The following is a 63,844-nucleotide window of genomic DNA, read 5'->3' as shown; positions in this document are numbered from 1 at the left end:
TGAAGACGTCTTCCAACACTGCTTGCAGCTGAAACTAACGGACAACACAGATGCTATTTGCACTTCTATTCAAATCTAAGTAGTGTACCTATATGTATTTCAAAGCCAGTTAAACAGCCAGTAAGGACGAGCACATGAGCTGCAATTCATTTACCAAACACATGCAGGTCTTTACTGTGTCCAGCCAGTAAGACTCCAAAACATCAAGTATTTGCAACATGGAGATGCCGTCCATACTCTTCTACTGATACATTACATTTTGGTTACAATGCTCAACATAGGTCGATGGAGGATACTCTGATATGCTGAATACTAACAGGTGAGATAATGTAATAAGCACAACAATCTGCTGTGTGGAAGCGTGGATTAAAGACACATCCAACAGGTAAAATCTTGTAAGTGAACAGGGCGTTAATCAAAACACATCTGTACACATCTGCTTCGCACAAAATTAACTGAATTAGAATGTTGGTGTTGCAACACTTCAAGAAGAGTGTGTATGGATCACGGAGTGCATAATTTGGCGTTCCAATCCCAGATGGGACAAAAAATAAAAAAGAAGAAGAAAAATTGATGCTGCATAACTGCACATATTCATCTTCCTCTTCATTAAACATAACTCGACCACCAAGACTTTATGAGATTCTGGGGTGTCTGCTGGCCTTAAGCAGAGATGAGGCGAAAGCTAGAGAGGTCTGTTAACCTCACTGCTATCCAACTACAAACTCCCAGATTTTTGTTATTTTCAAACTCGTGGTCTTCAGCCACAGTTGACGCTGATTCACGTGACATCACGTCATTGCTTGCCTTAAGCAGAAGCAGCAAATGGAGTGAGTGCATTAGCAGAGTGATAGGGAAAAGTTATTATGCTAGTCTACAGGCAGCTGCAGCAGCAGAGGTTCCCCCTCTTTTATCCTTTGTAATATTTACATCATGTGAGGCTGGACTGTTTTTAAAACTGTACATGCTGATAAATGTAGACCTGTAGAGGTGAGCACATCATTTCATGTTATTTTTTGCTGATGTACTACCTAACTATTTACTAGTTTAATGATAATGTACCAGGCGCTGAACTTTCTGAGCCATATTTATCTACTTTATAATTCCTGTTACAAAGCTTTCTTACTGTCAACACATGGTATAACTTAAACAAATGTTGGAGATCTTTAACATATTCGGTGACAAGAAGTTCTTCTCCTTAGATTTTTATTGCAAAGCCTCAAGTAAGCTAAGCAGTCTGCCCTGCACTGGCCACCTGAACTATCTTTAGCCCCTGCTGGCAAGTGAATGGAAGTGCTGGACTTATCTTCACTGCTGTCATCGGGGCAGTCAGTATTTTTAGGGGACAGCAGCAGCTGCAAAAGCATTTAACGGTATTCAACGAACAATGACACTTGGGGTGTCTAAGGCCTGAACGACACAGAGATTGGGGGAACACTCTGACGTTGTTAAACGGGAAGCTGGGCTGGATACTGAAGTTCTGTTTTCTGTTCCTCCTACTGGACAAAAGCCTACAGAGATGTACTGGAGCAGAACGTGGGACCTTTGAGGAGAGCATGTGTCTGAATCTGAAGTCAACTTGGGACATTACTCAGCCTTCAGGAGACGGGTGGCATTGCTTCTTACCTCGACGAGAGATTGCAATTGCGGAATGTATGTTGACGGTCGTTCCCGGCGACTGAAGCGAGGTAGGTCATGTGAGGGGTACACAGCACAGCTTCACAAGGGGCAGAGGTCATTCCAATTAAATCAGAGCAGTAAACACAGGGGTTAATCTCCTCTCTTTAAACCTCCAGAGGGAATATTGAAGAAACTTCCATGGCAATGTCCAGACTGTATTAATAAATCATCTTGAAACATGAAAATGTTTTTATGTAATGTATGTTAACACCCAATTATATTAAATAATATAATGAAGTGTTGTGCAAAATTAACATTAACATTTATTCTAATTTTAAGTACAAAATCATGTAAATATTATGTTAAACTTTCTCTTTTACATGTATTCAAATATAATTAAATTTTACCTACAATGTTAAGGGATAGCTGAAAAATAAACTATAATCAGATATATCTTTTTTTAGTCAGCATGCCTCTCAGATAAGGATTAATGATCCTTTGAGACTCTTGAAGAATACAAAACAGTATTGTTCAGTTTTGGCTATGGGTTGGGTTTTAGTGTTTGAATACTTTATCATAAATATTATCATGAATATATTGTTATCAAATGTTTCAGTAAAAGCTATCCTTTAAAAGGGAATCCTAAAAACACAACAGTCTGTGTGAGCAACCCCAAAACACATAAACTAAATATATTATTTAAAAATCAGAGGCTCCCCAATGAAAATAGTAGGAAAAGAATGAGATTGCACAATTGGTCCAAAGGGGAGCATAATTTGCATTAGGAGAGAAACTGTTGTATAAACAAAATTCTAGGATTGCCTAACTGATATTCATTTACACTCAGAGCTGCCAACAAAACGTGTGATGGCAGCTCTGGTAGGGAAGTCTTTTTAAATGTCACTGTTACAATACTTTAGCAAAAATGTAACAGTGACATATTCTCAGCATAGTTTAACTGCTTGGTCTCTTGGGTGGGCAGCCTGTGATTTTGGCCTGTTTGTGTGAGCACGAGGGTTTCAGAACCTTCTTTGTGATACCTGACACACACTCCCTCGCAGGTCTTTATTTAGGGCGCACTATATTAAGCACTTTCCCATTGAAATACAGCACCAGCTGTACTGGCTATGTGTTGTGGCTGCTGTTGCAATAGGACCAGGCTGTCCCCCTCTCTCACTGCTAGCCTGGGTTTTCTCTCATGCAGACAGATCTAATTCAATTAGCCCTAATAATCATACCATCCGTTTGAGCTGACAAGCATGCACACAAAGGAGGCTGAGGCTGTGAGTTGTCCATTCCAAAATATGACGGTTCACCAACCTATAACAGGAAGGCTAAAAAGTATAACTTCATAACATATAAAGTCATCTTATATAATGATCTGGCTAAAATGTTTAATTAATTTTGCAATATTATCTAAATCTCACAAGCGGTTTGATATTAAAGTAATTTGTTTCCTTTTTAGAAATTTGCTGTGCAGAAGTTGGACCATCTTCCCCCAGTGAATAACTGCTACTTATTAATCTCCTGGACTGCTCAAAGTGAAGTGAGGCTGACACCAAATCAGAAATGGATGTGTTTGGTGGTGCACCACGTTTCTTGGCATATCCAAGACCTGTGGTGGTGCAAAGTGGAACTGATGCAGTCCTAAAGTGTCAAATTGGTGGTGATCCAAGGCCTGCAGTTATCTGGGAGCGAAACAATGAAAAGATTGACCCACAGGGACGATACAGGGTCTTTGAGGATGGAAACGTTTACAATCTCATCATTTCGGCTGTGACCACAGAGGATAGTGGCCAATACATATGCAAAGCAAAGAACAGCATTGGGGAAACATACGCAGCGGCCACACTGAACGTGGAAGGCGAAGCACAAGAGATGGAGTTACGGGAGGAAAATAAGCCACGGTTCCTCATCAAGCCCCTCTCCACTCGCGCCGGTCGTGGGGATGATGCGGTCTTCTCTTGTAAGCTCTGGGGAAACCCACGACCGGAGGTCATCTGGGAAAAGGACGGCAGGAAACTCAATGAAATATTCGAAAGCACGCACTTCAGTGTGGGCTTCCAGGACGGTGGATGGTTCCAGCTCAAGATCTTTAAGACTCGTGCTCCAGATGGTGGTGTGTATACATGCAAAGCTAGGAATGAGTTTGGGGAAGCGTTGGCAGGAGCTGTGTTGCTGGTTGATGCAGGCCCAGGACATGAGGACGAGGCAAACCGCAATGGCTACACGAATGGCCAGTGGAAAGCCCACCAGGGAAAACAGAGGAGTGGTAGGCAAGTGCCAAACCGGCTCAAAGACGACTCCATGACCAAGTCTACTAAAGTGAAAATGTTCGCAGTGACAGAGGGCAAACATGCCAAATTCCGCTGCTTTGTGACTGGGAAACCCAAACCAGAAATCATTTGGAGGAAAGATGGCAGGCTGATACTGTCTGGAAGGCGTTACTTGTTATATGAGGACAGAGAAGGATACTTTACACTTAAAGTTCTGTACTGTAAGCAAAAGGATAATGGAGTTTATGTTTGTGCTGCGTGCAATACTGCCGGACAAACCCTCAGTGCCGTACACCTCTCCGTAAAGGGTAAGTATAGATAATTTTCAGTGGCTTCAGTTTTCATTTTGTAAAAATGGGAAGAAGTGTAGGTACACTTTAGAGAGTCAAGGCAGACACAGTTCTTTTTGCAGCGAGTAAAGGAGTGAGTGAGGGTGTGGTGTGTTCTTGGCTCAGATTTCTAACCATTTGATTCTAGGATGATCTCATTGAGATATCTCCAAAGAGGTACTCTGAGATCATATATTGAGGTAGGGCCAGACTGGGATCATAAAAATAAACTTAAAAATGTTGTATGACGGTGTCGGGAAATTTTACAAACATCTAAACATTAAGGATATATTGTATTGAGTATTAGTACAAAAAACTAATATAGTTAATATTAAGTATTGTTCCAATCTTTTCTATTTTCCAAAATCCTAGTTTGATAACCAAAGTATATACCAGAGTGGTAGAATAAAGAGTATTATCTCAGTAGATAGAAAATAGTTACGGAAGTGATCAGTGCTTTTTCAGCTCACACTGTACAATAGCACACTAATGCTAAATTGTATGACGCATGTTGCTGCTTACAAATGCCTTCTTAAGCAACTCTATGACGTAAATGTCAAGTATATGGCTTTGTATCATGGCCAGGTCAGCAGGCTAGTGAGCTGCAAATATAATCAGTGATCCAATGATTTGTTACCAGATGCATTAAAATAAATTCAATCCTGGTCCACTGGAGGTTTAATGAAATGTAATAATGATCAGAAATTCAATCCGAGAGATATCTGAACAGGCAAAGTTCATCAGCTTGAGGTGGTTTCCAACAGCAACATGATGTCTGCAAAGTCACTTAGCTTGTGAGAGGTCTATGGGGGCGTCCATGTGATCGAAGTCTTGGGAAGGAGATCATATTTCTCACATGGCCCAGAGAAGTCCAAACTCAAGGTACCGACAGACAGCAATGTACTGTGTCAGTCAGGTAAAGACAGAAACATTGAGGTGGGATTGATGGTAAAGGGTGATTTGAATGGAAAATGGTGAATGTATTTCATCAGTTGTCTGTGTGTTTAAATGGATTCAGTAAGATTAGGAAATGAAGAGCTTTGCAAGGACTACTAAATACGGTCCGCATTCCTTTGTTTACAACTGTCTGGTACTGCCTGATGGTGTCAGTTACACACACTTTATTTCCTATCCAACGCCCTGATGTGTAAATGAGCCTTCCATTCCTCAACTATATGGGCCACTTGTCTAATGATTTTGCTCATCTTGTTTGCTTCACTAGAACTTACTGCCAATTATAATTCAATTTACACCGTTTAATACAAGGACATCTATGATGAGCTGTGCAAGTTTTCTCAGGGTCGACTTGCCGGAAGTATTTATTTGATAAAGTAACTTAGTTAATGGAAACATTCTTCAGTTAGATTTGAACTTAATTCATTTTTAATCAGGAGACATCATAATGGCTTAGTTGATAAACTGGTGTGCTTCCTCCTCTTTGGTGCCAGAACCGCCTGTGCGGTTCAAGCAGCCCCTCATTGATCTAGAAGTGTGGGAGCAAGATTTGGCTGTTCTCGAGTGTGAAGTTCCAGAGGACTCTGTTCCCATCACATGGTATCTGGAGGACAGACGACTGCAGCCAGGGGCCAAATATGGAATGGAGGAGTGGGGAACAAAACGGCGACTAACTATCCGTGACATCGGAGTTGACGATGATGGGATTTACCTCTGCGAGATGCCCGACGGGGGCAGAAGCATTGCAGAGGTAGCTGTGAAAGGTAAATCAGGATGATATAATCAAATAACTGTAGTACATTTACTATGTATTTGAGTTTTATTGAACACCTATGAGGTCATACAAATACAACAGGACTCTTTACATAAAAAGAGTTTAAATATGTGTTTGGGAGAATCAAAACCAAAGTTGATTTAACTTAAACTGTAACAACCTTAACCCTTAATTAGCTTTCAATCTGTCATTTTAAAACGCATGCTGTATGACTGACAAAAGTTATAGAATTTCATTCCTATACTCTCCTCCTTTGAGCTAGTTTGGCACTGAGAGACAAGGCAATATGGATATGTATTTTTAATGGAATTTTAACGGCAGTAAACATAAAGTCTGATGTCTCAATTTTTCAACTTTGTCAGGTAATTTGCCTTATGGAAAGCTCTCTTTGTGTGGTGTTACATTTCATCTATGTTTTTTGTACCGTTGACGATTGGGAAACACTATATAATATTACTAGTTCCTTTATGAGACTGTCACTCCAAGAAAAAACGACAGCATCGGTTGTTCAGGAAATGCCCAAAACAACAAATGTGTATGTTTAAATTAGAAAGCGCTGTAGCAGAGTTCAAGAGGTGGAAGTGGTTACCAGTCAGAAAAACATTGGACTTTACCATGGGAGACCGTTCGCTTTGCATTTCCTACCGACAGTCAACCGGGTTTCTTTAAACCATGACCACAATCATTCCCTGACTAAGTAGTTATTTAACCATGATGTTGAAGGTCCTCTAACCTTTACAATGTAGTAATTTAACTGATAATTAAACCTAATTAATCCTGACCAAACTTTTACCATAGTAGTATCAGATCAGAAAAGGATTATTTTTTTACAACGTTGATTTGTATTGATTTTGGAGGCAAATTGCAAATGTTGTTTGTAAGGTCAACATTTCCATTAGATAATCAAAATCATCATCCTCTTAATGTGCAAAGAAGTCACTAACTTTCAAAGTGTTTCCTTGCAGGGACAATTTTGCGGAAGCTTCCAAGAAAAGTGGATGTATTGGAAGGGGAAAATGCAGCCTTTTGTGTTGAAGTGGAAAAAGAAGAAATGGACATACATTGGTACAGAGATGCCGTAGAGCTGCGTGAAACGCATCAGACTATCCTTAAGTCCTTTGGTCGAACTCACATCCTGGTTTTCGTCAACACAATGCCCCTAGACTCTGGCCTTGTGACTTTCCTTGTAGGCAGATCTAAGACTTCGTCTCAGCTAAGAGTGAAAGGTAAGGTGTATTATCTAAAGATTATAGAATTACATTACATTACATTACATTACATTACAGTCATTTAGCAGACGCTTTTATCCAAAGCGACTTACAATCAGTAGTATATTACATATCATTCACCCATTCACACACTGATGACAGGCTACCATGCAAGGTGCCACCATCAGACTCTAACTAACATTCATGCAACATCCAGTCCACACCGATGGCAAGCCTTCGGGAGCAACTTTTAGGTTAAGTGTCTTGCCCAAGGACACATCGACTGCCGAAGCCGGGTATCGAACCACCGACCCTCTGATTGGAGAACTACCTTGATTACAAATACAAAATTTGCACAAAGTGTCAGATAGCTACTTCTGGAATTGATCAACATGGATCATTAAATTCGAATTCAAAGAGACATTGATGCACAATGTGTTCCTCTTGTTACAGCGGCTAGACATTGTCCTCCCAGTTGTCCAGTGGGTGTGCAGATCAACACAGAGCGTGCTAATGCAGCTCTTCTCTCATGGGTTCCTGCTCAGGACACAAGAAAGAACCCTCCATCTGGATATGTGCTTGAGCGACAGGAAGTGGGTACAGGCTCACAGGAATGGCTACAGTGCCTGACCACTGACTCTGCAACCTCTGTGGAGATCCTTGGTGACAGCGTGCCATGTGAAGCAGATTATCGATTTCGCATTTGCAGTGTAAACAAATATGGAAAGAGCAACAATGTTGAGTTCCCTAAAGCTGTTCATTTGGGTAAGTTTCTTTTTTTGTTCCTGATTAATGGGATCACTACATGGTTGAGGATATTGCTTGCTAAATCATAATATAATCTGATTCTCTTTTCCAGTTCCAGTTGCCAGAATACAAGCTCCCTTACAGGATGCCTTGGTGCCCGAGGGGCAAGACGCCCTCTTCTCCATCGAGCTCTCTGCTTCAGTTATCGGTACATGGTTTTTAAGTGGTATTCAGCTTCAGGAAGATGAGCGTTATTCAATGCGCAGGTCACGAACACATCAATCTCTTCGCATTCGAGGAGTTTGTGAAACAGATAATGGAGCCGAGATCACGTTTATTGCCTATGGCATCCGTGATTCTGCCGCACTGTACATTCAAGGTGTGTATGGATCACTGTCATAATTTGCTTGATCATGTGTCTTGTTAGGCCTAAGATGTATGGTGTTTTTTATTTGTCCATTTTATTTCAACTGGAATTAGGACAAATGTACCAACATTGTTTGGCACCAACAATGCAAGATGACATTAATATATTGTATCCCTCTGTTCACTAACCTGGATGTAATGTCTCAATTTTTTAAAAAGTTTTCATTGTTTTTCTAAAATTTGCAGCTCCTCTTGTCAAGTTTTCACCCATGTCAGAAATGGATCGAAATAAATTTGTAGAAGTTGGGAACCCCATTGTGCTCTACTGTGAGCTCTCAGACCCTGCAGCTCCAGTGCACTGGTACAAGAATGGGGTGGAGTTACAAACCCTGGAGGGTCTGCATATCCAATCAGAGGGCACCATGAGAAGAATTGTCATCCAATCAGCAGAGTTCTCACACTCTGGAGTGTATTGCTGTGATGCCATTGATGACGTCATCAGGTTCAATGTGGAAGTAGAGGGTGAGTGGTGTGAGTTTCTTATAATGTTGATGTCTTTCACTAACCACCTTATAGCAACTTTCAACCCCTTTTTTTCTTTTCTTACCTAAAAATGCATTAAGTCTGACTAATAGAAATGTATTAGATTTACAACTTAACAATCAATTCAAATATCTAAATATCCATAGCCCCACCCGTGAGGTTTTCAGCAATTCCAGATGCTGAGAGGAACAAAACCATCGAAACTGGCAACCCCATTGTTTTATGCTGCGAGCTCTCAGATCCCTCTGCCCAGGTGCACTGGTACAAAGATGGGTCAAAGCTTCATCTTCAAACTGGAGTAGATATTCTAACTGTTGGCTTGGTGAGAAAACTGATTGTCCATTCAGCAGAATGTTTCCACTCTGGGTTATACTGCTGCAAGACAAAGGGTGACACCATCACGTTCAGTGTGGACATCAAAGGTGATTTGTTTTACCTTAAGCGATGTGAAACATTAACAAGCTCTTCCTTAGCAAAGCAACTAACTCTGATGACTATTTTGTATGTTGTCTGTTGCCTTTCTTCTTTGCACTCATAAGAAGTACAGCTAAGCTGTGACCCTTTCTTAGACTGCATTTCGGCATGTTAGCAATTTAGTTGTCAGTAAATAGATTTTGATAATCTTAAGGGCTGGCATGAGGTTGATCTAAGGTTGACATAAGATCTTAACATATCTATAGCTCCACCTGTGAAGTTCTCAGCAATTCCTGAAGAAATGAGGACCAGGTCGATTGAAGCAGGCTGCCCTATTGTACTCCAGTGTGTGGTGTCGGATCCTGAGGCCCACGTTTGCTGGTACAAGGATGATATGCAGCTCATTTCAAACTCTGGTTTAGAAATCCAATCAGAGGGCAACACAAAGACATTAGTTGTTCAGTCTGCAGAGCTGTGCCACTCTGGCGTGTACAGATGCAGCACTCAGGATGATACCATGGAGTTTCAAGTGGAGATCAAAGGTGACTTTACACTTTTTATCTTGTGCGTTAATATTATAACCCCATCCCCTCTTTATAGATGCCACTAATAATCCTGGCTTTTACTGTATGTAGTTTGACGTACTGTTTCATGCACATAACCTTAAAGCATTGTTAATGCCCAAGTTAATCATTAGTTGTAATCATTTGCTTTGCAACTGCTGTGCCCTGAATCAAACTTCCCCAAAGCCCTTTTAATTTTCTGCTCAGCGGTTATATTTTTGCAAGGTATCCATTTCCACAGTCTTGATTTTATTTAGCTTTCCTGAATTCCCAATGCTAGCTATGCCAGTGACGTACTCTATCTTTGACGTTGAGAGAACCAAGTCACTTGAAGCAGGCAAACCTTTGGAGCTGGAATGTGAGGTTGCAGACTCAACTGTGCCTGTCTGCTGGTATAAAGATGGTGTAAAGCTCTCCCTGCAGAGTGATTGGGATAGTGAGAGTTTTGGCACGTTGAGGAGACTCACTATCCCAGCTGCTGAGCTCTTGCACTCAGGGCTATACAGCTGTGAAACCTCTGATGACACATTTCGCTTCACTGTGGATATCAAAGGTGATTTTTATTTAAATGTGTTTATTCTTAGAGCAAACCCTAGAGCTTCCTGGTGACTAGACGCAACTAACAATTACAATATGCATATCTGTCTGTCTGTTTTCAAGTGGTGTTTTGTGTGAAGTTGTAACAGTTTATTAAATCAAGGTAAAAATAATCTCTATTGGCAAACTACAAAACTTAAAAAATATAATCGATTGGTTGCCAGTTTCAGAAAGCTGAATCTATAACCCCTTCCTTAATCAGAGCGTAAATTTGCACTGTTCAGTCCGCAATTATAATATGAATCATCATCTTTAGCTCCAACGCGACCGTTGTCGCCCTCACCAGAGGTGGTGGAGACGCAGTCACTTGAAGCAACCTACCCAACTGAGCCAACATGTGAAACCTCAGACCTTGCTTGCCATGTGTCACTGCAGAGGGATAAAGAACATGACTCTAATAAAGAGCCTAATTTGGAAATGGGAGGCATCAAGAAGACCCTTGTTATTGAACCAACTCACCCTTCAAACTCTGGAGCATACTATTGCGCGACAGCAGATGATGTTGCCCAATTAATAGTAAACAATCAAGGTGATTCTGAAAATGTCTTTCATTTAAGTGATGACTAACTGTATGTTTTTTGGTCTGTCTTCTTATTTGTTGTTGAAAAGCAGCGCTTATATATCTGAGAGTTTTGACAATATCTCTTTGAAGTCACTTTTTCTAACATCTAGAATAATGTACATGTAAATTATCCCCCCCCATGATTGTCTGTAGTGCCACCTCCGGCATTTCTGCTTGGTCCTGATGTTGAGAAGTCTGAGTCTGCTGAAACGGACTGCCAAATTGTTCAGCAATTTGAGATTTCAGATCCCATTGCCAAAGCCTGTTGGTACAAAGATGGAACCCAGATCTACCCAAAAATGGAAGCCGACTGTGAATCACAGGGCAGCAGCCAAACTGTGCCTTTCCAGTCACATGACTTGCCTGGGGATGGGAGGTTTGGCTGTGAAACATCTGGTGATGCACAGTTAAATGTGGATATGGAAGGTGGTGTTCCACATTGTACCTGCACAATTAAGAATCAAGTATTTAGTGACATACTTGAAGGTATCACCCAGCTCATTGTTTTCTCTTTGGCTTTGTCCAAACAGCAGAGCAGTGTCAATATGGTCACGAGATTGGCGAGATAGCTGATGCATCTGCCCAATACACAGTGGATGTCAAAGGTGATTTGACATATTTCAACATCAATCATCCATCTTAACCCAGCACATAAATGCCACTAACAATAGTGGTGTATTGTACTGTTAGCTCCATCATCTGAGGCATCTGCATCTTTTTTTCATTTAGAAGTTGCTTTTTGTCATATTGAATCCTGGTCTCATGTAATTTCCTGCAGTGTTTGGCTCTTACTCAAAATGTGTTGGTGTTAAGTAGCTGAGTAGCTGCTCCTCATACTAACATACATGTTGTGTTTGTCAATTAATTCTTCATTTTAACAGCCATCTTTGCTTGTAACAAGCAGCTTACCACTCTTAAGTCCATCTTATGTCTTATTCATCACCAGATCCTCTCATTCACATTGCTGCCCTGAACCTCTCACCGTTGCAATGACAACGAACTCTAATCAAGGAGAAGAAAATTGATGTACTTTTTAGGTGTTAGTGAACATTCTGGTGGTATAACAATATTAGGAGTCAGTTGAAGGGGGAAATATAGGAGCTCAATCTCAGACCAAACCTGGTCGATCTTCTTGCTTGTCTTTGCAATGAATTATCCCATAACTCCATGCTAACCCACACTGATGTAAAATTCTGTTATGAGAAGAAGTATTGAAACCATCAACCACTGAAAACCTTTCTCTGTGTACATCACAATGCTTATAGCTGCATCGCCAAGGCTCTCTTCTGACCAAGAAAAGAAGTCCACTGAAGAGGCCTATCCTGTTGAAGTTGACTGCATGTCCTCAAAATGCAATTCTGGCACCTTCTGTTGCAGAAGAGGAGATACACAGACAGATGAACATTCCAGGCGTATGCCAACATCTCAGTCAACATATGAATATATGACTGACAGGATTTCAACTAAACAGCCAAAGGAGATCTCTGACAATCAACAAACAACAAATACCCAATCTCCAGTTTACAGTAACTCTGTAAAGCCAACAATAATACAATCTGACACACACCATCACACTAATAAGCCAACAGAGTCACAAGGTGAGGAATTCATTTACTATCTTCAGCATGCAAAAGCCCCAACTGAGGGGCTTGATAATTCCTTGCAGACAGCTGTCCAGACAGATGAATTCTGTACTTTTCTTCAAACTGCAGCAGTTAAATCGGAGGAATCTGCTCTCAAGACTCTAATTGTTCAGTCAGAAGAGCTAAGAAGCTCACTACAGAGGCCAACTGTCCAGTCAGAGTTAGGTAATCCGCTACATACTTTAACTGCCCAGTCACAACACCTTGAGAACCACTTAGACAAGTTTTGTAACTCCTTTAAAACTGCATCACTGCAGTCACAGGACCCCCTTAAATCCTCACACACGGCAACTGTTCAATTAGACGAGTCATTTAAATCTGTACATACTGCAACTCTCCAATCAGAGGAGCCCTCTAAATCTTCACATACTACAACTCTCCAATCAGAGGAGCCCTCTAAATCTTCACATACTACAACTCTCCAATCAGAGGAGCCCTCTAAATCTTCACATACTACAACTCTCCAATCAGAGGAGCCCTCTAAATTCTCACATATTGCAACTGTCCAATCAGAGGAGCTCTGTAGCTCCATACAGATGACAGCTGTCCTGTCAAAGAAGCTTCTTGATTGCTTACAAACTGAAACTTTCCAATTAGAGGGGCCCTGTTACTCTTGCAGGACTACAACTGCCAAATCAGAGGACCCCTATACATTCTCACAAATGGCAACAATCAAATCAGGGGAGCCCCTTAAATCTTCACATACTGAGACTGTCCAATCGAAAGAGCTTTTTAAATCTTCTGTCGGATCAGAGGAGCTCTGCGGGTCCATACAGATGCCAGTTGCCCTGTCAGAGGAGCGCCTTGATTGCTTACAAATTGAAAACGTCCATTCAGAGGGGTCCTGTAACTCCTCATGGGCTGACCAATCAGTGGAGTTTGACAGAAACTTACAGACATCAACTACCTATTCGGAGAAGCTCAGTGACTTCCATAACACTGTTTACCCTCAATCATTGGACTCTAAAGACGTAGGAACGGTCCAACCAGGAAAAAACAACAACCTGCGACAGTCTGTGCATGAAAGATTGGATGACTTCTATCACACAGGACAGACTGTACCTCACCATGCAGAAGTGCTGTATCAGTCCAAGCAGGCCAAACCAGGCCACGCAGAGTGTCATCACACCATGAAGGCATCAGAAGACCAAGTAGACAGCACAGTTAACTCTGGGCAAAGATCGTCTACTCAGTGTGCAAAGCCTAACTATATCAAGCAGGCTTCTACTGTCCAATCAGAAGAGATCTATCTATCAAGGACATGTGACAGTCACTGGATTGACAGTGTCACTACAAATAAGGTGGCTGTTGAAGGTGATTTAAACGGTTAGCATTGTCAAGCAAAAAATGGAGGGGCACAATGTTGACATTGTGTAAAATGAAGAGATTGCTTATTGCAGTCCTTGACATTTTGACAATTTCTACATTTATTTACTTGATTTTGTTCATACTAAGACTACTTTAATAGCCAATGTTAAACTTTGAGCTTGGGTGGTCTGTGAGGAATATTAAAGATAGGGAAAAGAGTAAATACACTAGCTTCAAATCCTAACATGAATGCCTAGTTATCTCAAGTCTAACTAAATATACCTCTTGTTAGATTACTAATAACATGAAGACGTATCTTTTATTATTACCTATTTTAACTCTTAAGATTTATTGGCATGACTAATCTTGATTTGAGATTTTGCTCTTCTGTTTGAAAGATCAATTTTGTCCTAGTCAGTAATAGTGATGCAATTTTCTCTCGATGTTACCTCAACAATCCCCAGCTCCACCCGTGAGAATTACAACACTTTGTGAGGCTGAGAGGAACAAGTCTGTTGAAGTTGATGAACCAATAGTGCTGCGATGTGAAATATCAGATCCTAACGCTCAAGTCAATTGGTACAAGGATGGAATAAAACTACGTGAAGCAGCTGGGCAAGACATGCTGGCAGAGGGTTCCATAAGAACACTGGCTTTCCAGTCAGCGATGCTGTCTCATGCAGGGATTTACATCTGCAAGACAACTGATGAAACGATGCAGTTTCATGTGGACGTTAAAGGTGACAAATGCTCTTTTTATCTGCAAATACATTTTAGTCATGGACAAGTGCATCCAAACAATTTTGCTTTGCTTATGAAAAAAGTAACTTCTCATTGTATTACTCTGGATGAATACAATCGACCTCTTCAAAAAAACAGAACACCAGCATCAATTAAGACACTTCCACAGAGTTTAAAAGATAACATATTCATTAGCTCCCTCTAGCAGTATTTGGATGAACTGTAAATGTAGCATATATGTACAGACTAAAGGCCTGATCAGGCAGTGTTGGTTTTTCAGGTTGAAAAAGCCTTTTTGTTGCAGCTTGCTGTGTCTTTTTTGTTGATCGGCAACAGTATATTTAACTTTTCAGCACCAGGCTCAAAATCGCACACACCGTCAATGTCACTCTTAGCCGAGGCAGCAAATCTAACCGACGCAGGGTTAAGAACTATACCGTTTCCTTCTTCTTTTGTTGCCGGTAGATGTGGTAGGGCTTGATAGCTAGTTAGCTGTTGGACTGTGAGAGAGCTACAATATGTGAGAGGAAAGGAGAGGGCGATCGATATCTCATGTAGCAATAGTTTTGTGTAGGCTACAGTGAGTGAGAAAGGGAGGGGGCGCATTTTCCATTTTCCGTGAATCACATATGGTTGGTTGTTTAATCAGCCCCACTCCACAGGTGCACTGTTATGCCTGACCTACCTAGTCAAGACATTTTCGAAGTGGAAGCATCTATAGCAATGCGCATCTGTATGATCAGCCTCTAAGAGATCTTAGATACGTGCTTGCATTTCACAGTGTATGAGTGTATCACTTTATTACAATAAAAAGAAGCTTTGAGTTTCCTTATAAGTTGCAAAGATGGCAGAATATCTGCTCTCTTGCTCTAATCTATCTCTAAATCAAATTTCCCTTTAGATACAGTAAGTCCCTAATTAAAACCTACCAAGGTATGACATTCTTAATCAAGCTGATCATTTAGCTTGGTAAAACCTTACCTGGGATAATGGGGCTCCATCTGCTTCTCTTTTTTTATGTCCAAGAGTAGCTGGTAAGCTAGATCGCAAGGTCATTCATTTTGTAAAGAGATCAGCTCACACTCTCACCATGTTAAGTGCTTACTTACACTTTTACATTTAGCAATAAAGCTCCATAAGTCTGTTTCGGAAGGTTTTTAAGCGCTGTAAAAGTGTTGGTTTGTAGTTTATACTCAAAATAAGAGAGATGAGACCATGGCGTTCTATGGCGCATGATGGTGTCCGTGGATCAAACATGTCCATTTTTCTGTAAATACTGAATCAAAATTTATGATTAGGATAAAAGATTTGCATGCATTTATAATGGTTGACTGTGCTGCTAAAGCCTCTAGTTTCAGGATTGTGCTTTGCTTCCTTTGGTTAATAACAGTATCTGTTTTATTTACCAATTTCATTTCACATTCAATCCTGTAGCTCCACTTCTGAAGTTTTCAGCTTTATCTGAGGGTGACCAGAAAAAGACTGTCATGACGGGCTTTCCCATTGTTCTACAATGTGAGCTGTCTGATCCAAAGGGACAGGTCAGTTGGTACAAGGATGGAACAAAGCTCCTACCTCAAAACGGAGTAGACGTCCAGTCAGAGGGAAATTTGAGAAGCCTAATTGTCCCATCAGCAGAGCCGGCTCACAGTGGCGTGTATCGCTGTGACTCAAAGGATGACGACATACAGTTTGCTGTGGAAGTAAAAGGTGATGCTCAGAAACTCTGTAGCGCTTTCACTGTCTTGCATGGCCAATTTACTGTAACAGCAGGTGATTACGTCATTTTTTTCTAATCACCTAACAAGAAGTCTGCTATCATAATTTGATCAACATCTTTCAAAAAAAAGTAAAGCAAAAAGTTTCCTCTGAAACAGCTTAATTTGTTGTAAATTTTTTATCGCATGATTGGTTCTGTCAGTCTAAGGAAAAACAATTCCCCTTCACACATTATCATAACGCCCCTTGTTAATTAAGTGAAACTGGATACTAAAGGGCGTCCTCTATCAAAATAGCTTATTAAAAACTTGCAGCTTCACAATGCAACTTCTTATGCATGTCCAATATCTTAAGAAAGCTAACGTTTTATATGTCTTGCTCTTTTTCATTAAAGACACTAACTGAATACTTTATCATAAACGAATACTGTCACTTTCATGTTTGTATCTTACCAGTGTTTTTTGTCTGTGCTTTTTATCTCAGTGTTCAAGAACTGAATAACTGAAATTACAGAACTTGATTCTTGCCATTTTATCCTTTTGTATGAATTGTGGTTTTACTCATTGTCTTTGTTAAGCAGGTTATATCGTTTTGTCTTGAAATTCTTTTTAGTTTAATATACAGTAGGTTGTATATTGAATTACTTCAAGAAATGATATTTATGGAGTATATTAAGACACTCTTTTTGCAATATCTGAAACGTATAGCACTACCTGTGAAGTTCTCAGAGCTTCAAGAGACTGACAGGAGCAAGTCCGTCCAAGAAGGTTCTCCAATTGTCCTCAGCTGTGAACTCTCTCATGATCCTTCTGCTCATGTCGACTGGTACAAGGATGGGTTGAAACTCCTACCCCAAAACAATATGGAAATACAGTCAGATGGTCTTACAAGGACACTACTCATCAACTCAGCTGAAAACATACAAGGTGGCACCTATGAATGTTCAACATCAGATGACACCATCACATTTAAAGTGGAAGTGGAAGGTGATTTATTTCCATCCTTACCATCTTCTTATCATACATACCACGTCCATATTACTCTATGGTGTGAGTGGTGAACAAAAGTTGCTTTGTGTTGAATGTTCATTAGAACATTCAACTGTTTGGGCAGTGTGTTTTGTCCATTGTTGTGAATTCATCTCTTGTCTCTTTCCAAAACCCTTGTTATTCCCTTCTCTTAGGCCGATCGCCACAGATCATGCCAATCCCACTGTCTGAAAAATACAAGATGATTGCAATGGGTTGTCCAATTATCCTCCAGTGTGAGGTCTCAGACCCTGTGGCCCAGGTTTCCTGGTTTAAAGATGAGGTGGAGCTTTTTTGCAAAACTGGCCTTGATATGAAACGAGATGGCAGCCTGCGAAAATTAATGATCCATTCTGCTAAGGTCTCTGACTCTGGCCTCTACAGTTGTTGCCTCGCTGATGATGTCGTAACATACCATGTGGACATCGAAGGTGATTTTCTAGTTTTCAGTTTTAATTAGCCATTCCAGTTGTGATATGAACATTTGAGCATTTCCTTTGTTAACCTTAACTGTACAATTATTTTCCACAATTTCAGCAAGATTTAAGCTAGAAGTTTTTTGTTACACTCAGAGCTTCATACTGTGTATTGTATATACTATACAAAAAAAAACAAGATTGATGATGAACACAACTTGTTAAATGATGTTCTGACAGCTTAACAACAGATCTGCAAATCTTATAATACCCTCCAGCTTCTCCTGTGAGGTTTTCAGCACTTCCAGAGCTTGCAAGAAACAAATTTGTTGAAGCAGGCTGCCCAATTAAGCTGCAGTGTGAAGTCTCAGAGCCAACTGCCCAGGTCTATTGGCACAAGGATGGAGAACAGCTATTTCCAAAGAGTGAATATGAAATCCAAATCCATGCAAAAGAAAAACTGAGAGCATTGGTTATTACATCAGCAGAAGTCAGCCACTCTGGTGTGTACAGCTGTGAAGCCGCAGATGACGATATAGAATTCAAGGTGGATGTTGCAGGTGATCCAAGTATTTTGAGCTTTGTCAGAATTACTAACGTATTTCAGTGAATGCTTGGCTACTACCTATTTCATTTATTTTAGTCCGTAAATTCTGAGACAAGGTGCACTGCTAAGTATGTCATTTCAATATTTCTACATTTTTAAGCCGCTGCAGATATATAGATCAATGTCATTCTTGCCCTAACAAGCCAATTCTTAAAGGAACTTTTAGACTGGACTTTTTTAAGAGCATGGTGGTAAAACTGCATCTTAAAACTACACAAATCAGACATTATATTGACAATGGATATGTGTAATGTGAAAGGGGTTGCTCGGAGGATCAAACCTCTGATAAATAGACTGTACAGTATAAAACAAATAGAGCACAGCTTACAGTGTTTGCTATTTGCTTAGCATGTGAGACTGACAACGTTAGCAACTATGGTGAAACTAGAGGAGCATCAGCAGCTAAAAAGTCAGACATTTCCCTCAGGAGTTGGCTGAAACCAAAGTAGAGCTAAAGAATGAATCCAAGTGTTACATGGCATCGCAATCTGATCACTGGTTACTGCTCAATGAATTTAAATTCTTATAGCACCAGTTTGATTCTCAGCTGTTACAGAGGCTGAGAGGATCATATCTGTTGAAGCAGGCAGCCCGAACAATCTGCAGTGTGAGATCGCAGACCACACGAGCCAGACCTGCAGGTGTGAGGACGAAATAAAAGTCTCGCCAAAATTGGGAACATACGTGGATTCAGAGGGCAGTAAGAGGACACTGGCTATGACGTCTGCCACGTCTTCAAGCTCTGGAGTGTACACTTGTAAAACCAATGATGATTTAGATTTCAACGATTACTATCTGGAGGTGAAAGGTGATATGCTAAGCTTTTTCTTGGCAAGATGTTGTCATTGTGGAGGCTTACATCTTCATCATGACCTCTAATATACACGAAGGAAGCAAAACCTGATCATCATCATATTCATCATAGCTGATTTCCTTCATATTTGTCCTAATTTTGTCGCTTTTAATATATGTGCTTCCCATTTCATGGCATGTGTTTTGATGAGTCAACAGGTTTTTCCAACACACCTATGGTAACTGCTTTAAGTCAGTGCACTGCTTAAATTATTTGTTTAACTCAGCTTCAGAAGTGGATTAAAATTGATCATTATGATGTCTTTGAGGAGTTGTGATCTAGATAACTTGCAATCAGCATGTCTAAGCTGTGAAAACCTGACCTTACAGTCACTGCATGCATGATCATAAACAATAATTAGTATTTTCGAGCAAGAACGTACTTATTTTGTGTATTGTTTTCTGCAGCGCCACCGGTAACATTTGCGGATATCCCAGAGGAGGACCTTTTCAAGAGTGTTGTGGAACAAGAACAGTTTGTTCTGTCATGTGACGTATCAAGGGCTGATGGCATTGTCCAGTGGTACAAAGATGGAACTGAAATTCAACCATGCAATAATATCACAATGCAAGCAGAGGGCACCAAAAGGGATCTGACAGTAAATTCAACCCAACTGTCCGACACAGGCACATACACATGCCGTGCAGGAGGCAACATTCTCATGTACAAGGTTAACATACGAGGTAATACAATAGTTATGAAAATGATAAAAAAATATGTGACATAAAAACTGCTCAAAAATCACTCGAATCCACTCACAGAGAACAATGTCTAAATGTCATGTATTGTTCTTCCAAAGAACCTCCGGTGTTGATAGTCTACCCCAAGGAGGATGTCCACCTTGACCGTCATGTCCCTGAGGAAATAATTCTGAGCTGCGAATTGTCTCGTCCAAATGGTGTTGTCAGCTGGTACAAAGACGGTCAAAAGCTGCAAGAGAGTGAGAACATCAAGCTCAAGATTGAGGGCCCTTATCGACGACTGAAGATTATTTCTAGTGGAGTGGAAGATTCCGGAGAATACGTCTGTGATACAGCCGACGCTTCAATATTCTTTCACCTTAGTATTACAGGTAAAATCCCTGATACTACTACATGCAGAATATTGTACATACATATAGATATGTAGGTATCTCAGCAAACACCAAGGGCAAAAAGCACAATGAGTAGATTGTGTTATATAAGGCTTCAGTATGCTTCAAATAGTGTCATCTGAGAAAAGTGTATCTGCTCTAAATTGCCCAATTGAAGGTTGGTTAAAACGACTGCAGTCATAGAAAAGGATAAGACTCTATGAATTGTGCAAATGGGGATAACAACCAACCAACACATAATTGCGGACAGTATATCCTTAAGGGCATTTTTGTTTCAGATGTAGACAGAAAAACTAACAGAAGGGTGCTTGCTTGTTATTAGTTTTGGAAAGTTAAATCGTTCATCCAGGATCCAAGATGTGAAGTATGCAAAGTCAATCCTGCAGGCAATATATGCATCAACTTGACGCATAAAAAACAATGCTATTAAATCGTAGTATACATTAAACTATAGAGTGGTGACTAAACTGGGTGATAATGTCCCTTTCCAGAACCTCCGGTGCGGATTGTGTCCCCAAGTCAGTCCCAAATGGAGCTGTGCCAGCAGACCTCTGAGAGAATGGTACTGAGCTGTGAGATCTCAAGGCCCAATGCAGTGGTGCGCTGGTATCGAGACGGACTCGAAGTGGAGGAGAATGATAACCTTATCCTAGAGGTGGATGGGGTCTACAGAAGACTTATTATACCAGAAACTACTGTCAAAGATTCCGCCGAATATGTCTGTGATACCGCTGATGACTCCATGACATTCTTTGTAAACATAGCAGGTAAAGGAAACTGAGGAATGAAAAAAAAGTAGATCCTCTAATTTTTGTTGCTCTGTCAGTGTTAATCCATGTCTAACAACATTTTCTAAATGCACAGAGCCTCCTGTTCGTTTTGTACGTCCAAGGAAGATGACAGGAAGAGTAGACAAAGTGGCTGGGGAGACTCTGGTTCTAGACTGTGAGGTTTCAAGATCAAATGCCGAGGTGACCTGGAAGAAGAACGGGGAAGAAGTAGAAGACTCCAGAAATATCACCATCCTTGAGGATGGTGTCATGCGTCAATTAACTGTTCACTCACTAACAATGGAAGATGCTGGGCAATATATCTGCGATGCAAAGGATGATGTGATGGATTTCCATGTTAAAGTGCAAGGTAGGTTATTGTACTTAAAATATACAACTCCCGAAAGATGACATTCTCTCTTTCTCTAAAGATCCAGACTTTAATCCAGATCATTAACTTTTTTCAAATACTTAGAGAATAACTCCTGGGCACAAATAAAAAAAAATATCATCAGTACTTTGTACTATGGATTAAACAAAATATATATTTATTTGTCGAAAATGCATCCAAAGGATTTTCTGATCCAATAAAACTATGCTCTGGCTTGTTAATTTTCAGAGTTGCCTGTGAAGATTCTTGGAAAAACCGATGCAAAAACGGAAAAGCAGTTCTTAGCATCAGATGACATTATTTTAGTGTGTGAACTTTCAAGATCCAATGCCTCAGTCAGCTGGTACAAAGATAATCAGCTAATTGATGACACTGAGCGATACTGTAGCGAAGAGCAAGGGGTTTTCCGATCACTGGTTGTCCTAAATGCTGGGCTACAAGATTCTGGAGAGTACACCTGTGATGCAGTGGATGATAAGATGGTCTTCTACATTACCGTCAAAGGTAGTCATATTATTGGGCTATGTAAATGTTATCCTGCTTTCCTTCACTTAGAAGGATAATAATGCAATGTATTTTATGTTCAGAGCCTCAAGTACAGATCATTGGAAACTCAGGCCAACCGGAGCATCACATCCTGGTAGCAGGAGATGACCTTATTTTGGAGTGTGAGGTGTCTCGTCCAAACGCCATAGTTCAGTGGTTATGGAATGGCCAGATCTTGAAACCAGACACTCGTATAAAAGTTGACAGCTATGACGTTGTGAGGAAGCTTGTTCTCTCTGGACTTCGGCCCTCAGACTCTGGAAAATACATTTGTGATGCCATCGATGACAAATTGACAACAATTGTTGAGGTCCAAGGTAAGATTTAAATTACTTTGAAACATGTTTTCGATTCAATTTCTGTAGTTTCTGTTTGATTAACTTATTGTTCCATATTTGCACACAGAATTAACAAGTTACTTCTTTGCAAATCTCTCCCCCTCAGAACCCGAGGTCAAATTTGAAAATAAAAAAGAAAGTAATAACCTCTCAGCCTATGAAAATGAGAGTGTTACAATGTTTGCCATTGTGAACCAAGAAAGAGCCAACATCCGTTGGCTGAAAGAGGGCCAACTATTGAACGGGGACAACATTCACATCTCCAGTGAGGGTAAAACCCACAAGCTCACCATTAATCCCCTGCAGCTGTCAGATTCTGGAAAATATGTCTGTGACGTAAAGACAGATGAGATGCATTTCAGTCTTTTAGTCAAAGGTAAGACTATGGCACAAAATGTGATAGCAGTTTCCAAGTGAACATTTACTGAATTGCAAAAGTCACAAAGCTAACATTTCTGAAATGATATTGCTTTATTCTACTCATCAGAAATGAAGGTGACATTTATCAGACCACTGGAGAACATTGTGTCTCTAAAGGGCAGAAGCCTTACATTACGATGCGAGGTCAACAAGCCCAAAGGCGATGTCCAGTGGCTAAAAGACAGGCAAGAGATCTCTCCAAACCGTCGGCACACAATAAGGGCACATGGTCGAGAGCGAAGCTTTACCATCCACCAACTAGTGGAAGAGGATGCTGGAGAATATGCTTGTGAATCCACAGATGACAGGACCTCAGCTACTGTCACTGTTGAAAGTAAGTACATTTTAAATCATACATTAAAGGCAGGTCAGAGAAAATATATGTTATTAATGAAAGTTTAAACTAGTCCATATGCCATCTCAATGTTTTGAACACGATTGTAATTCAGTTAAATGCTTTGCCCTCAGCTCCCCGTGTTGTTGAGTTCATAGCGGAGCTTCGTAACATCACTGTCCGTGAAGGAGAAGATGCTGTGTTTAAGTGTGTGGTTTCACCAGAGGACACTCGGTTGGTGTGGCGCTTAAATGGCAAGCAAGTAGCTCCAACTAAGCGCACTGTCATTTCAAGTAACGGGCTATGCCACATGCTGTGCATCCACAACTGCATGGTTTCAGATAGCGGCAGAGTGACAGCTGATGCAGAGGGTTCGGTATCAGAGGCGGAACTCCAGATTCAAGGTGAGTTGTGGTCCGATCCACTCACACTATGACCATAGTACAACACACTATACATACACACGCACACACATATATTTTTCTTAATGAAACACAAAAGTCACAACATCTAACAACAATTTACAGTCCAATAACATCATATCGCTCTGGTACTTATGACCATATTTTTTAACATTGAACAATCTCATAGCACTGGAGTGCTGCATGAGATAAGTAACCACATAAATACAGATACTGACTATTTGAGACAATTTCAAACTTTTGAAGAAGTGCCTTGGAGGGCTAGCTTTTAGCAGCTTCTCCTGTTAGAATTCCTCTGGTTGCTTGCACCCTGTGCTTAAACTTGCATTACTTTGCTAATTTGCTTTGGTCTATATTGTATTTTGCTTTATCTGAGATTGGCTTCAGAGTACTGTTCAGACATACAGTGCTACAATATAAAAGTACCAAAATCACCGACATGACAGATGCTGCCATCTTGTTATTCCTTAAATTAATTTCCAGAACAACAGGTGTTGTTCACCAAGAAAATGACACCAGTTGTAGCTGAAGAGTACAGTGAGGCCACTCTAGAGGTGGAGGTGAGTCTGGATTCGGGAGAGGTGCAGTGGATGAGGCAAGGGGTACTGATCCACCCTGGGGCCAAGAATACCGTGAAACATGAGGGTCGAAAACACAGTCTCACCATCCACAAACTGGCCATTTCTGACCGGGGCACCTACAGCTGTGAAACTCTCCATGACCGCACTCAAGCCCAGCTCACAGTGGAACGTGAGTGTGCATGTGTTGTCACTATGCCCTGTTGTTGTGTGTTTACCGCCGTTGCCGACAACGCCACCTCCTTCACACCCTCCATCACTACTTCTCGCGAAGGCAAAGTTAACTGAGTAAGAGAAATTTGAGTGACTGGGGACCAGGGTGGCACTTGTATTGGAACATGATGGCAACCAACAGGTGCTAGCCTTACAGCCCAAGCTGACTTTCAGACCAGGGTATTGTGTATTGACAGGATCGATCAAGCCCCGATGATTTCCTAACCTATGTCAAAGGGAAGTCAGATTGCAGTTTTAATTGAAGTACTTGATACATAACATGTTAAGATGCCAACGTTCCAACACCTAGCATTATGTTTTGCAAACAAAGTAACATTTCCTATGCACAAGCGACACTTAAAGTTCTTCAAAGTTGCAAGCCTTTCTCCCCGTAAAACTGGCATCTCATAGTGATTAAGACGTACTTATGCTTGTTTTCTTTGTGCATGCCTCTTATATTTCTTAGCCCTATGAACCACCGGCCAGTGGGTGAATTAAAGGCTGTTCTTTCAACACTAGTGTGGGTGGGAAGGGGAAAGTCAGGACTTCAAGCTGCTGTTGGCACCTCCTATGAATTTGGATCTCCTCTCATTGCATCTAAATTTACACACTGGCCTTCAAAACTAAGGTTGCTGTCATCAGGTCTCCAAAATAAACACTCCTTTTTTCCACAGGGAATGCTCGTCTGTTAGAATAAGTGAAAAATGTTGGCAGTTTCAAAGCTGGCTTTTGTGTAAAGCCCTTATACTCAAATGACTAAACTAGTGGCTTGTCAATGTGTGCCGGCTTGTATTGTTTAGCTGCAGACTGATGTGTACAGAACAAACTCCAAGCCTATTTTGTAACAGAAAATGGAAATTGTGTCTGCTCAGTGTTAAGGTGGAACTAAGGCCAATATATCAAACATAACCTCTGTTGTAGCTAATATTCAGTTTTCATTATACTAAAATGTACTAACATAAACAAATGCCCCAAAAGAAGATAGATAAATGTATCTGCACTTGTTAAGAGTACTGTGATGCCTTTTACACAGCTCTATTATTTTCTTTACAGCTCGAAAAATCACAATCAAAAGAGGGTTGACTGACATTAAAACTACAGAGCGAGAAACGGCATCTTTTGAGGTGGAGCTCTCCCATCCCAATGTCACAGGCACCTGGATGAGAAACACAATCAAGCTTAAACCAACAAATCACTTCCGTATGAGTGCCAAGGGACAAGTCCACAGCCTAACCATCTCTAACCTATCTGTAGAAGACACTGGCACCTTTACTTTCTGTGTGGAGAACTTGAAGACATCTGCAAGGCTTATTGTGAAGGGTGGGTAATTAAGGAATTTTGCCAAAGTTGCAACAAGTGGAGACCAATGTTTGGTTTCACGGTAGTAGCAATATAACTGCATCAATCTTTGTGTCTAATTTAAAGAAGTAACTTACTAGTACATGTTCATTTTGAGGTAATGTACTCTTTAAAAGGCTGTAGTGTTGTCAAAACTATACTACAAGGTCTAATTTGTAACTTTTCAAACCCACAATCCATGTGAACTACACTGCAGTACTACCAAAACGATATGTAAAATGTTGTTGTGCCCTCAGACTGGTAACTAAAGTTGACAACTCAAAGTAGACCAGATGCCAACCAGTTGAGGCATGATAACAGAATAGAGTGACAGCTCTACTTCTGTTGGCTTCATCCGTGCTCACGTTACAAAGTAGCCTGAAAGTAGCCTACCATGTCCAAATGAAAAGCGGTAGCTCTGTTCTCTCTTGTCTGTCAGGTGCTAGTTTAACCTCATGCTGTAAAATAATCCTCTCCATGCCAAGTCACTAAGTATGCATCATCCCTTTGAGCTAGGGGTTGAAACGCTGGCGATAACAATTGGATGAAAGTCTCATTGCGGTAAATTAGTCCACATAACTGAACGGTATAGCTTATTTGAATTTTAGCAGCAACGCATAGACCCTCCACTTGGTGCATTGTTGGGAGGAATTAAAATAAGTTTTTTGCTTGCCTATCTAAGCTTGCCTTTTCTCCACCAGAGCCCCAAGTGACCATTTTCAGAAAACTGGAGGACCAGAAATTCCCTGAAGGGGCAGTAATCTCTATTGAGTGTGAGCTGTCAAGACACAACGTTGTTGTGAAATGGTTGAAGGCAAGTGTTGGATTTTTGTCTGTCTTCATTACCAAAAACTCCAGAGCCAAAACAATCTATGTTAAAGTTAGACATGTTATCATAAAAAAATGAAAGCATATCCAAAGTGCATCATACCCAGCTGAATGATTATCTGCTGATGCTTCACAAAAGCCTCATTGGTAATACTGTTGCTCCAAAAACATGCCGTGAACACACCATGAGAGCAACAAAGAATACAAAACAACGTATAACCAATCTTTTCTGATCTGATGATTAGTCCCTTTTTAACTTATAGTCAACACAATACATAACTAATTCACAAAATACAGCTTCCAACTATCCCAATTCAAGCATGCTTTGCCCCATATACTGTTGTTGCTGCAATACACTTCCACAGTAAAGCACTTCTTCAGACAAGCTTAGCAAAGTCAAAGAATGCTAGTTTTGCTTGTTAACATGACTGAAATTACAGTACATTGAGCCAACACAGCATCCTGACTAGCTTACACACACACACACACACACACACACACACACACACACACACACACACACACACACACACACACACACACACACACACACACACACACACACACACACACACACACACACACACACACTATCACCAATTAAGCAAAAATACAGCTATGGAAGACACACTTGCCACTTTACCATGCATCTTTTTCTCTTACTGGCATTACTCTTTCAAAATAAAAGCAACGGCCTATATAATGTAGCCAACGGTACAAGATTGACATAGCCTCAAGAAAAGCACCTAGCCTATAGTTTACAAGTTTCCACAAGATTACAAGTATGCTGGATAATTTACACAAAGCGCTTAATAATCTTGATGGACGCTTTAAGGATCACAAGCTAAAAAAACCTCTGAACAGCCAAAATCTTGAAAAAAACAAAACAATCAAGCATTTTGGGTTCAAGCCAAAAGTAAAATATGTTTATCTTTGTGTTGATCAATATCTAGAACAATATAAAAATACATATTTCATTAAGTAAGAATGCATCACATACTATCTCAGTTGTTTGAGGATGAATAATAATTAAATCAGTGTTGTTTTTTTATTCTTTCAGAATGGGGTCGAGGTGAAGCCAGGCAAGGACTCGCGCATTTATGCAATGGGAAGGAAACGCTTTCTTCAGATCATGAAATGTAACGTCAGTGATTCTGGCATGTACACCTGCGATGCCGGAGATGTGACTACATGCTGCACTGTGGAGGTCTACGGTAAAGTCTGCTGTCCTAACACTATAAACTACAAAAAGGAACCTTTTGTTTTACAGTGGTTGGCTGAAAATGTGTTAGATTTTTCAACATAACTACACAAAAATGAAACCAACTAAGCTATCAGACTTAACACACTGTAGCAATGTTATGAGCAAAGTTGTAAGCCTAATTACTCTTGAAAACTAGCAGACATATAGAGGTATTAGCTGAGTGAACTACTGTATGTTTCATTTTTTTTTTTATACCATTTGGTCAGTAATTTGTCAGAAATGCGGCTACGCTATGGCTCGTCATTTACCTACAATGGATTTAATTTCCTTATACATTCCCTCACAAACCTAACTGATAGCACACCTGAACAATTCTAGCTGATCAAAGATGCAGTTGGTGGTAACTCAGAAATCAGAATCAGCACTGTGTCAAATGTATGCATCGTACACACAAAGAAATCTCATAAAACAGGGAAATGAAGAATAGAGACGGGCAGACATTTTTCACGTGCCATAACAGTAAAAACACTGGTGTAATTAAATAAAGAAAATAATGAATGTATCAACTTTATCATTGCTGGTATCCTACATGATACCCAACTTAGAAGCTTTAATAGAACATTGCCTTTGTTAATGTTATTAGCTCCAGCTTTCACTCCCTTGACATGGCTAAATATCTGCTATGAAAAAGTACAATGAAAGAGTGTAAATTATATTAAATAAACAACCATGTTTAGCATTCAGTATGAACATATCGTGAGTGAGGCACACACAGTCTGAGTTTGAGCAACATAATAAAACTATGTCTGCACCCTTCACTGCTAGCAATTGAAGTAATTTTCAGCAAACTACACTGCAGTACCACCAAAACAAAAAAGTGAGAATGCTCTAACCATGCACTCACAATGCCAGATAAGCCCTGCCATCTTTGTTGATGTTAGCCACTTCTTTGTTAGCTGCTAGAACTTGCTGCTTCTCTTAATGTTAATTATTTTTCCCTGGACCACTGTTATATCCATTTTGCCAACAATTAACTTTTCTTTCATACATTTATCAGAAAAGTTCAAATAAATAATGCGCTAACCCCATCTAAAGGTTGGCTGCTAGCTTGAGAAGTGCAGAAAATGATGCACATTCATTCCAGGCTTGCATCACTGACACAGGTGATTTCAGTTACAGTTGATTAGACTTTTACAAAGGATGTTGTGGGCGTGTACATACTAAACTTGATTGACATCACTCTCTCTCTCTCCTGAGGACTCTGTTGAGCCTGTTAGGGCGGGACAAATGACACATTTATCATTCTTATTGGTACGTGGAGATCGGAGACTTCAGCAAAGCTCCACCCATTTACAACATCAGTAGAGGTCTAATTAGCCAGAGTAATTAAAATCACCTGTGTGGGTTTGTAAGTTTTACTGTCATGCTGTTAGAAAAATTTGTGATTATTAAAATTACCGGCTTATATAGCAAAACTTCACACGTGGACAGTTGGAAGCTAGTAGAATAATGTTCATAAATCTAATGTAGTACAAAACATATACATCACAAAGTATTGAGTTTGAGTATTCATTGTAATGATATATTATATAATTAGATGATTTTGTCACCAAGTACTCATGTAAAATGTATTTTTACCATTAATGAATCTATCAGTGTTATTAGAATTGGTCCTTCCTGCTTCGTCTGCTTACAAAAAAGAAGCTTTGTGATTATTGCAAATGCCATTTTCTTTCTCTTTACTTGTTTTTTTTTACTTTCATATTGTTAAGAGGTGCCCATTTCAGTCCTAAATATCCATTTCTGTTTATTCTCTTTGCAGAGCGTGAGCTGCAAATCCTGCAGGGCCTCAAAGACGTGGACATCCAGGAAGATCAGAACGCGGTGTTCGTTTGTGAGATCTCGGTGGAGGATATGCCAGGAGAGTGGTACAAAAACGGGGAGAGGATACAACCCACCAGCACCATCAAGATCCGGCAGGAAGGTAGGCTATAACATCAACAAACACGCACTTAATAATTCTTGTACTAGAACACCTCAAAAGTAGACATTTGTAAATATGTAAATAATATCTGGAATTGCATATTTTGGGGGCCAATACAATTGAGCCAATTATCATCACCCTTATTATTTATCCTGACAATTTTGTTCTGATTTCAGGGACCAAACATTTTCTTCTTATGTGCAATGTGAAAGCAGAGGACTCCGGAGAGATAAAGTTTGTCTCCAGACATGTTGAATCTGTCGCTTCTCTGGAGGTGGAAGGTATAATGAGCATAAATATTACTTAGTGATCCAAAGGAAGTATGTATACATTTATGAAAATGAATAATAGCATACATACAGTTACTCTTATTAAATATTTATCAATTTATTAGATTCGGCGCACAAATGTCTGCTTCACAAAGCACATATGAGCTTTGAGTTTGCTCATTAGATTTGTTTGTTTATGACCTAAATTGCACTTTGTCCGTTTCAGAACTTCCCGTCAACATTGTGAAACCCCTGCAAGACACAACCGCCTTTGAGAAGAGCCGTGTGCTCCTCGACTGCACCGTGTCCAACCCCAGGTGTAGTATCCGCTGGTACAAAGGCATCAATGTCATCCTGCCCTCCGAGCGCTTTGAGATCTGCAGCGAGGGCTGCTATCGCAAACTGATCCTCCAGCAGGTGGTGCTGGACGATGAGGGCACGTACAGTGTGCAGGTCGGAGAGCACTCTTGCGCCGCCAAACTGACAGTGGAGGGTAAAAGTTTATGATTCCTTTATTTGCAAGTTCATTGCACAGTATAATAATGTGTGATACAATACAATCCAGAGCAGTAAATATGTAATCTGACTTTCATTACCTGTCAGAAATTAAGCTTTAAAACGTGCTATTTGCTATCTGGATGTGTAAACACTGCACTACTGTTCTTGTTATTGGTATTGTAGTGGTGTTGATAATCCCATACCAAGTTTAAATTGTTGTGCCAAGATTGAATTAATCATAGCTCAACAGCACTGCTTCCACAAGAGTACCATGAAAGAGTGATTTAAAGTAAAAAATGGCAACAGTATGAGACCCCTCTATTATAGTACTGCATCGAGTGGAGCATCTCGTGCAGTACCCTTATAGCTCCATCTGCTGGCAAAGCAAAGTTAACACATGTATTTTTTCCTCTTGTAATGGGAAAACTAAAAATAATTACCCACATTTTTCTAATGCCAGTTTTTCTTTCACTCTTGCTTTTTTATTTATTTAAAATGTCCATGTGCAATTTTTTTGTAATTAAAGATCCCTTGCTGGGTTGAAGGGTTCAAAGATGGCTGTTGTGTTCCTTCTTGAATTTAAATCATTGACAGTGGTTTGTAATTCAATCCTCTGGGCGCAGACTCATAAATTAATTGTTGTAAAAAAAAATTGGGGAAAAAGCGTGCCATGAACACGCCACATGATGACATTTCTGAGCAATCAAACCTGACAATAGACAAAAAATAATAATAATATAAAAAGAATTCACATGGACATTTTGACATGTTATGTTAGTAAAAATGAAAAATGTGACTAATAGATATTAGGCTGCATCGGTGTTGTGCATGCTGGTCCCACTGTCATGACTTACTTACACACTTGAATAGAGCAGAGACATTGTTTATGTTGTTAGCAACACCTGTGCTTTAAGCTAATAGAGCGAGTCAAAAAACAAGGCCTGTATATGCACAGCTGAGACATAGTAATGACTAAACCATGAGCCCAGAATTAAAGGGAGAATGCAAAAAACATACTCTGGTTCAAGGTTTAAGATCTACAACTTTGTACAATAAATTAATAAAAGCAGCTTTCAATAATATGGACAAGGTTGACTGAAAGACTCATCAGAATCAAAATTCACTAACCCTGCTAATAAAAATGTGATGTTCGTTAACCACGTTTCCTCTCTCGTTCACTTACCCAGCCCAGTCACTGTTGATGGTCAGAGAGCTGAAGGATGTGGAGGTCAGAGCCCCTGACGAAGCCTGCTTTGAATGTGAGGTCTCAGATCCCGTCCTCAAAGCTCCCGTGTGGACTCTGAACGGGGAGCCCTTACAGCCCAGCTCTCGGGTTCTCCTGGAGAAGATCGGCCAAATCCACAGGCTGACCCTCAGACAAACCTCACCAGACATGAGTGGAGAGGTGGAGTTCACCTCTGGGAAAACAAACAGCAGAGCCCAGTTCCGGGTGAGGGGTAAGTAATAGAAGTAGCTGTTCAAGGGCATTTTGTGTTGACATTTTCTGGTGAGATTCATTTTTAAATGCCTTTTTCATATCAACTGCATTTACATTGCCAGTAAAAGTCAAAAGTATGGATGTATGGATTTATGTTTATCTACATACAGTATGAGACTCACAAAAGACTGTAGGGTAAGTATGACTCTTTCATGGATGAACAGTTCCATGTTATCACAATGTTTGTATGCATTTGTATAACATGATTGCAAATCTTACAAAATATTTCTTAATAATCTATTTCATTTAACAGATTCCAATGCATCTATTGTTAAAAATGATAGCAGCACACAATATACAGTTAATGGCACCCTCAGTTTTTTTCCTTGGACATGCCATTGTATTAGCTTGTGAAATCAGGTTCCTTACTGCCATCTGTGATAACACCAGTGGTGGAAAGTTACTAAATACATGTATTAAAGTACTGTCCTCGAGTACAATATTAAGCTATATAAAATTTACTTGAGTATTTGCATTTTCCTTGGTGACAAAAGCATTTTTTTTGCACTACCTCTTCTCCAGTAATTTCTTGTTCTTCTCCATTTGTCCAAAATGTTACTCTTTTACTCCATTACATTTATTTGATAACTAAAGTTACTTTTCTGATTCAGATCAATGATACAAAATATAATCAACACTTAAAGTATGATGTAATACTAAAGATTAAAATGAAACTTTCTTGATTCCTGGGGGGGAAGCTACGCGGCAGATAAAGTATGGTGGTAAAAAGTATCCCCACTGCCATTATCAATATTAAAACAATATTGGCATTAATTCATAGGTAATAATGATTCAATAGTACAATACACGTCATTCAGAAATGGGCAATTCTGCATTATGATTACTTTTACTTTTCATACTGTAAGTATATGTTGATTCCAATACTTCTGAACGTGTAATTTAGTGAGAAAAAATAAACACATGACTTTCTACTTGTAACTAAGTATTTCTACACTATGGTATTTTTACTGTAACTAAGTACCAGAGCTGAGTAGTATGAACAGCATTCGGTCACACTGAATTTAACAGTTTGTGAAACATTGAAACTCAGTGATGTCATCCACAAAAATAACCACTAGATGGAGGTAATGACAAAGCCTTGAGTTTGCCCGTATGACTAAAGAAACATCACGATAGTAGATGTAGTGGCTCGATGCTAGTAGTATAGGTAAATGTATGCTGTAATGTGGTAATGGTTTTTACTCATTCAAATATTCAACCATAAAGCCATATTTGCTTTAGAAGCACCACAGAAAAAAAGAACATAAAAAAACATAAATCCATCAGACTGATCTGGAATTGTCAAGATGTCGTGTTAGTGTGTTGCATGACTTATAGCATTAATACGTATTGTATTACTGTATAAATACAGCACATGTTTTGGCTACCTAGAGCGCTGGATTCTGTAATAATATAGAGTGTTTATGATCCTACTCAATCTTCAGGCATGTAGGTCAATAAATATGGAGTTCATATTCATCTCAAGCCATTTAAATGTGTAAGAGAGCGAACTATATTTAGTTTTATAATGTTGGCTTTAAATGAAAGAGTATTATGTTCAATCATCTGGCTTAGGTTGTAAACCTGTCGTGAATTCATTGGGCTTTAGACTGAGGGCGATGTGAAGCACAACCAGGAGTCACGCTCAGCTGTGAGAATGAAAAGAAATGAAATGGTGACAAACAATACAGTAGTCATAGGCAGGGGTGGAAAGTAACTACTGTAGTGATTATTTGTAGTTAAGTACTTACTTCTACTCTATTATTCTACCTCGTTACTCCTCAGAAGCAAATATTGTACTGTTTACTCCACAACATTAATTTGATAACTTTAGTCACTAGCTACTTACAGATACAGATTAATAATAAAGAATTTGGTTAACAAATACTGCATTTATATACATTTAGAGTTTAGGACATAATAAAACTTGAAAGAAGGACTTTAACTTGTTACTGAATATTTGTACACAGTAGAGGTAAGCAATAATGCCATTTGTATTAACGTAAATTGTGGGGGTTCTAATTTGTTGATTTGGTTTTCCATTTCCAATCCAACATTTCAGGATGGCCATTTAAAACCTTAGGTTGGAGGTTTGCAAAAGTGAGCATCTGCAGAAAGTTTTATTAAGCCTATCAGTGGTTCCAAACATGGGGGGTTGGAAGAGATTAGTTAAGGGTAGAAAGAAAGAAAAACGTATGTTTCTGTTGCAAAAAATATACTATTTAGGGGTTTTCTTCAATTTTAGCTTTTTTTCCCGATCAAATACTGGATTATTTTTGCTGTTTATGCCTTAAATAATCCTTTAAATGAAACAATCTGAGAAGGAAAAATCACTCTTTAGTCAAACTACTCCCAGCTCAGGTCCACATTCAGGCCATAACTATGTCACAAGGGATCTGAAGTAGACATGGCTTTGTTTTAGAGGGTCACATGCCAAAAAGCTTTGGAATGACTAGTAAGTAAAAAGGACAGTTTTAATTGGAAAGTTTTTTAGGTTATTTGCAATTTATATATGTATCTTGTAAAAAACTAGCCATTGCGTATGGACATGTTACACAAGACAGGTTTACACTTTGACAGAATCAGGTCAAACTTAAACGATGCCCTCTGGTCCCCAGTCTCTAATTTGTTTTTCCTCTGTTCATATTTCCCAGGTGATCCATGATTGACATCTTCTATCTGTCGTCACCGAATTTACATGGATCGATTTATCATATTGATGCTTTTAAGTTGTAACATTGACATTGCTCATGTATTTACAAACAGTATGTCTATAAAAGTGGTTTAAACAGGGTTGTGATGGATTTTCATGCAGTAAATTCAGGGCGTGGATTTTCTCTCATTAACGTACTTTTAAGAATTGTCTTTATTTCTGTTCATAATAAAGTTTTCATAGTCAGTGTGTGAGTACATTTCGAACAGTTCCTTTATCATAATGCAAATTGCTGTTTGGATGTAAATATTGTCCTGTGTGTAAGTGGTCTGACTGTAACGGTTTAAACTCAAAGTGTATTTAGAACAATAAATATCTGATTTGAAAACTGTAAAGAAGAAACAAGCGGGAATAACTACAAGTACATGGTTAGAAAGATATAAGAATGGAAAGTCTAAGTGAAGAGTTTTATATAGATTTGAGTGCAATAAACCCATAATACATATAAAGAGACATTTACTTAAAAGGGTCATTTCGCAGCCAAATACAAAATCTCTGAAAGGTATAATCATCTTTATGATGCCCATTTGATCTTTCTTAGGCTGCATACACACATTGAACCTGCATGTGATGGTGGCATTTTAAAGGGGATATATCATGCTCATTTTCTGGTTCATATTGTACTTTGGGTTTCCACCAGAACATGTTTACATGCTTTATTGTTTAAAATAACATAATTTTTCTCATGCTGCCTGTCTGAATATACCTGTATATCCTCTCTGTCTGAAACGCTCTGTTTTAGTGCCTGTCTCTTTAAATCTCCTAGCTGAAAAAGCGCTGATTGGCTTACAAGAAAAATATGGAACTTTTTTTGCAGGTACTTCTCAAGCCGAGTGTGGAGATACTCAGATGGGGGCAGGCTGTTTATTCTAATGAGCCTGCATGTGACATTGGGAGGGGAATGTAAATGGATTGTGGGTTCAAATACACTCCAGATACACAGATGTGCCTGAAAAATTATCATGATATGGTCTTGATCATGATATGTCACCATTTAAGATATCTGACATCTTAAATTACATATTTTGCTCCAGACACCGTTTTGGTCCTTTTTAGAACTCCAGTTTGCTGCTTTTACACCCATCATTAACCATAGATGCCTTGCAGACGACATATCCAGTTTTCCTAGTTATTACGCAATACAATCTGATTTGCACACAATTTAATTTCTCAATATATCAGAGCATGGTTTTGGGCAGCTGTTGGGACAGTGGTTCAGATTTTTAGTCTCAGATTTCAGTATTGCCACATAAGAAACACAGTTGACTACAGCCATGTCTCCATATCAAATTTAGATTTTAGAATGGATCATTCAAGCAACAAATCATTACATTTAACAATTCACATATCTTTTCATCAGTTGTCAGTTGTATAGATTTTTTTTATTTTTACCGTTTTGATGAGAAGTTTGAATAAAGAAGTCTGTCTTGCAGCAAAGGGCTTGTAATGTAAATACATTGGGCCAAAAATCAGGTAATTTTGGAAAGAAATAGGTTAAGAAATTACTTGATCACCTTGATTGATAATCAGGGCATGCTAGTTTGTTGTCGAGTGGGTATTGTGTTTGAACTTAACGGAGAATGATAGTCGTTTTCATATGAAATCTGTCCCATATTCCAGTTGACTTGTTTCCACCTCTGCCATGTTGTGTTGAGCGTTAAGGTATGTGAAAAAAAAGTACCGTAGTAATATATGACCTGTTTCAATAAAACATGCTTTATTGACGCAAGGTAAAAATATATCTAGATGTCTTTTTTTTGTTTTTACAATCAGCAGCAATTTAAAAACTAATTAGTTTGAACCGGGTTCTTTTCTTGAGTCACTTCGTTAATACTCTTGTTGCATACAGTAAAAAAAGATTTTAAAAGACAGATTATGATTTTTCACTTATTGTAATGGTATCTTTTTTTCAATTCTTAAACTCCAACTCACGCAGTCACACCAAAATCCACATGCACACATACAAAATATACACACTCGCTCCAGACGTGAGTTTAAGTAAATCAGGGCTCGAGCAGGTCTGACACAAGTTACCCCAATGAAACTGTATTTAAAGTTTGATACAGCAGTACAATGAATCAATTATTGTCTTGCACGAAAAGAAAAGTTTACTGATTAAAGTGTTCTTTCAAAGCAAACGTCTTTAAGTTGACATAGCAGGTTACAGCCTTCTCCTGCACACGTGTACAAGAATGCAATATTGATGGGTCGCACACTGTGTTGACCAAATGAACAAAAAACTCCTAATAAACTAAAAAAAAACTATAATAACAATAGGTAAAATAGCATTAAAGGCAACAACTGCCTAATATCCTGATTCACTGTATATACAAAATCAATCTATCTCACCATTTTCTGCAGTGGTGAGTTTGTGTGAAAGATCCAATCAGTGTGCAGTTCACCGGTTTTCTTAGTGCTAATCCAGAACAGTCCAAAAGATCCAGATCTAAAAGCTTTTTTTAATGGTTTGTTGCTATACAAGTATGAGGTTAACTAATGAAAAACAAGATTATGGTATTTTGTGACTTGACTGGGTATAAGACAACATACTAAAAGGGTTATTACACATTAGAACATTAGTGATTAAACCTTATCAGTCATCTGTAATGTAGTGAATACAAGATGGTGTTACAGACTACAATTAATGGCAGTGGACTCCCATGATTACGGTTTCGGTTTCCTTTCCAATCTAAAAATGCAAATGCTGAAGTATATGGTGTCTTTCTGGAGCAATATTTCTACCACAAACAATATTTGTTTGAAGCTTTCCAAAGACATACAGGAAGTGCGCACCAAAAATGTCTGTTTCTTAGTGAAATGTGCCACAACATGTTCGAGACAGTTAAACAGACATTTTCTAATGTTAATGATTGTCTTTTACTACATATACAAGTTAATGGGGTTTAAGGATCAGTCTTCAATGAGTTGTTATAATTATGTGTGAGAGCTTCACATACAATTACAAATACTATTCTGAAATGAAAATGACCGAACAACAACCTAAGTTCTCAGCACACTTACATGGGTCACTGCTGTCACATAACGACAACAATAAAACTAGCTGCACTGCAAAAAGATATCTACAGAAGTCATTAAATCTGATATTCAGTCCTTATCTAGCATTACAAAAAAGAAACGAAAAACATTTTGGATTGGATAACTTTCAATGCTGAAGTACCGAACCCTGCTGGAAGATCGCTTTTCACTTTTTTTATGCAATATATAGTAAGAATACCAGATTAAATAAGAGGCTTTTTTTTTTTTTTTTTTTTTTTTTTTTTTTTTGCAGTGTGGTCCTTGTAAATGGAAGCAGCGTGGAGCCTGTGGCCCACCAGCCTCCGTGGCCCCGTGACGGCAGCTGCTGGTGATTTTTTTTCATCCTAGTGTCCTGCCTCTGTTAACTTGAAGTCCTCTGCTGCTGCAGAAAATCATAGATGTCATCCACTTTGCTTAGTCTCTCAAAGAAGGGGATAAGATCGAGGAGCTCGGTGTCTGACATGTCGTCAAACCAGGACGCTACAGGAACCTGGAGGTTAAAAGAAGCAAGATATGGTGGAATTAGAAGACCTTTTAGATTTTAGCCAACAATATAAAAGGTATGTTGTGTATCGCAGAGAAAGAAACATAAATGGCATACTGCGTTGTCGGGATGAAAGATGTAGGACGCTGGGGAGTTATCGATGATGATGACCTTGTTGAGGTCTCTTCCTAAACGGCTCAAGTCTTTAACGTAGTTCCCTTTGTGGAAGACACATGACTCCCGGAAGAGACGGCTCCGGAAAGCCCCCCATTTGTCCAACAGGTCCGACACAGGATCAGCATACTATAGTAGCAGGAGAAAACCAGGGAGAAAACCAGTATTAACAAGAAGTTCCCTATTTACACCAGCAAACAGTATTAACAAATAGTTCCCTATTCACACCAGCAAACAGTTTTAGCGAACAGTTCTTTAATTACACAAGCAAACAGTATTAACAAATAGTGTTAGCAAATAGTTCCCTATTAACACCAGCAAACAGTATTAGCAAACAGTATTCGCAAATATTTTGCAAATATTTTCAAATAGTTCCCTATTTACACCAACAAAAGCAGTTCCCTATATACACCAGAAGACAGTTTTAGCAAGCAGCTCATTTTTACACCAGCAAACAGTATTAGCAAACACTTCCCTATATACACCAGCAGACACACAGCAACATTGGCATTCATTTAGAGTCGTTTTTTGGGCAACCTGATGCATCTCAATGCACAAACATGAATCTCAGGCAGAGAGAAATGCTATCTGCAACATTTAGGAGGGAGGTTTTAAAAACATGAAAGACGACAGCTGTACCTGCTGTAAACACACATGGCAACTAAAAGGTAATTAATCAAGTGTGAACTAGTCACTGAGCCATAACTGACCAAATGCTTCACAAAGTTGAGTTGAGGCTAACACAGTTTGAAGTAAATGTGAGAGGTTAAAATGTCCGTGCAATCGCCTGACAGGTATCATAAATATATCTTTATGTGTGAGGGTGTATGTGCAAGGTTACATACGGTACAATTCAAACACAGAAATGACACTGGGCTTCCAGTGATTCTACAACACTATATAATGAGTCAGTATATAATAAGGCACATTTTTAAGCCCCAGCCCTGCAGAATACGGACAGCGTTCTTACCTTGGATAAGCTTGCGGTGAACAAGACACACTCGAACAATTCTCCCATCCTTTTGAGGAATTCATCGACGTGGGGTCTCTTTAGCACATACACCTGGGGGGAGATATGAGAGGCGTAGGAAAATGAAAACAACTACTGTTGCCCGACATGCTTCACTTTTTAATGAAAATAAAGGAACACACACTACTCATGAGGAAGGAAATAGTAATCCTACTTCTATCTCGTGTGTCCGGATTATCTGAAGACACAGATATATTTACATGTGGTAGTTTATTAGAATTGTCTTTATCAAGATGTCATATTGGATGGCAAGGAATGATATACATTTTATGGTGTTAAGGTCAGTCTATATATACTATCAAGAAAGATGGCATCCTCGATGTCCTTATACTTTATAAACATAGTTTGTTTTATCAAACTAGAGGAGGTTGAAACAAAAAGAGAGTCTCTTTGTGATGTCATCTGCCACTGTAGAACACAGTTGACGCCTTTACCCCCAGAAGTGTACTTTTGTCATATCTCATAGGAATTTTATTCCATAATTCCATTTTTTTTTTTCATGACTTCATCTAACAATTTGTTCCTAATGACTTCATATCATTATTTTATCTTTCTCTTTTAATAAGTGTATTTCAAATAACCAGTGTATTGGGGTACTGAGGGGCCCCAGTCAAAAGCAACCGATCACAGCATATGCAGTTTGAATAGATACAATTAAATAGATAGATCAAATGTTTGCCATGGGTCCTAAATTAAAGTATGACACACTATCAGGGTGGAAGGGGCCTTCTGTCAAGGGGACAGACTCAGATGTAGCAATCACAGATTTCCTGAGCTGCTGTTTTCCTGATATAACATAACATGTTTATTTTTTCCTTCAGATGGCATTAATTAGATAAATAATAGTGTTTTTAGAAGACATGAGGTAACATTGGGCTATTGTGGTTGTGTCTGACAGTAATGTATTCTTGAGATCGGTAGGTCTTATATGTTAAATACAGTTTTTTGGTAGGATGAGGGTTAAAATGATATATTTGTAGTTATTGTCATCGTTATTGTTTTTGGTGTGGATGGCCCTTTACACACTGTGAGCTCTAATCTTTGCTACCTTTAACATTGTTTTCATTTTGTATTCTGATAACTCTATGTTGCTACAATGACATCAAAAACCGCAAAACATAAAGCTGTAATATTTAATCCAAGAAAAATGTATGTAACCACCCCAACAGTCCTTTAGAAATTCTTCTGCTAAGATGCTGGCAGCCTTGTTTCTGAACCAAGTCATCCTGAATAGGCTTTCCCCACTTTAACAAGCCTATCCTGGATTACTTGAAACAGACCCAGGCCCTTTGGACAAACAAAGCTCCTCTGTCTTCTGGGAGGCCCAGCACAACATTGAACACCCGCAGGGAATAGTCAGTGCCATTCCCCAGCACCAATGAGCGGGACATAATATGCGCCACAGTGTGAGATTGATGGCCAGTGATTTCTGAGAAGCCTGCCAGGGTCTCCTCATTTCGTCAGGCCACGTAAATAGCCACCTGCTGTTTGGAGCCATCAACAGAGCGAATTACAGCACTGTCAGGAGGCACAGTGTTTCAAATAAAAAAACATGTAGGATTACTGAATTTTACTCCCTTACTTTTGTATTTGAGGGCTAGTAAGAGTTCATAAATCAACCTACTGTTCAGGTCAGATGGTGTCTAGCACAATTGTATTTGGTTACTGGCGTTCTGGTAACCAATTAAATTGGTACGGACCATATACAGTGCAATAATGTTCAGTGCACATAAATGGGGCTTTGTATCAATCCTGCTCTCACAAAGATTTACACAAATCTTTGGGGCTTTTACCAGGAAATCCATCAAGCTTGTAGAAACTTCAATGATGGCTGCTTTATGCTTTAATATTGTGATGATGTGACTGAAGCAACACGAGACGACAGTGTAGCAAATGACCGTTTCAGCATATCAAGTGCCTACCTGGTGAACTGTTCCATCAATTTCCACTGGAATGATAAAATCAGCATTGTTCACTGGCTGTTGAAAACAAAAGAAGGGTTGTTAAAACACACACAAAAAGAACATTTATCATTTAATCTCCAAAGGAAATTAACTTTTTTCCATAGAGTGAATAATAATAATAACTTCATTTATATAGCACCTTTAAAAACAGAGTGCTTTACAAAGTGCTTCGACAGACAAGGCAGCAAAAGCAAGACAATTAAACAAAACAAAAGAAAGCTTAGACAAATGAAGCTGTTAAAGACAAAACAGTACCATAAATGAAACAATGAAAACAATCGATAGGATAAAACTAAACTAAGAAATACAATGAATTAACAAGTGTGAATCAATAAAATGAATAAAATGAATAAAATCAGATGAAATAGATAAGCAGAAAATAGTATATGAAAATAAGATAAGACAGTAAAACCAATAATAAAATGAAACATTAAAGCGACGACATCACATAAAAACCATTCTGTAAAAATGTGTTTTAAGAAGTGATTTAAAAGAGATTACTGATTTTGCCAGCCTTCTCTGGCCTTACATTACTCTTGATGTGAGTGATAGCAACAAATCTGAAAGGATGTGTCAAACAGACATGAAGACGCCACCTTAGCGTCTCTTAAATCACACAATACTGTAAATAATATGACCCTCGTCGCTTACATCATTGAAATATGGGCGCTACAGAAAGTGATAAGGGTCATTAAATATCTGGTTTATTTAGGCAGTTCTCACATCTGAAATATGCTTCTCAAATGTTAGTATCACCCCAAGCACGTTCTATATAAGGCATTACACCAGGGCCTAAATTACACTATGAGGTAATGCATGTTAGACAGGACAAGTTTAACATCAATCATAAAGAATGAAGTTTGAACTAATGCGCAGCATTTTTCCCAAAGGTTGCATGCTGGTGTATGTTCTGTCCTGCACTCTTTGGTTTAACTGTTTTGCATTTGAATAATTAGCTAATTATTAGTTAATCAATTTATTTTGTTCTCTTTTTTTGTCAGACAGAAATGTGTAGCTCTCTCTGCCTTGCAAACAAGCTGCTGCCAGAGTTCTCCATCTTTCCACAGTGAGCTGGTATTGTGTAGCGCGAGTGCAATGTGTGCTTGAGCTAGCTTAGCAACCACTCTCTTTTGCGTTTTTTTTTTATTTAATTTTTTTTTCAACTCTCGTCCCCACTCATCTCAGGACAAATAATGTTTTATTATATTTACCATTCAAAAAATCTTCAACTCTGATCCTACTTTAAATAACATATATACCCGTTATCTTAACCTAAATATTTAAAGGCTACTACAAATATAATTGCAAAACTGTCAGTTATTTCAGTCAGTTCAATTATTATCTAATTGCATGTATCCTATACCTGTCTATGATTTGTTTAATTAGTGTCTCTATAACCAAGGATTGAAAAGGTACATTTTATTTCAATCACTCATAAATCTAAAATCTTCTATTATACAATATCATTTTAGCCAGTCCATAAAAAAGCAGTACTAAAATAAATTAGTTTATGATTCTTTATCATCTTGACAAAACTGGCAAATTGACAGCATCTAACCCTTAAAGAAATGGAGTATTTACTGTGTAAACTAATCTTAAACCCAACAAAGTAAACTGGGTCACCTTTTAAAAAAGTGGTGGTCAGACTGACCTGCTACAGAACCATGCAGGGTTTGAATAAGTCTGGATGACTTAAGGGCAATATTAATGCTTGACTACAACGCATGTTTCCTTTAATCCAGTCTTCCATTTAATATAAAATTAAATATTTCAGACTCTAAAAGAGTGACACTGCAGTCACACAGCACACTGGCTATCATCTGCCTTTAAGTTACGACCAACTCCAAAACTGTGTTACTTTACACTATTTTTAGTATGTGTGTCAGAGTAATAATGACTTTTATTATCCACCTTGTGTTAGACATGGAGTTCACAGAGTCTGACCCTGTTTACACATAGCTAGTGGCAATATCTAGTGACATCCTTTAGGGAAGGTCTGTGACCTGAGAAGGACTAAACACCACATGGTATTCATTACATAATTTGTCGTGACACAGGAGCCTTGACTTTTGGCATTGACTACTTTGTTCACTGAACGCTACCTTAAAAGGCATCAAACTGATACCAAGAAAGACAGTTAATTGTAAAACTCAGTTTGTTATTTTAAAGCATCCTCACTCGCAGTATATTAATCGACTTGCAGAGATTATATTTAAAGAGGTGTGTAATTCTATATTTTTCCGTTAAGCACATCAGCATTTCTATAAAAAAGATTCGTTAGTATTGCGTTTCGTTTGCAATTTACTTGTGATTCTTGTAAATCTGATTTAATTACTCTTCTTTTAGGGTGCAGGTGGCGACTGCATCGTGAAACCAGAGCACTTATAAAATAAATGGTTAATGTTTAGGTGGCACATGAGCTCGGTCCGTTACGATAAAAATAAGTAATGTACCTCCTAAAGATATAAAAAATGATGTAGTGCAAATCCTATAGCTATTTTTGCCTTGGCAAGTAGATTGTTTGCTTTGACAGTCAACATGTAAGTCCAACAGCAGCTACTCAATCAAAGAGGCTCCTTGCTATTTTTTAATACGGGATGACAAGTAATTAATGACCAAGAGTATTTAAAAAAAAGGTTATCGAAGCCATTAAGTGGAGGAAGACTTAACTTAGTTTAGTTATTCTGTAAAATTTCAATAAAAAAATGTAGATTTTGAAAGTGACTGTATCTTCTAAATGAGAAAGCAAATTATTTTAAATTTAGTAGTCGAGACACCGTCTATCACCTCAATAAAGTGAAAGTTAATGGCATTTGGATGGCAGCATTCAAACTGCCAGCAGATTACCTAAAATTAAAAAGACAGAATCACCTTCAGAAATCATGTTACTCACTAGATTCAACATAATTATTCAGATACGGTTAAAGTGAGAACTATTTTTTACAAATGAGTCCAGTGCAAAAACTACTTTTGGCATTAGGACCATAATCCTGGAATGATAATGAGTGCATAAACTCAAAGCGAAAAACTGTTTTTGGTTTATAACCAATTGGCTGTCAGCACTGTAGGTGCAGTACCACAGTAAGCTCAGTGAGATGTGGTACCTTAATGAGTTTCATTGTACTGCAGTGACTGACGCAGTGATCATGATTTAAATTTTGACAACACAGCTCAAATGTCATGCCAATAAAGCCCATTGTATTTAATTGAATTGATTGCAGACAAGCTTGTGTAGTGCAACATCTCAACACCTTGGTAAATAATACTTAAAGGAATAGTTCAACAGTTGTATGAAAATATTATAAATAACTATAAAGCAGTAGCCAGCAGTCGCTTATCTTTAGACAAAGACAGGGGAAACAGCTATCCTGGTTCTGTAAGATGACTAATTAAAACATCAAAACTCGCTTATTTATTCTGAACGAAAACTGTAAAAAAAAAATGATGGTTTTATCGTGAATTACATGCTGATTTTTTTCTTTTGCGGGAGGACTAACTGCCTGGAATCTCTTCTGGTTACCACGTTACCAAACTGTGACCCAAAAACTCCATGCAGTAAAAAGCTCAGGTCAGCTCTGTAAAAATAGTCATGCTTTTACAATTTATGGTAATTATCTGCGTGTATGACCAGGAATCCCATTTTCCTTTGAGAATAAGATTTGTACCTGGGAAGTATTTTTTTAAATCGTGAGAAAACCTTCAAACCCAGTTTGGACAGAAAAAAATCAGCATTAACTGCAAATATTTTCAGCAGTGCTCTTTAACTTTACCATAAACTAAGGTTATACACAATTTAAATGGTGCCATAACTATATGGATAGTCTACACATAGTGGCATTACGAAATGGTTTCAATTATGTTTTGGATAAGCTGATCCTTTGTTTATCTCTTTTGAAGTAATGTCTTTCAAAATTCATTGTAGAGCAGTCATTACCAAAGACTGGGTCAGGACCCACGGGTTGGTCTCAGGAGACTTTATTAGGGTTGCAAAATAAATGTGCAGAATTTCTTCCATAGTCTTGTATCCAACATTTATATCCGTAGTCCGCTTTGAGCCACATGAAGGAGCCTGATTGTTTGTATTGTTCTACTTATAACATAGAATCTAATACGTAAGGCTATCATACATTCTGTTTGTTTGACCTATGAGAGGAAATAAAAAGAATGAGATAGTCTGTTAACTCTGCCTGCATACATTTATAAACTATTTAACATGTTTCTATGTTTTCAATAACGCATGCATAAAACAAAGTTGTCATTTATCGAACGCATATCTCTTCAAAATTGCTGGTTTACCTATTCATAATATTATAAGGTGATGTGGAAAGTGGCAGTAAAAAATGGTCAGGATAGCTCATTTATAAAAAAAAGTTGCTCTTCTGACAGTTGAGCTAAGGCCTACAGTAAAATCGGGTCGCTATGGTTTGTTATCTTTAAAATGTGGGTCCCCAGAAGAAAAGCTTGGGAAACACTGCCGTAGAGCAAACGATACACCCTTGTTGTAATCAAGACCACCTTAACCGAGACAAAGTCATGACCAAGACCAGAGTGTATAGAGACCAAGACAAAACCAAGACCAAGGCAGGGCGGGACCAAGTCAAGACTAAGACCAGAGAAGTTCATGGCCCACACTGCATAAAACACTTACAATAGAATGAGGAACATACAATCAAATGATCTGAAGAGCTACATTCCCAGTATATACTTTTTGAGTCAGGTAAGACTTTTATAAGCAAACACAGTAATGAACTAATTAATAAATCAGATGATACAAAACTCATTTATTGACATCCCCACAGTTGTGGTCTTAATCGGTCTTGAAGTAAAGACCTCTTAGTCTGAGATCGAGACCTGCATAAAGTGGTCTTGAGACCCATCTTGAGTACAATAACACTGCAGTATACATATGAGGGAAAGTAGGTCACACAGCCCAACTTACCTTAAATGAACTATGCACTAGTGTTTCATCCAAATCAATGACCACACAGATCTTCCCTGCATCATTTGATTTCAGCCGTGGGAGCAGCGGTTTAGCTGGAACCTGAAGACAAAAAGTGCGTTAAGATCTAACCCCAATTACAATTTCCAGTAAGCCTTCAAGCCCACAATCTGATCAACAGCTGCAATTTACAAGTAATTACTTTAAATACAAGAAATTACCATCTCAATTTTTCCAGTAGGACTCATTGTGTGTTTCTTGTCACTTAAGACACTGAATTGTGTTGTGGTGTTTGTGTGACGGGTTACAGGAACCTTTGGATGCTACAGCTGCTGCCACACTGATGGAGGATGTAAATATCACCATACTGTCGCTCGTCCTTCAACGAGTGGTCATAGATCGGTGTTTGTTATGGGATTCTGATGCTAAAAACAAGCTGGCTTGACCTTACTGGCTGCCTGTAACACTGATGCATGTGTTTGTCTGGGCAGAGTGAACTGCCACGGGAGGATAATAGTGTTTCACACAGGCTGCCAAGCTGAGATCTCTTGTAACTTATTCACTGGCACAGTTGGCCAAACAGTCTTTATGATTTAAAAATAGACCAACAGTCCTGACGACAGATTCGCCTTGATTCTGGGATAACGTAAAGGAGCTCTGTGAACCTCAATTTTATTTGCTGCAATACCTCATAGCAAAAGGTGCAAAGACATATAATATACCTCCTCGATTGGTGGAACGCAGTAATCGCATTCACAAGGCTCAGAGGACTCGTCGTCACTCTGCTCCTCTTCTGAATCCGTGCTTTCTCCGGAGGCCTCGTTTCCCTCGGTCCTTCTGTCCAACGTTGGTGCGTCCCTTCCCTCCTTTTTTGTAAGTTGTGAGACAACACTGTGAATAATATCTAAAGTAGGATTAATTCCTCCTGACATTTCACTGAATCCACTGTCACTGTCGGATTCTTGAGCTTGTTCGTCGGATGCTTTTTCCACAACGGCGCAGTCGGCAAAATTCTCACTCAGTTCGATCACTTCGGTAATTCCAAATCGGACTGATTTGCACTCCTCTGGGCGGACCCCATGTTCTTGTAACTCAGTCTCTTTCAGGGATGAAAGAGCATCTTCTCCTTCATTCCTTGAAGCATCCCTGTGGATCATCTGATCGTATGATCGTTCTTCCATTGTAAATCCATTCAGGACTTGTTTAACAGATGACTGAATGCTTTTTATCTGATAAGCATAGTATTCCTCAACACCTGGCTCACACATTTCTCCATTTTCTTCATGATCTACAAGTGACCAATATGGCTCCAGTTCGGAACATGCGTTAAATGCTTTTTCTTCAAGCTCAGTGACAGCTGTCTGTAAACGACTAATGGTAGAGGTATTGCCCCGAAGAGAATCATTGTTCTGAGCGGCAAAGGCTTCATCTTCGTAAGCATCACCCTCAACAGAGATGTCCTCTGCACATGGCGCACTCATACTTTCCTCGTTACCAGAGGACAGGCAGACCTCACCTTCTTCTTCATCACTGATTTCAGAAACTGGTTCGTCAAACACAGTGTCCTCATCTTCTTCTGTAGCTAATTCTGATTCATTTTCATCCACTACATCCCCTACTTGACTTGATTCCGATTCTTCAATCCAGTCTTCAGGGGTTTCCTCCGACTCACAAGACACAAAATAGGCATCATCCGTATGACTTGTATCTTCCTCGTAAGTATCTTCGCATGCTTCTTCCAGAGCATCGAAACATGTATCGGTTGCCTGGACGTGAACTTCCTCATTGATTTCTTCAAAATCGTAGGCATTTTTGGCAAGTGTCTGTGCCTCGGATTGAACTTTTTCAAGATGCAGACGGTCATGGATATCTCCCCCTTCGAAGCAGGAGATGTAACGTTGCTTTTGTGCCAGCGCGTGTCCATAATAGTCAGAGCTGTCGAATAGATCAAAGAAATCCTCAACAACAGCATCATCGGTGGGTGTTTTATTTTTACCCTCCTCGCTACCGCTGGTATCGCTTTGCTGTAGGTCTTCGTCATCTTCAAAAGATTCCCACTGCGTCTGCTCATCACTAGAATCCTCCTGAGCTTCTTTTTCGGATTCCCCGGACGAATCAGAGCAGTGATCTGAAGGAATGCTGCCTTCAGGACAACTCTTAAAGGATTTGGTTTCAACAGAAGAGCAATCTGAAGAACCATCTTCTTCGGTCCCAAACGCCGAGGTTTTGTCAGAACACTGCTCTGAAGTAGCACATTCTTCCTCATACTCTTCGCTTGTGTCAGAGTAACCGGTTCCACAAATCTCACAGTCATCAGTGGACATGTTCAGCACAGTGGCTTGTGTCGCGTTTTCCTCAGCGAGCTGGTGCGTCTCACAGCATTCACTTGCCAAGGGAACATCTTCACGGTCATCAAAATCAACGCTAACAGGCCGGTCCAAATGTGAGGAGTTCACATCCTCTGACAATACGCTGGACTCGTCTTCAATAGACTCTGTATCATTTTGCTCATCCTCTCCTTCAGGTGGACAGCTCTCTTCATCGTCATCATTGGTGCATTCATCATACTCACAAAGTTCAGTGCCGCAGTCCGATAAGTCCACTGAGTCAGAGATATTAGGTGTGAAACCGGTAATTTCACATTGCTCAGAGTCCTCTGTCCATGTGTCTGGCTCAGAGTCAGAGCACTCGTTCCGCTGATCAACGGGTTCGTATTGTTGTGGTAACCCGAGGTGGTCTGTGCATTCAGGTATGAAATCAGACATTTCACACTGCCCAAAACTGTCACAGTTCACTGCCACTAAAGCTGGCTCAAAGTCAAAAGACTCAAACTGTTGATTAGAGGGCTTACATTGCTGAAATAACCGGAGGTGTCCTGCACAGTGTTCACAGCAAGAACTACATTTGGAGGCTAATCTATGATTAGCGCAGTGCTGAGAAGACTCGCAAGGTTTAAAGCACCCGCATTGTTGAGCACATTTGTCAAATGGCTGGCTTAACCCCGAAGTCTCACACTGATCAAGGATCTGGTCGGATTCGAAAAATCCATCACTTTCTGGGTATTGCTCAAAGTTCTCACAGTGTCCATTGCAATATGTGCAAGATTCAGTCTCAACTCTACCCATGTTGCAAAGATCCAGACAAAGAATAGAAGGGTCCATTTCACTGCTGACAACAGTCTGCTCCGTATATTCCACGAGGACTTGCATGCCAAGTTCAGCACTTCCCTTTGAAGGGCTTGTTAAATCCACAACTTCTGTTAAACTGGGAACCTGGAATTGCTCAGCAAGCATGACCTCAGTAGATGAATCCCCTTCCCCGGAGACTTTACTCTGCTCGGAGTTTTCCAAATACATCAGGAAACGATTCCTCAGTCTGGATTATGTTTGTTCAAAGTCTTTACTCCCTGCATTGGATCCGGATCATTCAAGAGTCCAAGTCCAAATGACTGGCAGATTACTGGAGGGCCCATTCAGAGTGGATATTCACACAGCTGGTGGGGGGAGTCACTGAGACCGGAGCCCTCAGGGAGAGTAACAGCAACAGGAGCAGCATACATATTGATATGACAGTTTGTCACAACCAAAACTGAGCATAGCACTTGACTCGGCCCTCCCTCCCCTTTTGCCAGAGACCAAGCAATTTATTTTGGGTCCTTGGAAAGACGTGACAAATAACTTCTGGAATATCAAATCTCTATAAAAAGGCTGAACTAAGGCATAAATCTGAAACTGATACCTGCTAAGGTCTTGACCACTTGATCTGCAGACCATGCCAAAAGTCATGATATTTTCTAAGAATATGCTCAGTAAAATCACAGGGGGCATTGTCAATTGTCCAAAAATGTAAGATAACGTGATAGTGGTTAATCATTCTGTTTTTGAGTACGTTATTCCGGGAAAGGTTTTCACACGGAGACCAAATGATCTGAAGCATCCTGATGATGAGTCTATCTTGCTCGTGGCACATCTCCAGTGGCGATCTTCCAGTCAGACCTCTGTAATATTTACATCTTTTTCATCCTTCATGTGACGCCCCCATCCATCTTGATAGATGTCTGAACACGGGAGTGCTTTTCAAAGCTGCCTGTACGACATCTCAGCACACTAGACGTGCTTTTTGTAAACACCAAAAGCTTGAAGCCAAGAAAACATGTGTTGACGTATCGCCCGGCTGGTCAATGACGCCGACCACATGCTGCTCAAAGAATATAAGTGTGAGGGAAAGTTGATATCACAGACAAGAGAGAGAGAGAGAGAGAGAGAGGTGGATGTTGAGAGATGAACTTACTTTTGACAGACTTCCATTTTCTTCTACTAAGAGGGGGGCATTGTTTTTTAGCGGAAGTGACTCTGATTCCTTGCTACAGAGGCAGCAGAAGAGGCTGTGGAGAAGGCCTCTGCTGCGAGGCTTCTTTGACGGGGAAACTTCGTTGGCACCTGGATCAGAGCGAGACAAAGGAGAAGCATAAAGGGTAATGCTTGTGCTGTACCAACATGACAGACATGCATAGATTCCACTTAAGTGGAGCTGATTAAGGTTATTCTTAAGTGTGTAACATCAGCTACAGCAGTGGAAATAAGTCAAACTGCTCATCAACATCCTCTCTGGATGTCATTCATTTTTTTTAACTGTATTGTTCTTTATCTGTGTTATTCCAGTTTAATTTCGTCAGTGACTGAGAAATAGTATGGCCAGGACTCGTGACCTCAGTATCGGCATTATATCTGCATAAGTGCATCACTCTGGCTGCTCTGACATTGTGAAACTACTGAGCTCTCTGTCATGTTGTGTACTGCTTGACTATGGTTATTCTAGATGTGCAGCAAAAGGTTAAACTGCATTGCATAACAAAGTGTAGGTGTACATTTCAGCCCCAGAAATAGTCAGGTGAAGACATCCTGGACACGTTTCATTTACAGTGTATATTTTGTTGTTCCAATACCAAGAATTTGCTTGAATAGATAACACATTGATTAACATTGATAATATGGAAGAATAGGTAACAGGTTATTTGCTGCATTGGTCTTTAAGAAATGATGTTTGTTATCGATGTGATAATGAATCTATCAAAAGTCTGATGTTTTGCTGACAACCATTTTCTCTTTATTGTACTGTATATCAGGAATGACAATAAGAATAACTGAGAGCAATAAACACACTCTATACACTGTTACAAGTGTTATGATAGGGGTCAGCAAGGGGAGATCCTTACTATTCAAACTAACAGACTAGTGCAGAATTAATGCCACCATGAAGCGAAATCTAATTAAAAGCTGTTATCAAAGGTCCTCTATATTTGCATTGATGACAGCCAAGACTTATTTTTTTTTTTTAAACAACAGATTTCCAAATTTTACAAATCTTATTTCAGTTTCTTACAGGAGAAACAACATTAAACATTGCAAAGATGTTATGAACGCTCCAAAGACAAATTAATGAGAGACAGATTTTCTGGAGCCACAGAACGTTTTATTTTTTTTACCCAAATGAGCTTTACTCTTTTGTTGTGTTCTCAGTTCTGAAACAGAAAACCTACCTTTATCCTGAACATTCCCCCTCTGTGCTTTCCCTTTCTTTCTTAACATCTTTCCTAATTCATTGTCTATAGAGCAGTTCCATACTTTATATTTGAAGACTTCACAATTTAGAGTTTTAGCACTCTAGTTTTTGGATTTGGGAGAGAGTTGTTCATGTTAATTAATATCTGTGGACTGTCTAAGAACCTTAGAATAACACTTGAGAATTTTGAAAATGCACGTTATTCCCCTTTAATGAATATGGTTTGAGCTCTGCTTGTGTTTTTACAAAACGCACTACAAACGCAAACAAATGACAGTGGGAAATTCAACAATATTAATAATTGTGATGAAGCCAATTTGCATTTTTATCTACCTTAACATCACAAACCACTATTGGCACACACAGGTGGTAGCAAATACATCCCAACAACTGGTGTAAGAGTGATGAGAGAGTTTTCAAAAAAAGAAAAAAAATGACAAATTAGCTGAGCCTTGATGAGCAGTCAGAGCTGTCAGCTAAGGCATTAGCATGCCGCTTAGACCGGACTACATCTGTTGCCTCAGTGTGGGGTATATCATGGACCTGTCAACTAGCTTTGGGTGCTAATGTGTAATAATGCAAAGTAGCACAGATGGGCAACGGCTACTTTTTGGAGCAGACAACAAATGGTAACTGCCGGGATGACTGAAACACATCCTCTAACATGGGAATGTTGGAAATCAGAAATGAATTATTTAAAGGAAGCATTTAAATTGTTCTCAACTTGCTCCTGATGTATATTAAAAAAAAAAATGTACATTAGAAGTCTTCTCAGTATTATTTTTCATAACGCCAGCTATTTTCATGACTACATATTTTATACATATATATATATATATTATAACAATCCCAGAAGTATAAAGTGGGAAATTTAAAGACAAAACACAAAACCTAAAAAAAACACATTGACCAAGTACAATATTAATCAAAAGTTATTATACAGTGATCAAAAAAAAAAAAAAAAAAAAAAAAAACACAAAAGAAAATGCCACAGATAAATATATACAGTATATATTTTTTAATAGAGCCTTTATTGTCATTTATTTTCAGCCCAGCTTAATCCCCCGAACAAGTCTGACCTACTTCAAAGGTGTTATTCACTATGACTTTGTCCTGTTGACTACTTCATTCAACTGAGGCTGAAAGTGAACGTCTCCACTGGAGAGCTGTCATTATGGCTCGGGCATGCTTGTCGGGACATACCTCTCTCTGGTCCCGAGATGAGAGGTCTGTATGCAACACGTGTGAAGGGACTGGGCAGGTGAAGCCTGCAGTGTTAAAAAACATCACGCTGCTCGGAGCATTACCTCTTCTGATATTACACATCGGAGTGCCTAAAATAGCCTGCCAAGAGCAGCTGCTCACAGCGGTTAATGATGATATGTACAAATACAGTAAATAATGCTTCATTCTCCCAGCGGGCCGTAAAGGGTCACAAACAAAAAACCTTGTGGTGTTACCTACAAGACTAAAGCAGGAAAATGGCTTATCTATGTGTTTCCTGCACATATATGCTCCAGTGCATGCATTTAAAATGAACTACACTGAACCGCTGACACCGTATAGCACACACTGCAACATCATGTCATTCCTTAAGCTTCTTAATGATCATGTCTACATTGCAAATGTCAAGATAAATAGAATCCCAGGCTGCACAGATGGCACTGGCTCCAGAGAGAATGACATAAGGGCCAAAAATAAGACGGGTCGCAAATTACAAACCACATCCTAACTGGTTTCATTTACATTAATAGCATGTAATTAAAGATAGATAATGCTCCGATAGATAATGTCGAGGTGATCAGTGAAATAAAAGAAGTCAGAGGAACAAAACCTTTTGATATCTAGAACTCAAAAGTCATTCGCGTGAGAACCAAATAAATAAAGGGAAGCTAAATGGGAAATATTTGCAAGTGATCAGAGAAGTGCCAAGCTTTAATGGTGAAAGTTGAAATTGTTTAACCTTTTTTTTTTTTTAATTAAACCAGGGTAAGCATAAACTTTTTTGAGTCACGTTCTCAGTTGGAAGTTGTAGCACAGCAGCCATTCGAGTGCGTGTTGATTAAATAACAGGGGTCAGCTGTTTAAAACTGCTGAAAGAAGGGACAACTAACTAGGCCTACCTGACATCTACCCATATTTATCTTTAAATGTATTCCTCTCCTATGTATGGGCCTGTAGTTGCAGAGTAGAGAGGGACTGACACATGGAAAGGGCTGGTGGAGATTCATTTTCACAACAAAAAAAATAATAAGTGTCTTTTACTAGTATCATGGTGTAATTCGAAGTACATTTTATCCTATTTACAGTTACAATCAGTTGTCAGTCATGCTGTCTGCTAAGGTGATTGAGTGGGTTGTCCATTAATCAGATAATGGGCGATTTGATCCCCCTTAGTTTAGTTTGTTAGCACACAAAAAAAAGTATTTTTAAAAGGATTGTCATTAGGTTTCAGATATTTGGTCAGAAACCAAAGTATTGGGGATTTCATTTTATTTCATTCAACAGATTTAAGGGATCACAAATGTTGTTACACTTCATCCTGGTGTGTACCAGATATTTCAGACTGGATCAAGGCGGTGGACTGAACAACAACACTGCCTTCCCTAGAGCCCCGCCACTAGCTTGGCTAAAAATAAAAGTGGGAGCTTGACATGGGTGTATCCGTTTCCTCAACACAATGGGATGCAACAAGCTAAAAACACTACAAAAGCTATGAAACTGCACTGGATATAAAGTCTTACAGATATCATGTATGCAGATATCTCATAGATAATAATAAAAAAAAAGGGCTCACATGATGCATATTGAAGACAATATTGTGTCAATTCATGTCGGCGGCTTATTTTGCTCTAAAATGGTGTCACGCAGTTCATTTCTCCGAGCAGCCCTATGTTGCAGGGTTGGATCCTGATCTGCAGGTGGGTCGCCACCATGGTATGCTGGAACTGGGACAACATTTAAAACGCTGGCACTCGGCTGGTATTTAGGAGCTACTCACAGATCATAGACAAGATTTTTTAAGAGCGCTGGGTAGATTACAAACCTAGGTTAGCCGTGTTGAACAGAAACAACCGCAGCCAGCTCTGAGTTCTGGCAAGTAACTTCTTTCACAGCACAGCAAATATTATTTTTCCCATTTATAGTTAATCCCATTAATGTGACTGTAGCTCGATTCATCAGCCGCACTTTTTTGCTCGCCGTTTCTGCTGGCCCAAGTGTACAATTAGGAAGCCGATATGGGTAAGAAGAAGCAAACTGTCCTGCAGCATTCCTCACACCTCTCTGCTCGAGGGGCTCAGACACTGATAATGAGGTTATAGCATATCCGAGGAGCAGCAACGATCTCTCGCCACATCAGCATGTTTCAGCCCACTTAGTTGATTATCTGGGACCCGTTCAGGGTCTGGGTATGCTGTCCCTGTACACGGCTGCCTTCTATTTCGAATCCAGACACAGAAAGAACTACGCCTCCCGTGGCTGACTTTCCACCACTCTGACACCTGATATTCTGCTACAATCTGACAACTCGCTTCACACCCCTGTAGAGCAAACGGTATGGAGGGTTCACGCTGGCCAAGCTGGGTCAGGGTTAGAACATTTTTGAATCTGAAAATCTTCCCTTTGCAGTCCGTCTCATGTTCAACATCAACAAAACAAAAATATAACTACTGCTGCTGTTACTCTAGCTGAAGCTGCTGTGCTGAAGTCAACAGGAAATGTGGCTTGAAGGTGCAGAAAATGATAATTGAAAATATTCCAAACTACATAGTAATACCGGCATAATCATGGCCATAAAACTGCATATTAGAATGAGAAGTGATGTTAGATGAACATGCCACCAAACAGAATTAATCTAAAGTGTCCTAAAGTGAATGGTTGATATTGTGGTGGCTATTTGGCTGCAGCAGCTTGTGAAACTACAGAAGGGCTAAAGACAGCTCCCCCCCATTTTTCTTATTTTTCATGGCACCTCACTTTCTGAATAGCAGCCATGTTTCGGCCTCATGACCTCTTGGCCAGGAGGAAGTAATCCGAGAGCCGGCTGGAGTTGGCTTGTACTTGTAAGCTGGACAGTGCTGCCACCTTCTGACTGGACTCACACATGTGGAGGCGACAGCTGAAACACTGCACAGTGATGCACAAAAGCTGGATGGATTTATTTCCCCACACGCTTTATTGATAAGGGAAATGTCATATAGCATGAGGAGCAGCAAATCCCATCACTGGGTGGCGTGATAAAAACATTGGATTCCAAATCCAGTCCTCCAGCTGTCAGACTCATCTTACATCCTCTTCTTTCATTCTAGCATGATTGGAGTCACAGACATGGTTTCATAAAAAGCTGACACTAACACAATCTATTTAATGGAAATATTTAGCAGGTCTGGCAACGCCTCAACAGGAGCGACCTATTCACTTAAGACCAGACTATATTGACTACAAAAAGACCATGACAACTGCCATGGTATGCATTTTTCCAATTTACAACTACTTAATGACTGAGTTTGAAGTAAATAAAGTTGTTAAATCCTACAAATATGTTTAATACTGTAAAGATGCACATTGCTGCGTCTGCATTTTAACCACCAGTAGCTGCAACCAGCAGCTAACCGTCATTCTGAAGCCAGGACCTTGTTGAAGGGAAGTAATAAGAGCAAGTTTAACCTGTATTTGTATTTTAGCGTAGGAAGAAAACAAAGCAGATAAATGAACCTTTAGGTTAGGGCTGTCATCACTGAGAACAGACCAACTTTATTTTTCTAAAGCTAACGTGGGGTAAAAAAGGGAACGTTTTATGGGGATGGGATGAATATTTAATAGGCTACACCTAGAACTTATTAGTCTTGTGTGGGAACACTTCAAATTTCAGCATGAATGAGATTGTATATCTTGATTTCCACCACCGTTTTGAGGCTTGGTTCCAAGACGACTGACGCCTGTGAGAGCGCAGATCCATTTCACATGTACTAAGTAAGTGGAATTGTCCTTTGGGTATCCCTGTTATGTGCTTGTGAGCTCTTAAATGAGAGAAGTTTCTTACTACTGATAAGAACACTTATCTTAACTAGTTATGGCCGTGCTTTACAGTCCCCCATAGTCACAATACACGTTCCTGGGCCTTTAAAATTTCCATTTTAGTATCATTATGTGTTCATATTGTTAAAAAACACCTTCTTGGGACCTCTATCTGGATCAGATAAAGTGAAGCAGATAAACACAAGAGTCCAAAACAATAACAGTGAACTGTCAAAGTGACCCCGCCCCCTTTGATAGGACCCTATTATCTCGGTTGTTTTACTCACACTATGCATTTAACACACAAAAACTCTGCCAGTTCAGTGACTTTTTTTTATTCTTTACCTCCACAGACTCGTTTAAAATCATAGTTCGTGTCCTCTTTTTTTGGACGTTTTAAAGCTCCTCGGCGGCTTCCAGGGCAGCTCTGGCCTACCTAGAAGGCAACCGGGTTTAAACGTACTTAAAGGACAGTCAAACTGTTTAAAACTCTGCTATTCAAGGACATTATAGAGAGTAGGAATTGTCAGAACTCGTTTACGTGGCCACAGTTATCGTTTGTGACACCGTGGCGTCCCTAAAAAGCGCCAGTGTCTCTCGCCTCGCTGTGAATATAGTCATGCGCAGCTGAAAAAAGTTCAGAAAAACTTTGTCCAAACTCACCGTCCTCACGACAAGTCGCATTTTCCTCCTCGTCTCTGGTGACTTGCGTGATTATCGACGGCGAATGGTCCATTAGATCCGTCACTTGAGGGCAAGGACGTTAAATGCCGTATAAAAAATTAGTTCGAGGTGTTACGGTTTAAAAAAAAGGAAAAAAAGTATTTATATTTCGCCACTCCCTGTCTGCAAACGCGCATACTGAGCGTAAAACTTAAGAAACGCTCCGAACGGCGCACAAGCGTGCAAAGCAAAACACCACACCGGAGTAAAACTGCTCTAAAATGCAAATAGTTAAAAGCGGTCTAAAAAAAGTTATTGATAAAAAGTTGTTACGTTGAATAAGTTCATCAATTTGACCATGTTAACATGGAACTCGACGGTTTCAAGGAAGCCCCGTTCTTAAAGCCACAATGCAGGACGTGAGGCTCGCGACTGCATATCGCTGCACGTGCATCGGGGTTACAAGTTTAATTTGGGGGAAAATGTTGTTGTGACATCACAATACGTTTATGAGCTTTTTAATTTTTGTTTCATTACGATTGTAAATGTTTCCAACATGCATGAAATCGATATTTTCAATAATTGTCACGTGGACAGGGGAATGTTTTCAGTTTCTGGCGTTCTAGTGAGACGCTTCTTGCGCGTGGTGTATTATTTTACGTTTGTTCAAGCACAGCTTTGTAGTTGGACGGGGGGGCCTTGAAACCGACCGAGAGAAGAGGAAGTTACGGACAGTCTTTAAAGTGCCCACACCTTAGATCAAAGATACGCTCTCCCCTTTTTGAAAAAAATCTCCAGGAGGACTCCTCCCCCATGTAAACGAGGGCGTTTTTTAAAACTGTTTTGAAACCTCTGTTACTATTTTATACTTGAGCTGAAAATGAACTCCTTGCTGTGACTTTCTGTCTGTTTTTATTGCGTTAAAAAGAATCAAGTATCAATCACCACACAGAGCTGAGTGGAGCTGTCATTCCTCCGATCACAGCTAGATGCTGCTGGCAGCAACAACATCTCTGACTGTACACAGTTCAATCCACTCTTGTCCACGTTCTCTGTCAAAATCTAAATTTAGCTTTTATCCACAATAAGATGAGGTCTTATTTTTTTGTTTTCCAATAAGTATTACGTTTTGAATATTATTCCATTAAGGAAATATTTAGGCTTAAAAAGAAGTAGGTTTTGGGGATGGATTGACTTGTGTTTCAGATTATCTCTGCTGTGGTTGACATTTACTCATTCAGCTCAGCTTCACTCGAACCTCCCCATCTTCCAGCTGGATTTTGCTAATCTAGGATTTAGCTGTTATTGTCAACAAGGACAGGACAAAATTGTAGAAATTAATTATTCATTACAGTAATAAAAGTAAAAGTTAAAAACAACCTATGGATATTATATCATTCTATCTAACCCATCCCTCACATATACCATTTTAAGTAACCCTCTCATCTAATTGTTATGACTTCTGGTGACTAGTAGTTCTCTTGAATACCTATGTTGAATACACTTCCTGTAAGTCGCTTTGGATAAAAGCGTCTGCTAAATGACTGTAATGTAATGTTAAATGTTAAGAAGGTTGATGGCTCTGTATATTATTATGGTCAAATGCTGTCTTTTTCATTATAAAATCTTTCCCATTTCTATCAGAAACAAATATTGTTCTTTTAAGTACTATCATAATACTTGAATCAATAATTAACAAATACAAATAAATGCACTCCAAAAAGCGGTTAGCAAAAAAACTTCAATCTCATGGGCATGATTGAATGTACAGCTTGGAACACAGCATTGTGTTCCATGTTCTTTGCGATATAATGCAGCATTTTTGATGGTCAAGAACGTGTTGGTGTCTCCAATGTCGAAGAACACCCTGAAAGACAATCAGACTCCCAATATTATCACTATTTGATTTCCCTAGAATTAAAATCCCTGTCAATTAATTTGCATACCGTTATTGGATAATGTTTGTCCATGTGGCAATAGCTCACAAACAATGCCGATTCTACATGTACACACATCCTGAAAAGCTTAGTAAACACATAGACAGACATTATACCTGCTTATTGAATCATTTAAAAGAGCCTACCTGTCATCTTCTTCAATGTCGTCTCCATCTTTGAGCCAGGCAACATCTGGAGGAGGCTCCCCGCGTATTTCAGCCTTAAGCACCACTATTGTCCCTCTCTTGGCCTTTATGTTTTATTGTCTGTGTCTGTGTAGTTGTATAGTATGTGTATTTATTGTCTGTGTCTGTGTAGTTGTATAGTATGTGTATTTATTGTCTGTGTCTGTGTAGTTGTATAGTATGTATTTATTGTCTGTGTCTGTGTAGTTGTATAGTATGTGTATTTATTGTCTGTGTCTGTGTAGTTGTATAGTATGTGTATTTATTGTCTGTGTCTGTGTAGTTGAGCTGCTGCAACACTTGAATTTCCCCCATGGGGATCAATAAAGGAATATATAATAATGTTGTCTGGGCCTTTAGCAACCTTAACAGGAACTGGGAAAACATGATGCAATGACTCCGTCAGCCACATGTTTTGAGGAAGATCACAAAAGCTAGGATTGGATGATTCCACAAAGATAAAGTTGTATGGGAGATACAAGTAATCAATAAAGGAAAAGATTAGAATAGAACCTTGGCTTCATTAGCATCAAGTAATTTCTGGACGCAGTTAGAGCTCCGTCTTTACACTACACATGACATTACACTCCATTGTCCAGGAAAATTAGGTTTTTAGTAGACATTTAGGGAAAAACTCTTATTTGATTTCTTGCTAAGAGTTAGATGAGATGATTAATACCACTCTCATATCTCTCTTTGAAATATAAAGTCTACACCCAGAAGCTAGTTAGCTTAGCATAAAGACTAGAAATAGGGGGAAACCGATAGCCTGGCTCTGTCCAAAAGTAGCAAAAATGTATTTCACTAAATGCTGAAAAATTCCTTCAAGTTGTTTGATTAAAGTGTGATGCCTTAAACCATGCCAAATGAACAAAACTCAGATTAAACAACACATGCTAGCTACAGGCAACTATGTGTACACACCTTCCACTAGAATACAGGCAGATCCGTACGTCTGTCCGAATGGATCTCTGTCCGAACTTTTCCGTGTATTTTCCCAGATCAGCCAGAACCCCATCTCGAACCACGAGCGCCACAAAATCCAGGTCTTCAAAAACATAGCGGTACTTGGGACCGTCCTTCAGCTCTTTGCCGTCCTTGCACCAGACGATGAAAGGGCCTGGGAAAGCGCTGACTGCAATCCAGCTTTGCGGCGCTGCCCTCAACAAGAACCACATCTTTGAGCTCCTGCAAGATCTTTGGAGGGCCTTTCTCCCGAAGCTCTATACGCGACCTGTTTCAGAAAACAGGAATGTGAGAATCACTACATGCACTTTTTTTATGCCAAAGTGGAGTAAGTATGCTTCAAACGAAGCATATGCAAAGTTTCATAGAAAGAAGAACAGACAGGTGAAGGTGGAAGGACCAACAATCCCTTTGCTTGAAGCATACTGTCTGCTTTTAACTCTGCTAAAAAGGCTGTTGAATGTCAGTAATGCCAGCAGACATGGGATGTTTGGCTACCTGTGGCTGCATTACGAAGCTTGGATTCGGATAGCGGCCTCCTGGACCTGAGGATCGTTGCTGTTCAGAGTGCACCCAGGAGGGGGTGCAGCCTTCGCCTTGGACATCTGCAGTGATCAGAGCAGGTTAGCACCAGAAGGAGCTTGTAGAGGTCATTAAAAAAGTATTCCATATCCAATTGGCCTTTTTTATAGCAGACATTTTGACAGGCATGGGTGTTACATATAACCTTAAAAATGGCTCTGTCGTATTCAAGTGTCCTGGTAAGCCAGGGCAGAGTTAAATTCATGTCCATTCACATTAGCAGGACCCTGAAACTGAGGCAGCTAAATGGTATTCATCCGTTATTCATTTTATTATTTACACCTGTTCTTATCTCTCCTGCGACATGTTAAAAATTTCTTCTGTGAAAAGGCTATTTTTACTCTTGAAAGAGGTGTTTTTTCAACGATGAAATAATATGCATAATATGCTTTATATCTAGAGGTCCTCGAGGATCAAGGAGATTTTCCCTCTTTAGATATTAGCAAATACTCAGGATGCGCAACAAATGCTGCAGAGATACTTTGCCTTTCCTTATAAAGCCTTCATGTCGTGTGCTCCTGAGAATTTGGAGCAGTTTATAGTTTTGTTTGAGGTTTTGAAATGTGAGTCGACCCTGGTGAGACTTAAATGTTGGTCGTCGGGGTCATGTGGAGGGAGTGGCCTCAACATTCTGAAAATCGTGACCCTACTGTGGTGGAAACAAAGAGTCAAATTTATTATTTCTAAAATATTGCAAATTCAAGAAAGCTTCACGGTAAATTCATAGCTCTGCTGCCCCTTTTAAAACCAATATTCCATCCTGCTGCACAAACAAATTGCGACACTGTATTCATGTATGTGTCATATTTCCTTTATTTTGTTCATAGCCTTAACAGCTGTCATGCCATTGTCCATGCCAGATTCAGAAAGGTCACAAAATAAAAAGCAGCAGCTATAACAAACACAGTCACTCAATAAATAAACAAATTTGCGAAACACACACAAAAGCGGTCACATTCATATAATCAAAATATAGGAACTTCATTCATTTAACAAACTTTTTTTTCTCTGTGGGTCTAATATCCATCACGAGGCACTGCAACACATTCCACAAAATACGGCATAGGATTTTAATACAAAACGTGAAGCGGTCAACATCTTTTTTTCCAAATCCCTGTTGGCTGCTTATAAACGGTTTTAATTTAATTTAATATGATTAAATAACATAATATATTGCACAGACGTTTGGAGTTGAATGCATGCTGATCTTGCATGTTTTCATTCAGGTTTTTAAAACAACTTCCTCTGTGGTTAACTTCTACTCTGCATAGGAAAAGGACCGAGCCAAAAAGGACAAAGGGCAGTATTTATCTAGCATTAGCATTAGAATATATAGAAGTAGTAAAATAGTTTCATAGAATTACCAACACTCTCTCGTAGTCAATAAACCAATTATAACAACTCATGATGTTGCTTAATGTGTGACGCAGCTCAGCGTGATATCGTCATAAAAGACATAAAAGTCCTTGATACTTCCTTTAAAATGAATCCAATCTGTCACAGAAATAACACTTTGTGTGTGAAGCATGCAAATCCGTATTTGGTATTGACACATGTAACAGAAAAGGGATAAAAAGAATCTGTGCAAATGTTTCACATGCTGGTCTTAAAACTGAATTTGCCCTCACTAAACAAAGCGGAAAGGAACAACACAACTTTCAATTTACCGGAAAATAATCAGATAAATCGGATGATCGATGCATCAATGAGGCATTAATATGCCCGAAGATGGACTTCCAAACAAATATTTAGCAGGAATCTAAAGGGGATATTATGCATTTTCTCTGATGTGAAACTTTTTTGGAAACAGATGTTCAACACTAATACTTTTAATCCAACCAAGAGACAAATGTCAGCAAGAGCCCAATCGCAGTCCTTAATACTGTCCTTGAAGAGGACAATTTACATGCTTTAAGGGAATAAAACTAGAGGGATCAAATTTATGTTTTTTTCGGAGCACATTGGTTGTCGAGTGGTTACAGTGCATGGCACTTTACCGCTCTGTCCAGGGTTTGATTCCACCCTTGTTGCATTTAACACCCCTCTCTTCGCCCCATTTCAAGTCGCTGTCTCTAAAGCTGTCAATCAAAGCAAAAATTGACCCATTATGTAATGGTTTGCAAATCAACCAGGCATGTATCGTCACATTTACAATCTCTTGCTGATGAACAAAGACCTGTTTTTTGTTAAGCCATACCTCATTATATCTCATATATGGAGCTTGGATAAGGAGGAAATGTTGAAATATTTCTAATAAAGCGCTCTAAGGATTGTCTAAGATTTATAACATTTCTGATTTCATGTTTTGTTTACGCAGGGACTAAGTATTGCGTGTGTATTGAATTTATGTTTTCATCACTGTGTTCAGTGTTTTGTAAGCTCGTATGGGCTGTAAACCAAAAAGGAACATGATGCTTCATTAAGGGATTCAATAAATAATAATTCATAATTGAATTATAACCAATTCAATTCCTACTGGTCGGGCATTTAAAGACTAATTTATATTTTAAAAAACAACAGGTAAATCAAACTTTCTTTTTTAAAGCAATAGCTGTTAGCAGTTGGAGATAACAGCTCAAATAAGACCTAATACACTC

The 63,844-nt window shown here is 39.3% G+C and overlaps 3 protein-coding genes across 3 annotated transcripts; 1 reads left to right on the top strand and 2 right to left on the bottom strand.

Annotated features, from left to right (window-relative positions):
* The first annotated feature begins 3,189 nt into the window (after window positions 1–3,189).
* Window positions 3,190–34,781, top strand: obsl1b (obscurin like cytoskeletal adaptor 1b). The gene is made up of 22 exons (XM_054615832.1): window positions 3,190–4,204; window positions 5,674–5,943; window positions 6,920–7,180; window positions 7,616–7,927; window positions 8,022–8,288; window positions 8,522–8,797; window positions 9,499–9,774; window positions 20,069–20,341; window positions 20,854–21,129; window positions 21,227–21,502; window positions 21,752–22,027; window positions 22,111–22,386; window positions 23,296–23,565; window positions 24,067–24,333; window positions 25,428–25,694; window positions 26,414–26,526; window positions 27,601–27,754; window positions 29,567–29,728; window positions 29,905–30,009; window positions 30,224–30,490; window positions 31,683–31,952; window positions 34,648–34,781. The coding sequence occupies exons 1-22, from the start codon at window positions 3,190–3,192 to the stop codon at window positions 34,656–34,658; spliced, it is 5,940 nt and encodes a 1,979-aa protein (XP_054471807.1). The 3' UTR covers window positions 34,659–34,781.
* A 1,653-nt stretch (window positions 34,782–36,434) lies between these two features.
* Window positions 36,435–57,967, bottom strand: ctdsp1 (CTD (carboxy-terminal domain, RNA polymerase II, polypeptide A) small phosphatase 1). The gene is made up of 7 exons (XM_054615118.1): window positions 57,578–57,967; window positions 50,624–50,772; window positions 46,334–46,435; window positions 41,353–41,409; window positions 39,371–39,463; window positions 38,344–38,529; window positions 36,435–38,232 (listed from the first exon to the last, which is right to left on the bottom strand). Exons 1-7 carry the CDS (start codon window positions 57,648–57,650, stop codon window positions 38,104–38,106), a joined length of 789 nt encoding a protein of 262 aa, XP_054471093.1. The 5' UTR covers window positions 57,651–57,967; the 3' UTR covers window positions 36,435–38,103.
* Window positions 57,968–58,865: 898 nt separating this feature from the next.
* Window positions 58,866–61,270, bottom strand: LOC129104898 (SPEG neighbor protein-like). The gene is given in 8 exon segments (XM_054615763.1): window positions 58,866–58,876; window positions 59,347–59,444; window positions 59,661–59,770; window positions 60,043–60,074; window positions 60,624–60,675; window positions 60,677–60,836; window positions 60,838–60,933; window positions 61,164–61,270. Coding segments are annotated over 8 exon segments (666 nt in total).
* Between the last annotated feature and the right edge of the window lie 2,574 nt (window positions 61,271–63,844).

Source organism: Anoplopoma fimbria, chromosome 16, assembly GCF_027596085.1.
Source record: "Anoplopoma fimbria isolate UVic2021 breed Golden Eagle Sablefish chromosome 16, Afim_UVic_2022, whole genome shotgun sequence".
In the NCBI taxonomy this organism is placed as follows: domain Eukaryota; kingdom Metazoa; phylum Chordata; class Actinopteri; order Perciformes; family Anoplopomatidae; genus Anoplopoma; species Anoplopoma fimbria.
This window is presented reverse-complemented; position numbering and strand designations above follow the sequence as displayed.

Coding starts and splice junctions, on each gene's coding strand:
- ctdsp1 (XM_054615118.1), bottom strand. CDS start 57,650: ATGGACCATTCGCCGTCGATAATCACGCAAGTCACCAGAGACGAGGAG. Junction 39,464..41,352: donor TTGATGGAACAGTTCACCAG/GTAGGCACTTGA, acceptor ATCTCCCCCCAG/GTGTATGTGCTAAAGAGACC. Junction 38,530..39,370: donor TCACCGCAAGCTTATCCAAG/GTAAGAACGCTG, acceptor CTGCTACTATAG/TATGCTGATCCTGTGTCGGA.
- obsl1b (XM_054615832.1), top strand. CDS start 3,190: ATGGATGTGTTTGGTGGTGCACCACGTTTCTTGGCATATCCAAGACCT. Junction 7,928..8,021: donor CCCTAAAGCTGTTCATTTGG/GTAAGTTTCTTT, acceptor TCTCTTTTCCAG/TTCCAGTTGCCAGAATACAA. Junction 30,491..31,682: donor CGCCAAACTGACAGTGGAGG/GTAAAAGTTTAT, acceptor TCACTTACCCAG/CCCAGTCACTGTTGATGGTC.